The sequence below is a fragment of the Myotis lucifugus genome, unplaced genomic scaffold (genome assembly GCF_000147115.1).
Source record: "Myotis lucifugus unplaced genomic scaffold, Myoluc2.0 scaffold_219, whole genome shotgun sequence".
NCBI lineage: Eukaryota > Metazoa > Chordata > Mammalia > Chiroptera > Vespertilionidae > Myotis > Myotis lucifugus.
Genome location: NW_005871267.1, coordinates 461,919 through 534,007, shown reverse-complemented (window position 1 = coordinate 534,007; position 72,089 = coordinate 461,919). Strand labels below are relative to the sequence as shown.

Here is a 72,089-nt window from a genome sequence, read left to right as displayed (position 1 = left end):
TTCTCAACCTGTGGGTCATGACCCCTTTGGCGGTCGAATGACCCTTTCACAGGGGTCGCCCAAGACCATCCTGCATATCAGATATTTACATTACGATCCATAACAGTAACAACATTACAGTTATGAAGTAGCAACGAAAATAATTTTATGGTTGGGTCACAACATGAGGAACTGTATTTAAAGGGCCAGAAGGTTGAGAACCACTGGTTTAAGTGAATCTTCATACCATAGTAAGTATGTTTTAGATGTATGTATTTTATACATTGTATACCTTCATAATTATTTCTGCAAAAGGTTTTATGGAACTTTCTGAATTGTTCATAAGCCAAAGGAAAAAGTATTGACTCTTGAGAAAACTAAGTTTACCCCTTATGTAGATCATGACTGCCTGTAGGGCCTCTTTGTCCAAAAGTCAATTCTAATTAGGGAAAATTCAGATATTCTGGCTACCCAAGCAAGGGAAATGACAATATTCAACCAAGAGGATAAACCTCTCAAACTGCAGGAAATATTATCGGTGCTAAGCAATCAATATATTGATGGTAAAAACAAAGATTGTGCATTGAGAACCACAACCCAGACCTCAAGTAAAAGACAATCATTTAATAGGATTACCCAGACAGTAATCATAAAAGAGCTTGTACAACTCTCTCAATTAAATTTTAGAGAATTTAGTCCATTAGATATAGCTAGACAACCACTTTCAATTCTATTAATTATATATGAAATATTTGATTTTCAGAGAGAAAGGGAGGGAAAGGGAGAGAAAGAGAAAAACATAGCTGTGAGAGTGAAACATGGATTGGCTGCCTCCTGCATGCCCCTTACCCAGGGATCGAGTCCACAATCCAGGCATGTGCCCTGACTGGGAATGGAACCAGCAACCTTCCGGTACATGGGACAATGCCCAACTAACTGAGCCACACTAGCCAGGGCTGAAATATTTTTAAATGGTATAAACATGCTCCTATAATTATAAAACAAGCTACATGTTAATGTGCAGAGGTGTTAGGTTTTGCCTTTAAAAGCACGGTAAAGTCTAGGGGGATGAGCACTTTGTGGCCTGTCAGGATCTATCAGCCCTCATCTTCCCTGGCCCCACTCAGCTCTGGGCCCTCGGGCCCATCATTTGAAGGTTCAATGTTGTCTATTCATCAACAAGACACGAGCAGAGAAGGAAGTCACTTCTGGAATCTGGAATGAGTCTCCGTTGGGATTCATTCTCTCTGGCCATGTGCCCGATCCATTGCCAGTCTTCCACCGCAGATTCTGAGCAGCCGTCCAATATTCTGCTGGAACAGAGCCCTTCCTGGAGTCCCAGCCCAAGTCCGGAGTCCTTACAATGCACAGGCTTGAGAAGATCCGATCATCAGGGTTTAGAATTTGCCCAGTGTTATCCCAAGTGCTGACTGCAAACTGTAGGTTCACCTAAAACTCACTCTAGGAAACACCATTGGATATTATCTCAGCTTGGGCTGCTATAACAGAGTGCCATGGACAGGTTGCCTTAAACACATACATTTATTTCTGACGGTTCTGGAGGACAGGAAGTGCAAGATCCAGGTGCTGACCTACTTAGTTTCTGGTGAGACTCTCCCTGGCTTGCTGGTGTCACCTTGCCGCTGTGTCCTCGAACCACAGGGAGGAAGCAGACTCTCTGGTCTATTCTCTTATAAAGACACGAATCCCATGGGATCAGGGCCTTACCCTGGTGACCTCATTTGACCTTCATTACCCCCTTACAGGCCTCATGTCCAAATCCAGTCATACTGAGGGTTAAGATTATTATATATGAACTAGAGGCCCCGTGCACAAAAATTTGTGCACTCGGGGGGGAAGGGGGGGTCCCTCAGCCCGGCCTGTGCCCTCTCGCAGTCTGGGACCCCTCGGGAGATAACGACCTGCTGGCTTAGGCCTGCTCCCGGGTGGCAGAGGGCACGCCCAATCTCTAGGTGCAGCCCCTGGTCGGGCTCAGAGCAGGGCTGATTGGGGAGTTGGGCGCCACCCCCTGTCATGCACAGAGCAGGGCGGATTGGGAGGTTGCGATGCCACCCTCAGTCACGCTCAGGGTAGGGCTGATTGGGGGGTTGGGGCATAGCCCCCTATCACACTCAAGGCAGGGTCGATGGGGAGGTTGCGGCGCCACCCCCTGTGACGCACAGAGCAGGGTCAATCAGGGGGTTGGGGCACTGCCCCCTGCACACAGCAGGGCCCATCAGGGGGGTTGGGGCTCCATACCCTGCAGGGCCAATCAGGGGGTTGGGGCGCTGCCCCCTGTCATGCACAGAGCAGGGCCCATCAGGGGGGTTGGGGCTCCGTACCCTGTCACGCACAGAGCAGGGCCCATCAGGGGGTTGGGGAGCTCCCCCCTGTCACGCACAGAGCAGGGCCCATCAGGGGGTTGAGGAGCTCCCCCCTGTCACTCACAGAGTAGGGCCGATAGGGGAGTTAGGGCACCGCCCCCTGTCACACACACAGCAGGGCGGATCAGGGGGTTGGGGCGCCGCCACTGTCACACTCAGGGCAGGGCCGATGGGGAGGTTATGGCTCTACCCCATCACACGCAGAGCAGGGCCCGTGTGGGGCGGGGGGGGTTGGGGCGCCACCCTCTATCACACACTCAGCAGGGCGGATCAGGGGGTTGGTGTGCTGCACCCTGTCAAACACAGAGCCGCAGGGCAATCAGGGGGTTTGGGCACTGCCCCCTGTCACGCTGATCCGGTGCCAGGAGGCCTTGCGGCTCCGCTGATCCCGGTGCTGGGAGGCATATTACCCTTTTACTATATAGGATAGAGGCCTGGGGGCCAGCTGGTTTGCCCTGAAGGGTGTCCTGGATCAGGGTGGGGGTCCCCACTGGGGTGCCTGGCCAGTCTGGGTGAGGAGCTGAGGGCTGCTTTCAGGCTGGCAATTGACTGAAGCTCCCAACCACTCCTTTTTTTCTTTTTCTTTTTTTTTTTTTAATTCTGGGCCAGCTTTAGCTCTGGCTCTAGCTCTGAGGCTTCCGCTGCTATAATCGAAACAATGTATAACTCCAGCTCTGAGATCCCGGCTGGCTGAAAGCTGGTTTCTGGGGTTTTGTTTAGCTTCTATATTTGTTACAATGTTTCTTAGAGTTGTAGCTCAGAGGCCGGCAAGTCAGGCGGGGAACGTTGCAGTCTGCAGTCACTGGAGCAAGCAAGCCTCATGTTCGCTTCCAGCTGCCTGGCTGCCGGCCGCCATCTTGGCTGACAGTTAATTTGCATAAGGATATGCTGATTAGCCAATGGGAAGGGTAGCGGTCGTACGCTAATTACCATGTTTCTCTTTTATTAGTGTAGATTGGGGAGGGGGAGCATCATTCAGCCCATAGCAGATACAAACACTAATCTAAATTTAAATAAAGCCTGACTTCTCCATGTTCATTCAACAACAATAATAATAACAACAATGTCTACTATTTTTAAAACACTTTCACCAAATTACCTCTGATTTTTAGGATAATATTACTACTTTGAAACATAATAAATTGAAAGCTTGAAGTGTAAAACATCCTAGGCCACACAACTACAAAATAACAGAGCTGGAACTCGGACCCCTGTCTGTAGGAATTTAAAGACCAGGCCAGATCTGTCCCCTGCACCCTCTTAGGTGGAAATTATAATTCAGATCACCAATCGACCTTCAGTCCCAGCCTCTACCTCTTCTTCACCTGCGGGCACTGCGGAGATTATTAAGGTTTGCCTCACAGATACACCTGAGTTTTGACAATTATGAAGCTGACAGTGGGTTAATAAAAATATATTTATTCAACACCTATGACCAAACACTAGGTGGAACACAAGATTATTACTTATATATCTACAAATGCCTGAAAAGGTGAATGTGAAACTAACCGGTTCAGATGTTGCTTGGGTTCCTATAATCAAATTTTGCAGCACTCTGCCCTTTTGATTCATGCTCTTATTTAAAATTCTGCATTGCTCTCTGTAATATACCAGCTTTTAAACTGTCATTACACCCATCTTTCTCTGTCATTGTCTTCCCAGCATCACATCCAATCTTTGTTTAACTCAAATACTTATTGACCTCTAATATACATCAGCTGTGCTTCTAGGCAATTGGGATCTAGCAGAGAACAAAGCAGGCAAATATCCCTACCTATAAGGAGCAAATACAGCTAATACAGTGTGTGTGTGTGTGTATATATATATATATGTATGTGTGTGTGTGTGTGTGTGCTATGTATATATATACAACATACATATATATATACATATATATATACTATATATAAATGATAGGGGGAAACAGAAACTAATAGTCATACTAAATAAATCAAATATATATAATGAATAGAGACTATGAAACAGATTATGGAAAAGAAAAGGCAGAACAAGGTAAGGGAGATCGGGAGTGTGAGGGCAGAGGGTCAAGGTGAACCTCTTGAGAAGGACACATTTGAACGCAGATATAAGGAGATGACACACATCTGAGGAAAGATCACTCCAGGCAGAGGAAACCACACGTGCAAAGACCTCCAGGTGGAAGCAGACCTGGCCTGTTAGAGGAGCAGCCAAGAGACCAGTGAATAAATTAGCAGGAGCCCAGTGAGCAGAAGGTCAGAAAGTTGATAGGCCCCAGATAAGGAAGGGCCTACAGGCCATTGAAAGGGCTTTCCTTTGACACTCAGTAAAATGGAAAGTCCTTGCAGAATTCTGAGGTGAGGATCGAAGACTCAGATTTTTAAAGGATCGTCCTAACTACCGTGTAAAGAACAGGCTGTACGGAGCAGGGGTAGAAGCAGGGGGCAGTTCAGAGGCTAGTGCAATTACCACGGTGAGGAATGTCTGATGGCTTGGACCAGAGCAGGGGGAGAAGTGGTTAGATTCTGGACATACTTTGAAAGTAACAGAAGCCTCATCTACTGACTCAGCTCTGCCAGTTTTTGAGCCAAAAGATAAGAAATGCATCACCAGGCTTAGCCCTCAATGCAGGAAGTGGGGATGCCTGAAATGAGTACTTATTACCTGCCAGTCACACTAAGGGTGCATCTTGTGAGATAGAGAACTAAAGCACAGAAGCATTCAAGGACTGTGATTAGTACGCAGAAGGTCTGGGATTTGAACCCAGAGTGTCTGGCACTGAACCCTCACGGGGAAGCCTCCTCAACAGCATTGCTGGGAAGGCACACTGTACAGACCTGAGGTCTGGTGCCTCAGGGACCAAGAGCTGAGCTGATGCACCCAGGCTGAACCAGGGTCACCTCTGAAGTGCAGTGGTCCCTCGCTCAACACGGAGGCAGGAAAGCGGGGACAACTGATGAACATGCTTCTGAAATGAATGAGTCTCGGGTCCCAGGGATTCTGTTTGGGGACGGCTGCTCCCTGGAAACATGGCAGCTTCCCACACTCCCTATGTTCTAAGCAGTGCGGGCACGTGGTTTGACACTTGCTTAACGACTGGAAACAACGTGATGGACCTTCACGGGAGCACTGGGCTCCAGGAATGCCATTTGGCTTTGGGGGAGGTTTGAGTAAGTTTCTTTTTTCAAAGAGTACGTTGAAGATTGAAACGTGAGAAAGAGATGACGTAGCTGGCAGAACACGAGGAGTGCTTTCACAGCGCACCTGCGGGAGAGACCCAGCTGGGCCTTTGGGATGGCATTTCTGGCTCTGAGGGGCAGGGCGTGGAGAGGGAAGGGAAGGGGTTGATAGAGGGGCTGCTATGCTACAACCAGCATTTTCCTGGGAGGAGACAATGCCATATGTGAGGTTAGAAAACATAAAAAAGGGGCCATAGTTAAAGCAGGATCAATTAGAGATAAACTATTGAGAGGTAAACTAATTTATTCACAAACGGTTTCACATTAATTAAATTGTAACATATTTACTAAACTACTTTTTAGAATTGCTTTCTTTGCTAGTTGATTTTGACTAAACTTCCTATGAAATGTAGCTCTTGTGATTACTATGTAGTAGCAACACAAGATTAGCTTGCTTTAAGAAATTCCAAAACGCAAACTGTAAACTTCTGATATATGATGAAAATGAAGGAAAAGTATACAGGTGAAGGAAGGATCTTTCAAATAATCACATCTTATTTAAATGGACAGTTCTACTAGCTCCAAGCTAGGGGTGTGTGTTCATAGGTTCCCAAGCTTTCCTTTAATAAACCCCCAAAGTGCACCATGCCTGCCATGCTGATGGATGACAGGAGGTCCCCATGCCAGTGACGTCATCAGGAATGTCTTGCTGGAGGGAGGGCAGCAAGACTCGTGTCTTGGGTGGGAGAGGAACGGGAGTGGAGTCCACACAGACAGTGTAACACTTTGTGTTTGGGGTTTGACAGGCTGGGAGACCAGGGAAATGCCACAACTTGAACTACAGGGGTTTAACTCCCTCTTAAAATAGCTTTCAAGTCTTCCAACTAACCTTTCATATTATATTAGGAGTCATATTTTTATGGATTTGGGATGGAGGTGGGCAGAGGGGGTGGGGGAAATGGGCTCATCTTTAACAATGTTGACAATAAAAATAAAGTTAAAAATCCAATCATGATACATTTCATGGCTGTAATAGAATTCTGAGATGGCTCCCAAGACTCTCGTCCCCATCCCCCAGTATGCAAACTTTCTCCCAGTGATCCAATCCAACACTAATCTAGGAGCTGCTATGAAGGCTCATACAGATACAATAAAGGTCCCAAATCTGTTGACCTTAAGACAGGGAAGTTATCTTGAGTGAGCCTTCGGTGGGCCTAGTCCAGTGATGGCGAACCTTTTGAGCTTGGCGTGTCAGCATTTTGAAAACCCTAACTTAACTCTGGTGCCGTGTCACGTATAGAAATTTTTTGATATTTGCAACCATAGTAAAACAAAGACTTATATTTTTGATATTTATTTTATATATTTAAATACCATTTAACAAAGAAAAATCAACCAAAAATATGAGTTCACGTGTCACCTCTGACACGCGTGTCATAGGTTCGCCATCCCTGGCCTAGTCTAATCAGGTGAGACCTATAAAGGGCTGGTCTCCTTCTGGTGAGATTCAAAATGTGAGGGAGGTTCAAAGCCAGAGATATTATTTGTTGCTCACTTTGAAGATGGAGGCGGCCAAGTAGCCAGGAGTATGGGTGGACTGGAGAGCAGTCCTCAGACAACAGCCAGTAAAGAAATGGGGAGCTCATCCTATTACCCTAAGGATAGGCAGGCTTCCAACCACCCGAATTCTTCCCCAGAGCCTCCAGCAACCTTGTGAACACCTTGATTTCAACCCAGAGCAAAGAAGACAACCGCGCCATACCCAGCCTCTGACCTACAGAACTGCGAATAAGTGGCTGTTGCTTTAAGCTGCTGGGCTTATGGTATATTGTTATCTAGCCATAGAAAATTAATACAACTGCTAAAAGCACATTGGGGAAAATAAATCGCTAGTAGAACTGTCTATTTAAATAAGATGTGATTATTTGAAAGATCCTTCCTTCACCTGTATACTTTTCCTTCATTTTCATCATGTGTCAGAAGTTTACAGTTTGCATTTTGGAATTTCTTAAAGCAAGCTAATCTTGTGTTGCTACTAAATAGTAATCACAACAGCCACGTTTCATAGGAATTTTAGTCAAAATCAACTAGCAAAGAAAGCAATTCTAAAAAGTAGTTTAGTAAATATGTTACAATTTAATTAATGTGAAACCGTTTGTGAATAAATTAGTTTACCTCTCAATAGTTTATCTCTAATTGATCCTGCTTAAACTATGGCCCCCTTTTTTTCCTTTCTAATGAAGGCAGTCACATGATTTAAACTTTAAAGGGTAATTATTAAACAGTATTATCAATAATTCTTATATTTTTAGCTATGATCCATTTATACACTTACCCAGAAATGAAATATTTTTTAAAAGCTCTCCAGAACTCAAAAGCAAAAGGTTATAAACAAATATAATATCAGAGTTTATAAAAGTAGAAGAAATCACAATGTCTGATTAGAGAATTTTGGCATCAAGGGCTTTTTAAAGTTATAAACATTTCAAACATAAAATTGTGGCTTTCATAGAACAGTGAAAACAATGTAGATATCCTGAAAATATTCAACTGTAAATTAAAGTGTTTACTGATGGGCATTTTAAAATGATAAAAGGAAAAAATCCTCTTCTTTAATATTTAATAAAATATTAAAATAATATTCATATAGAATAAATTATGTCTCCCTTCCTATTGTTGTTTTTTTAATATATTTGTATTGATTTCAGAGAGAAAGGGAGAGGGAGAGAGAGAGAGATGGAAACATAAATGCTGAGAGAGAATCATTGATCGGCTGCCTCCTGCAGGCCCCACACCGGGGATTGAGCCTACAACCCAGGCATGTGCCCTGACCAGGAATTGAACTGTGACCTCCTGATTCATAGGTTGACACTCAACCCCTGAGCCACGCCAGCCAGGTTCTGTCTATTGTTTTAAAGCAGTGGTTCTCAACCTTGGCTGCACATTAGAATCACCTGGGAATCTTTTTAAAATCCTGATTTCTGGGCCTCATCCTCTGGAAATTCTGTTTCTTTGTTGCTAATGTTGTGGCCTCACCCCATAACAAAGAAACAGAATTTCCGGAGGATGAGGCCCAGAAATCAGGATTTTAAAAAGATTCCCAGGTGATTCTAATGTGCAGCCAAGGTTGAGAACCACTGTTTTAAAGGCAGGAACAAAACAGAAGTATCCAGCCGGCCGCAGTGTCTAGCTCAGCGGAGAGGCCTGTCTTCTGCTGCTCAGAGATAGAAACGCCAAAGGCAGAGTCCAGATTCCCAGACGGCGACTCTAAGAGTTCTGGCTTTGTTATAATAAGCTCTTGAGGCTCCCCAGAATCTACCCCACCAGCGGTGTGATAGGGTGTTAAAGGAGTTTAGTTGCCAGGGAAACCCCAGCCTGGCCAAGAAGACCCTGTGACTGTTTAACTCCTAAGACAGTCCCTGGTCTCCCCTGCACCTGCCCACAACGTGTGTGGCTGAGCCAGGGAGGCCCTGGGTGACCAGGTAGGATGCAGGACTGCAAAAGACAGACTCTCACTTCAACAATAAAGGGGTCATTTTTGGTCCCTGAGCTGAAAACCAGAGGTAACACTGGCTTGAGCCACAGCTGGATGAAAGGCAGCTACGCTGTTATCACAGCCCCTTCCCTCAGCAGGCATGGGGGTGCCCAGCGCCCCGAGCCTCACAACCTACCTGAGTGACAGCTCCAGTTGTTAGGGAACATCTCCAAAAGCTCTGAAGAGGGATTCTGAGCAAGAGCCCGAGGGCCCTGGTGCACGGTCACGTGTCCACCTCTGCTGCTGGGAGAAGGAGCGAGGGGCGGGGGGAGGGTATGGTGCGCGCTAAGGTGTGCAGTTATATCCGAAATACCTGGAGTTTGCCTTAAAGGGCCTACGTGGTTTGGCTCAGTGGATAGAGCGTCGGCTGCGGACTCAAGGGTCCCAGGTTCGATTCCGGTCAAGGGCATGTACCTTGGTTGCGGGCACATCCCCAGTAGGGAGTGTGCAGGAGGCAGCTGATTGATGTTTCTAACTCTCTATCCCTCTCTGTAAAAAAAAAAAAAAGAAATACCTGGAGTTTGTTTTTCTCATAGAGGTCAGAACCTTCATAGAGGCCATGTCCTGTGATCAGGACACTGCATGCTGGGAGTACATTGTGGAGGCCTGTCTTTACGCCCCAGAAGGGGGGCCCTCATCTGTCTCCTTCTCAGGAACTGCAATGAACCTGGCAGATCAGGGGGATACTCTGGGGGCGCAGCGCCCGGGAAAGCTCAGCCTGCCCCTGGAGGCAGACAGCGCCCCAGCCCAGCAGCCAGACCATGACATGCCCTTACGGGAGAGTGGCATCACTGTGCTCATGTTCTTCACTGAAACAGGGAATTTTTATTGCCATTAAAGATCGGGAAGGACACATTCCACAGGGTCACGTGTAAGAAGATCAGGAACTGGGTTAACTGGGAGCACACACAAGCCAAGGATTCTAAAGAAGAGGCATAGAGCCCGCATTCCCTCTTCACCACACAGAGAGGTCTGCTGAAATCAGCTCAGCACACTGCTGGGCACACCACAAATCCCAGGGCCCCCCCCGGGAGGCAGCTCGACTCTCCACTGTCTTAAAATGCAACCATGATACTTTCGGAAAATGGGTATAAATAGAAAGGATTTAGGCACCAAACACTGAGCACAAATGCAGCACAGCTGGGAGTGGTCTGAGCGTGCCAACCCCCGCCACCTGCTGGCTTGCGCAGAGTGGGCTGCTGCTGCAGGAGGGAGGGGCGCCTGTTAACGAGGGGTCAGGCACAACCTCGCTTTCTCTTCCAATGCCCCATGTGTCCGTCACCCTTCAATTGCAGGGGCAGGAAGAGCCACCCTCAGACCTGACCCAGTGACATAATTATCACCCAACGATGCTGAGCTTGGAACCAGAGACACTGGATGGGCTGCCTGCCTGTGGAGAGGGTTCGAGTGTGAGCTGCTGCTGTTGCCCTTGATGTTAGGGTGGGGTCATTCTCCTGGGACTGTGAGCGTGACGTGAAGGCTTGCAGTGCGGGTCAGGGTCTGTGGCCTCGTGGGCAGTGCACGCATGTGTGGCAGCTGTTGTTTCTGGCTGTCCCACCGGGTCCAGCCTGGTTTTCCCCCACCATCCTTCTCCTGCAAAGAATCTGGAAGAGGCCTAGCTAGCTGTTTGCCTCCTTCCTGTAGACACAGTGATTGAGCTCTTCAGAGGCCTTTGTGTAGCCTAAGCTGCTCCGATTAAAAAAAAAAATTCCCTGGAATGAACTGCAAAGTGTTCCATGTGACATCCTGCCCAGATCTTTAGAGTGACTTCTCGTTGTAACTAAATCCAAACTCACAGCCTCTGAGAAGCCAGCGCAGGATCTAACCCGAATTCTAGTTCCTCATCCGCTTCCTCGTGGCTTGCTGTCCTACAACCCTGCCAACACGGGCTTTCTCTGAGTCCCTATTCCATTCCAAGTCTTGCTCGCTCAAAGACCTTTTCTTTGCTTTTAAGTCTCCTCATTTGTGACTCTTCTCACGCTGATTCATTTTTTTCTCTTTTTTTCTTGGTGGTGAGGAGAGGAAATTTTTAAAAATATAATTTCAAACTTACAGAAAAGTTATAAGAACAGTAAAATGAATTTCTGATTCCAATAATCCAGATTCATCAATTGCTCCATTTGCTTCTTCATTCTCTCGATATATATATATATATATATATATATATATATATAGTATATGTAAATGCCATTTATTTACTCTATTTGAGCATAATGTGGAGATATTACAACCCCTGCTCTAAATACTCTTGTGTGTATTTCCCAAGAATGAGGACATTCTCTTTCAGAACAAGAATGCAATTTTCAAAATCAAGAAAATGTAACATTAGTATAACAGGATTCATTAATCCATTCTCCATATTCAAATTTCACCAACTGTCCCAATGACAGCCGTGAGAGCAGTATGTTTTCCAGTCCATTATCTAACATAGTGTTTCATTGATAGGTCTTTACTCTCCTTTTATCTGGAAAGGTTCTCAGACTTTGTCATTTTTATCCATACATCACGAATTTGGGGAATATCTTTAATAGCTATCAAATATAGTCATGAATATTTCTGACATCATGTGACTATAGACTCCCAGAATTTTCTTTCTTAAGACTGTTCTTTTTTTTATTATTATTAGTGAGGCAGGGAGAGGGAGAAAGATAGAAACAGCAATAATGAGAGAGAATATTGATCCCCTCCTGGGGATCGAGTCTGCAACCAGGGCATGTGCCCTGACCAGGAATCAAACCATGATCTTCTAGTTCATGGGCCAACACTCAACCACTGAGCCACACCAGCCAAGCTGAAGACTATTAGTCATAGGAATTATTATGTACCCTGAAGGCCAAGATCATCACAGCCCCTCTGACACAGCAGCAAGATCCCAGGCCTCCTCTCAGCAGGAAGCCTAGCATTCACACTGTCTTGTCAGTGCCCGGCTTTTGCTTTCTTACATCTGGGCTACCATCCTCCTTCGACCCATGGGGCCCATGGACTCGGCCCTGCCCACAGTCGGTACCTTCTGAATCCCCACCCTCCCCGCCCCCTGCCCCAGAGCTGCAGCTACGGCCTCTCTCCCACACTAGCCTCCGGCCCAGCAGTTCTCACTTTGGCTGCAGGCTACCTTAGCATCACCTGAGGCTCTTTAAAGGCTGCTTGTGCCCCAGGCCAATTCAATCAGAGTTTCTGCCGGAGGGATTCCAGTTACTGCTCTCTCCTCTCCTTTATAAGCTTAAGCACAGGTCTTGATTACTTTTCTTTGTCACAGCCCAAAACAGGTTCTGCATCTGAACTTAAGAAAGGAGTGAGTGAAGGGAACTACAGTGGGGCCTTGACTTACGAGTGTCCCGACTAACGAGTTTTTTGAGATACCAGCTGTCTCTTGGCCGATTTTTTGCATTGAGTTGATAGAGTAATTTGAGTTAACAAGCTCCTTAACGAGCTCGGTCTCAGAACGAATTAAACTCGTAAGTCAAGACCCCACTGTAAAACATTCAAAACAGAGGCTCATACAAATAAAACCTTACCTCTGGCTACTTTACATGGCGGCTGCCTGACACCCAGGCTGCCTGCACCTCCTCAGGGGGCTTCTGCGGGGGCCTCCACATGTACGTAGCTCCTTGGGGCAGAAAACCCCTCACCACCGCTGGTAGTTTTCACAAGGAAACCTAGAGTAGACTGAAGAGGACACGCGGAGAAAATGTAGGTACTGCAGAAGAAAAAATCCATAGCACTACTTCATTAATCCAAGCATTTAGTGTCTTGGTGTACAATAGTCTTCTTCTCCCACATCAGTGTCTATAGTCCTTAAAAACCATGTGTAGGAGAATAGAGTCTGCAGCTGAAGAGCATAGCATCATCTGCAGAAATCAAGACAGGACAACCAAGGTCCTTACTCAAAAAAAAACCACAAAAAAAACCCTAGAGGCCCCCTGACTGGGTAGCTCAGTTGGTTACAGTATCATCCAGTTACACCAAGGTTGTGGGTTTAATCCCTAGTCAGGGTACATAAATGTAAATAAGTGAAACAACAAATCCATGTTTCTCCCTTCCTCTCTCCCTCTCTCTCCAAAAATCAATCAATAATTTTTTAAAAACATGTAGAAACTAATTAGAAAATAGGAATAAATATGACAAATGAAAATTATATAACATTGTATGTCAACTATATTTAATTTTAAAAAGTTAAAATAAAAATATATTCAAAATATGTATGAGGAACCTGGTAAAGACAAAAATACCTCCCATTCTTTCCATTCATAACTTCGGGGCATTATGTAGGCATTTACATTCTTCAAGACGGTTTTGTTTGTTAGTCACCCCGACGAGATTATAAGGGTCTTGATTTTTTTTCCCTGTACTTTTTACTTGTATCCTTCATGGCACCTAGTCCAGTGTTATGAAGATAGTAAGTGCGCAGCAAATGCTCCCTCGGAGTTATCATTATTAAATTGAATGTCTGAGGCAAGAGATAGAAGGAAAGAACTACAAAATGTGATGTGGCATTTTCACCAGAACGTGTGGCCTTGTTTTTTAATGTGGTTCTTGAGTGTCGTCTATGTCTGCAAGGGCTCCGTAAGCATCTGACGCATAGGGGCTGTAGCTCATGCTCCCTGATTTTATGTTCTTAGTTACACAGTTTTGACACAGCAGAACCACTTCAGCGATTGCTACAAAGTCCACGGCTAATTAAAAATAAGCCTCACCCTGCCCAGCGCTGCTCAGTGGTTAGAGCGTCAGCCTGTGTACTAAAGGGCCACGGTTTCCACTCCTGGTCAAGGGCATGTACCTGGGTTGCGGGCTCCATCCACCTCTGGTCCGGGTGCATGAGGGAGGCAACCAGTCGATGTGATGTGTCTCTCTCACATTGATGTTCCTCTCTCTCTCTCTCTCTCTCTCTCACTCTCTCTCTCTGTCTCCCTTCCTTCCTCCCTCCCTTCTACTCTCTGAAAAAGCAGTGGAAAAAATATCCTCAGGTGAGGATTACCCAAAAAATAAATAAATAAATAAATAAAACCTCATATGCTAAAGAGCCAAATCAATAAAAATGTCAAGTAATGCAGAACAGAGTCAGATGTCAAATAACACATTGGCATTCCTAAGCATGTGTGTTTTAGCGGCTTTGTTCTATATTATAGATAGAGGGGTCCCAGTCTGAGGGAAGGGAGTGTAGCAAAGTTAGCATTGGTGGTGCTGGTGATGGTAGTGATCCTCATTTCTTATTATATTGTAAATAGCAAGAAAATAACAAGAGTGCTCACAGTATATATTTTTTAAAGTAACGTCTAGGGCAGCCATGGGCAAACTACGGCCCGCGGGCTGGATCCGGCCCGTTTGAAATGAATAAAACTAAAAAAAAAAAAGACCATACCCTTTTATGTAATGATGTTTACTTTGAATTTATATTAGTTCACACAAACACTCCATCCATGCTTTTGTTCCGGCCCTCCGGTCCAGTTTAAGAACCCATTGTGGCCCTCGAGTCAAAAAGTTTGCCCACCCCTGCTAGGGCCTAGACCAGTGATGGAGAACCTATGACACGCATGTCAGAGGTGACACACGAACTCATTTTTTTGGTTGATTTTTCTTTGTTAAATGGCATTTAAATATATAAAATAAATATCAAAAATATAAATCTTTGTTTTACTATGGTTGCAAATATCAAAAAATTTCTATATGTGACACGGCACCAGAGTTAAGTTAGGGTTTTTCAAAATGCTGACACGCCGAGCTCAAAAAGTTCGCCATCACTGGCCTAGACTCTAGGCAATAAATTTAAGAAAAGGTACATACAAATGTGGTCATCTCTTGGTTCTGAATGTAGTACAGTGTAACTGTTTCATTTAAGTAGTGTTTAACTTTGATGGAAATTTTAAAGGGTTGGCAAATTGTAGATTCAATATTCTGTGTGATTACTTTCCCCCATATCCATGAATAATCATTAACTATATTTTACCTATTAGTATGTAAACTCAAAACACCATTAAGAAGCAGTCAGTATTCTATAACACCACAAGATGGTGATGTTGCTCCATTTAAGACAGTGGTTCTCAACCTTGGCTGCACATTAGAATCACCTGGGAATCTTTTTAAAGTCCTGATTTCTGGGACTCATCCTCCGGAAATTCTGTTTCTTTGTTACTAATGTTGTGGCCCCACCCCATAACAAAGAAACAGAATTTCCAGAGGATGAGGCCCAGAAGTCAGGATTTTCAAAAGATTCCCAGGTGATTCTAATGTGCAGCCAAGGTTGAGAACCACTGATTTAAAATACTCTTTTTCAAAGCCATTTTAACTTTCTCCAGACACTTGTGCTTTCTTTTCCAAAATGTAAGATTTCAAGATATTCGGTGCTTCCAAATGATGTTAGAATTAAAACCATCTACATAGAAAAATTATAACAGTGATTTCCACTTTAAAATGTGTCACTGGAGTATGAATTATGTCTTTGTCTCTGCTAGCTGTACACTTTTGGTTTATATGGACTTTTGTGCTGTCTATAGTGTGTGTGTTTTGAACAAATAATGGTGAAACTATTAGATATTCACATGCAAAGAAAATGAATCTAGACACAAACCTTACATGCTATACAAAAATATAACTTTAAAATGCCATATAGACTTAAGTGTAAAATGAAAAACTATACAATTTCTAGAAGATAAAATAGTAAGAAATTTAAGTAACCTTGGTTTTGGTGATGACTTTTTTAAATACAACACCAAAAACACAATCCATGAAAGAAAACATTGGTAAGTTGGATTTTATTATTTAAAACTTCTGCTCTGCAAAGGACACAGTTAAGAGAATGAGGGAGGGAAAGCCACAGACTAGGAAAAAACATTTGCAAAACACATATTTGATCAAAAGACTTATGCCTAACCCGGTCAGTGTAGCTTAGTGGTTGAATGTTGAGCAAGAGGTCACAGTTCAATTCCCGATCAGCGCACAAGCCCGAGTTGTGGGCTCGATCCCCAGTAGAGGGCGTGCAGGAGGCAGCCAATCAATGATTCTCATCATTGATGTTTCTATCTCTCTCTCCCTCTTCCTTCCTCTTTGAAATTAATATACTAGTATACTAGTATATATATATACTTATGCCTATATTATACCAAGAACTCTTAAAACCTAACAATAAAAAAACAAATAATGCAATCAAAAAGTTGGCAAAAGATCTAAACACATACATCACTAAAGAAAATATCTACATGGCAAATAAGCATATGAAAAGATGCTCAACATCAAATATTAGGAATTGCAAACTAAAACAGCAATGAGATCACTACACACCTATTAGAATGGCTAAAATCCAAAGCACAGGCCACACCAAATACCAGTGAGATTGTGGATCACAGGAACTCTAATTCATGGCTAGTGGGAATGCCACATGGTACAGCCACTTTGGAAAGATCCTTTCTTACAAAGCTAAACAGTCTTACTATATGATTCAGTAATTGCACTACTAGATGTTTACCCAAGTGAGTTGAAAATACCTGTCCACACAAAAACATGTATACAAATGTTTATAACAGCCCCCAAACTAGAAGCAATCAAAATGTTTTATCTTCAATAGGAGAATGTATAAACTGTGGTACATCCAGACGGTGGAATATTATTCAGTGATAAGAAGAAATGAGTTACTGAGCCATGAAAAGACATGGAGAAAAACCAAGTGCATATTGCTAAGTAAAATAAGTCAATTTATAATTCTAACATTATAACATTGTGGAAAAGGAGAAACTATAGAGAGTCAAAAGATCGGTGGTTGCCAAGGGGGAGGAAGGAAGAGGGGGAATGATGAACAGGTGGAACCCGGGATTTTTACGGCAGTAAAACTATTTCGTGTGATACTGAAATGGTGGCTACATGACATTATTTATGCATTTGTAAAAACCGATAAAGCTGTAAAGCACAAAGAATGAACCCTAATGTAAACTATGGACCTTCGTTAATAACAATGTATCATTATGGGTTCACTAATTAGAGTAAGTGTGCCATACTGATGCAAGATGTTGATAATTGGGTAACATGTATTTTTTTATATAAACCTAAAACTGCTCTAGAGTTACGCACCTGGAATCTGTATAATTTTGTTAACCAGTGTCACCCAAATCAATTCAATAAAAAGGAAAAAATAAAATGAAACTTTTCTAAAAATTAATTCTATTAATAACAAGAACCAGGTAATTATGTCAAAAAATTAATTCTATTAAATGATTGTTACGCAGAATAGCTTATGAAGTTAACTAGAGCTCTATGATAGTATTATTCGTTTCAAATAAAATTCTGCATACGGTGCATACATTTAGGCAATTTACTTACTATATATTAAGAGATCTTATCACAAGTTCTCTTCATTATCTACAGGATCCAGGATCCTATTGTTGAATGTGGAAAACACTAGTGAACATGATCTTAATATTGAAGATACAGTCATGACCCTAAAGTCCTTGACAGGTGTGTGTCTTATTTATCTTGACATATCGCATTCCACCTAGTTACTAGTATATACATATGTTTTTTAAATGTTTGTTAAATAAGTTATTTTTAAAATGAATGAATTTATATATGGGTTGTATAACAATTCTTCACATAGTCCTTTCCACTGGTTTGTTTATAGCCTCAGACAATAAGTGAAGTGTGTGGTAGTCATTATTCCTCCTCTTGGACACCATTGAGCAAAAAGATCATTATAAAACTCATCTACAAATTCTTTAATTCATCTTGGCTAAACATTTTTAAGGGAGTCAGACACTATAAATCTCTGCTAGCATTTTAATTAGAAACCCAAACAAATGGAGATCTATTGCCATGGATGTTTGAAGAATGTAAGTCTCACAACAAACCATTACATCTTTTTTTTTTCTCAAAAAATGTTTTATTTACTATGGTAAAATATATATAACTTAAAATTTCCCATTTTAACCGCACCACTACGTGATAACTATTACATCCATAATGCTGTGTAGCCATCACAACTATTTTCTTTTTTTTTTATTTTTTTTTTAAATATATTTTATTGATTTTTTACAGAGAGGAAGGGAGAGGGATAGAGAGTTAGAAACATCGATGAGAGAGAAACATCGATCAGCTGCCTCCTGCACATCTCCTACTGGGGATGTGCCCGCAACCCAGGTACATGCCCTTGACCGGAATCGAACCTGGGACCTTTTAGTCCGCAGGCCAACGCTCTATCCACTGAGCCAAACCGGTTTCGGCGACACAACTATTTTCTAACTTTTTCACAATCCCAAATGGGAACTCTGTATCCATCTCCTCCCTGTTGTCTGAAGTGCAGAAGCAACCACAAATCCCTGTGAAATTCTTTACAAAAATCCATTGAGAGGTATATCATCTGTCTCATTATGTTTGTTGTCTAATTATTTCTGGATTTTTCTTGATTTTTTAAGATCCCATAAAAAATGTGGTTCTTTGAAACTAGAGACGTCAAGTAAAAGGCTTACGTTCTATAAAGCACCTACTTATTCATGCCTGGTCATTGTTGCTCAGTGGTTGAGCATCGACCCATGAACCAGGAGGTCATGGTTCAATTCCTGGTCAGGGCACATGCCGGGGTTGCCGATCCCCAGTAGGGAGCGTGCAGGAGGTAGTGATTCTCTCTCATCATTGATGTTTCTCTCCCTTCCTCTCTGAAATCATATATATATATTTTAAAGCACCTACTTACTCAAAAGCTAGATTCCTAAAGGATAGAACAGTGCCTGACATTTAGTAAATACTAAGTAGATACTCATTGAATGCACAAATGAAAGCTTCTGAAAGTTCCCATTGCTGTGTGGTCAGTCATTTGATCAGTGCTCTCCCTACAACCCTTCCATGTGAAAGAATCGTGAAGCCTGAAGGTTGGAAGGGCATCCCAACAGCCAACATGGTTAATGAACCCCTTTCTCTAACAGTCTAGTGAATCGCCTGTACAATCAATCTTTTAGCTCTACAGGTGATGCAAAGCTCAATACTGCTGGAGGAAGTTCACTATATCTGAAGACGATTCTAGCACCAAGTTAATGCTTTTGTTGAGACATAAATGAATTCCCTGTTATTAGCTGATTCACGGGGAAATAAAATAACTTGTGTGAGTTACCATGGGCTAATCTCAGTATATAGCTGTCTCTTGCTAACTCCAAGTACCTAGGGCAGTGCCTGGTGTATGCAAGTCTTCTGTAAAAGATTCACTAAATAGCATATTGTTAATGTACACTGCATTATTTGTTGATATGAAACTACTCACAGCCTTTTTTTACAATGGCTCCCACAAAACACACTCTTTTCTATCCCACACATGTGGTGCTGAGCAGATTTGAATGAAAGGACACCACGTCATCTTTAATAAACTGTATTTTGTTCGATGATGGAATTTATCAATCATTCATGCTTGATTTTTTTCTTTAGTACTTTTTTGTGCTATTAAAAGGTAAAGTTTTAAAAGGTGTCCTAATCTGGTAAGAAGAAAATAAATGTCCACATGTCTACACTTATTTTGAAGTAATTTTTGTGTATTATGCTTTTTTAAAATGTTATGGAACTTTGTATATTGTCATGAACTGGACAAGAAATGTGTTGAACCCTTGAAAACTGACTTTTGCCTTAGAATACCTGCATGGCCCTTTGTCAACCCAAATCTGATATTGCCTAATTAGAATGTAATTATGCTATATCAATATATTCCAGCTATTTAAGCAAGAATGATGACAATAGCCTGATTAGAAGGCAATTCTATCAAGCTGTAAAGTATGATTTATGTTAAAGCATCTATCATGATGACTGTAAAAATAAAAGACACTTATTAAAGACCAGGCATCTTTGCAATTCAATAAAACATTCATTACCCTGGGAAAAATGTTATTAAAGTTTAAGATAAAGCTCCTGTATTAGATATTTAATACTTTTAGGATGTAATCATTATTGAAAATTTTTCTTTAGCTTTCTACTTTTATTTGTATTTGATTTTTTAAGCTAGCAAATCATCTCCAGGTAATATAAAGGTATTGTGTATATCTGGAATATGTCACCAAACAGGTTATTTCTGTCATTAGTTTATATAAATTAATGAATAAATATTATATACTGTATTTCTAAAGTATAACCTCAAAATAATCCTGGTTTTAAAAACCCATTTGTATGTTAAAACTCTTCAAAAATCACCAACCTAGCTGAGCATCTCCATCACCTCATTGATCACAGAAGTACTACAGCAACTTAATGTACAACAGTCATTTTTCTTTCTTTTATTAATTGAATTTATTGGGGTGACATTGGTTAATAAAATTACATAGGTTTTAGTTGTACTTTTCTATAATACATCATCTGTATATTGCATTGTGTATTCACCACCCCAAGTGAAGTCTCCTTCCACCACCATTTATCTCCCCTACACCCTCTTCTAACCTCCCCCACCTCCCTTCCCTCTGATAATCACCATGCTGCTGTCTGTGTCTCTGTGTGTTTTTGTTGTTGTTGTTAGTTTTGCTTAACCCCTTCACCGTTTTCACCCAGCCCTGCAACTTCCCTCCCCTCTGACAGATTCAGTCTATCCATGAATCTGTTTCTATTTTATTAGTTGACTTTTTTCATTAGATTTCATGGGAGTTAAATCACATGGTACTTGTCTTTCTCTGATTGGTTTATTTCAATTAACATAATATTCCCCAGGTCCATCCATGCTTTCACAAAGGGTAAGATTTCCTTCCTTTTTAAGATCACAAGAGTTATCTTTTTAACATACAAAATATATAGATTTAATTTCAGGTTCAGGATAACCCAGGTTCTGCAAGAAACTGGGGAATGAATATTTAAATTTTTAGTGGTGGAGTAGGTAAATATTTGAGATGAATGAATAAAAGACAAGATGTCATAGTCACATTAAAGGTACTAACAAAGTACTGAAATTAAAAGGGGGTAGTTGTTTCTCAAAGAGACTTTTATTATTTTATATATGGAACACAATTTTTCCCATTAAATCATGAATAATTGATTTTTCCACATTACCTTAAATTTTCATTTGTTAAAATATCTGTAGTATACAGAGTAAAATAAGGTAGTCCTAAACACTTAATGAAAATAAGAGATAATAGTGGTGTTTAATTATATGATTAAATGCTGTCTCTTGTTTTCAGTTGCCATGGAACCCTTTACTTTTCTGCAACAAAGGTGTTTCTTTACATGCCTTATACAATAAAAGACTTATCAAATAGCTCTTTTATAAAGAATGAAACTTATACATTTCCCCTCTCACATACACAATGACAAATTGCTATTGCTTGTGTCAATTTATACCAAACAAATCCACTCAGGGTCTTCCTTTGTAAATCTTGCGTGAGGATAAAGAAATTAACCAGTAAAAGAGAGAGAACTGAGGCTATCTGTAGACAACAGCAAGGTTACTGGGAAGGCAGATACTTTGTCAGACACACAAAAGACATCACGTATAAAAAGGGGAATAGAAGAGCTACTTGGCTGCTTAATACCATTTATTCTCTTAAGTTCAGAATGGCATCAAACACCAAGCACCCCTGTCATCTTCTGTCAAAATGCTATTAATGAAAAGGTAGACAGACTCCCACTGCTATTGTTTTGCAGTGGTAATGGAAATCGCACAGCTGCTCTCAGTCAACTTGAAATCATTTCAATATATTTTTTTAAAGTTTTAAAAACAAATCTGCCATCATTGTTCTCACTCATGTTTTATGTTTTTTATTTTCCTCATTCAGAGAGAACAATTATACAAATGCTTGTCACTTATCTATTCAATATCCTTTACTTATTCATCTCTTTTGTTTCTTTAAACCTTATTTTATTCCATAAAATATTATTATACTTTGAAGGGATTTTCAACCACAATTAATCTTGTATTGCCTTGCTACCTTAAATGATGATCTTTTAAGGAGGTTAGGGATTATAACACAACAAACTCAATTTTACCCTTGTACAACAAGGGTAGCGAAAACAGAAACCACTGTGACTGTCTGTGGGAAGGAACGGCCAGAATCGTCAAGGGCACTTATGTACATCAGGAAAGGCTTAAGAGGAGATACGGATAAGAAAATAGATGACTACCCATTTTTCAATTTCAAACACAGGTAGATAAGCTTAATGAGGCCTTCAGTTAAAAAGTGATTTGAAATCCTTAGCCCATCTAGATGGCTCTGACATTAGGATACTAATGAAGAGATTACTACAGGTGGGAAGCAAAGCAACAAGTTTAACTTCCCTTCCAAACGTAAACCTGCTACCCAATTGCAGATACAAATCTGGCTTTCTGAAGGGTGACTGGAGATGCAATTGGGGTCATAAGTATGCAGGCAATGGAAATGGGTGAAGTCACTCAGGAGCAGTAAAAACTAAAGGCTAACAAAAGCTTTAAATGTAGAGTAGAAGCCAACTGAGGAATGAGTAAGCAAAATAAACCATGATGGTTTCCTTATCGTCCTTATCACATTATGTTGGCTGTTCTATGAGCTTACAATTAAACCAGACGGTTTGCTTTCTTCAAGTGTTATTTTTCCACCTTGATTTCAAGATCTTGAAGGACAAGAACTCCTCTTCCCTTTCTTTTATATTTTCCTAAACCTGCCATGCCCAGTAGTCTTACACATATCGTAAAACTCAACAAATTCTTGATTCACTGACTGTTAAAATGGGGATTTATTTTTGAATGCAACATTTAATGCAAATTCCTCACATCAAAGAGTGAAGTATTAGAAACCATTCATGCATATGCAAGACTCTTCAGAATGATTCTCTGAATTTAAAACTTGCAAAGAATTCCACTTCCCTCACCCATTTACCCCCATTGTAACGTACAGTTGGTTTTCTGAGATGTATCAAGGCTCATCAAATCCTTACCACTGGGCTAAGGATTTCAAATCTGGCAAGACTGGTCAGAGAATATGAGTCTATGGCTAATTACTTAGTGGAGAAATAGAAAGCCAAACAGAAACTAAGAAGTTATGACTTTGTACCCAAATATAGTACCCAGACATCTTCTGGCATCATCCATTAAGTGGTCCCAACTATTGATCAAACATATTTAGCTTGGCACTGACTTATCATTCCATAAGTAAGAAAGGGGAAAAAAAACCATAAAAAAACAAGAGATTACAGGGGCCATCTATGAATAAGCAGCATATTACTAGTAAGCCTGGGGCTAGGATGCTGAAATGCACATCATTACAAATGAACCTCACTGCAAGCCACATTTCCCTTGAATTTTTTTCTTCTTCTCTAACCACCTATTTGGACCTAACCTTCATTCTCTTCCCTCTATCTATGGGGGGTTAATTTTTTCCCCTTTGATCTCCATGGATCTAAGTATATACGTGCTCATGTGCTTTGGGTAATAACAGTTTCCAGGTCTAGCAAGACTTTCATGTTAGTGCTGTACTGTGCCAACTCTTTGAGATTGCCTCATGAGCTAAAGAGAAATAGTGTTTGCATAAACTTTTCCCCAATGATGGGTTTTACATTGGGAAGTGAGAAAGGCTCCTCACTGAGCATGGCTAACTAGAAAGCAAAACAGATGACCCAAGTTTCAAATGCGATTATTAGGTTGTGGATAAACAGGGAAAGAGAGACACAGCAGAGCAGTGAAGACTAATCTCATAAAAGGGTAAAGGAAAAGAAAACTGGTGCCACAACTTCACTGGAAAGTAGATAAGTTCAGTTAACTGTGGTAGATGGTGGAGGGTGGCAGCAAGGAATAAATGTTGAAGATTTGAAAAGGTGACGAGGTTAGCCTAGGTTGGATAATACAAGCACAGTCTTTGGTGACAAATACCTGGGCTTAAATTCTTACCCATAGCCAAGTGGTGATTTTTAGCAATTAAGAGTGTGAGTGGAACATCAGTATTTCCACCTAATTCACAATTTGAGGATTATATAAGTACATTGCTTAAACCAGCGGTTCTCAACCTATGGGTCGAGACCCCTTTGGGGGTCGAATGACCCTTTCACAGGGGTCGCCTAAGACCATCGGAAAACACATATATAATTACATATTGTTTTTGCGATTAATCACTATGCTTTAATTATGTTCAATTTGTAACAATGAAATTGGGGGTCACCACAACATGAGGAACTGTATTAAAGGGTCACGGCATTAGGAAGGTTGAGAACCACTGGCTTAAACTATAACATGGTATTCAGTAATTGGCAGCTTTTATCATTGTTTAAGGATAGAAGGGTCCAAAACAGAACTGTTGGCAGCTTCAGGAGAGAGTAAATGGCTATAAAACAAATAAAGCACAGTTTCTCACAGGTTAGAGAAGAGTCACAAGATTCACACTCAAGGCCACAAAACAGTGAACCTTTTACTAGATATTAAAGTTTGAAACTACACTGCTGAACAGTAATGTTAATTTAACCACTAGGTGGCAATGATGCAGCTGAATTTTACTGACAACGTTAATTTTTAAAATAATGAGCAAATCCAGACAGAAATTCCAAGAAGCTTTTTAGTATATATTTTCATTTGAGAAAAATGAAAAATCCATTTACATACAATTAATTTATAGAAGGTGTAATCATCTGATTCAGTATCTGTTAACGTCTCATGTTTCTTTTACTCTGTGCACTGAGGCAATTCACACAGCACATAAAACTTTTAAAGTTCTCATCACAGATGTCTTTTTAAAGATCTAGACATGTATCATGAAGATAACAGAAATTATGGAAAGCAAAAATCTTATTCAAGTTTTAGAATTCTAAGAAAGGCACTATAAAATGCAAAGTATTTATATGGTAAAGTTAAACTTTAAAAAATGACTAACAGAACAATTCTGTTTTAAAAAAATTTAGGGCCAAAACATTAAATAATATGGAGAGACTTTGCTTTTAAATCACAAATTATATTAATATTCACATAGGTAGTGTCTTCATGTCTTGAATAAACATACTAAATTTACTAAGCAAAGATATCAAAACTTTTACAAATTCTAGAATAAGTTTTACAAGTATCAAAATAATAAATGATGAACTTCTTAAGAATCTGACACTTTCCATAATTATCTCTGCTTTCTTCATAAAGCAAGTCATACATAACCTATGGCTTATTAAAAATAAAAACTTTTTTTTCCTTTTCATATGAAATAAAGAGACGGTATGACAAATTTTTTTCAAATTATTCACAATATCAAGTACATAGTAAAAAACAACAAAACTTTCAAATTCCCAAGATGGTCACCCACATATAAGGTGGGTGCTCATGTAACATCACATGTAACATTATAGAACCTGTAATATAATTAGGTGAATAAATAATAAACCTATACTGTTACTCAATTCATAATAAAAAGACCCAATTAAAAGAAGCCTATGTATTCCCTTTGTATAAATAACTTAAAGCTCCTCAAATTTTCAACTTCCAGTTTTCTACAAATGAATAGAATATCTCTTATATATGTTTTCCAATAGTTTTCTCACTAATTTAGCAATCACTTCCTATATTGTATTTAATTCAATTTTCAGAAAAATTTCCCCTACTGCCATCCAAACATTAATGTAACATAATTGTGATTTCTAAGACATTTTTATAATTCATATATTACTGTTTCCTCTTCATTATTGAACTTCATTTTGAGTTATGATAGATCACCCTGCAATCTAACAATATAGATATTTCCTTTCAGCACATACAGATACACAAAGCAGATAACCATTTAAGTGGGTTAACACAAGAAAAGATTATGGTGGCAGTGCTCACGAATTAAACAAAAATTTCAGGAAAATGCTCTATCTGTTCATTATTATCTGTAACGTTTGCTAGAAAATGTAGGGAATGCCACTGTTATGGAAGGGATAATTATAGATCTACAAAAGTAGAAACACGTGTACATGTAATTTATATTTATATAGAACCAGCTTCAGATTATCTGCATAAGGGACAAGAGACACAGATGATGCAAAACACATAATCCTCAAACCACTTCAGGTACATTGTTGTCTCCATATTTCATTGGACTGTGTCTGACAATTCAGAACACACACACAAAATAAAGCCATTATTGCAGAGAGGTTAAGAGTTACAAACAGTAATATTGAAATGCCATTATTGGCTTGAGTTGGTCATCTTCTGTTTATTTCTGATGGTGGCTCGAAGTTTACGTATCACCAGTTTATCGGGCAGAATTATATCTCCCTGTTGTTCTAGATAATCCAATAAACTTTCAGTCCATTGGAGAGCAGCGGCATGATTGATATGTTTCTCTGGAATTAGTTCTATTGCCTCCTCCTCATTTTCACTGGATTCCTCTGTCTGGCCTTGGGCTCTTCTGATGATTTCACTGTCAGTTAATACTTCATAACCTGGTTCAGTACTGTCCACTTCAAGCCATTTTTCAATGTTTTCAGTAGTCACATTTTCCAATCCTTTGGTGTGTTGTAAAATGGTGGCCACGGTAGCCAGTGAAATATCTTCTTCATCAAAGTCCAAGCCTTCTTTCTCCTCTATGGAAGGGAGAATCTTCTTCCATGCTCTGCTAATGGTAACTGGCTTTACTAAATTCCAAGCCATGGCTACTTCATACAGTGCATCCAGCAGAGTTAGCTTTTTCCAGAATGATTTCAGGTCATTACCTTCTTCCAAGTTGCTCTGGAGAAGACCTGCACGATAGTTTGTCTTCATTGTTGCTATGACGCCCTGGTCCGAGGGCTGAATCAATGAGGCCACATTAGGTGGCAAATATTTAGCAAATATTTGGCCATCATCTGACCGGAGGACATTTTCGTTTGGATGTGTTGGTGAATTATTCAACAAGAGCACGGCCTTCTCCTGTAGGCCTCTGGAGCGTAAGTGCTCTCGAACCTGTGGCACAAAGATCTTGTCAAACCACTGTCGGAAAATGGAAAGATCCATCCAGGCACCTTTCTGGCTGAAATACGAGACTGGCAGGTTTGAGGTGTCGGCTGACTTGAAGGAGCAAGGTTTCCTTGCTTTCCCCACAACACACAGTTTAAGTTTGTGTAAACCCGTTGCATTGGCACAACACATGATGGTGACTCTTTCTTCCATTGCCTTGTGCCCAAAGACAGTGCATTTACCTTTGATGACTGCAGTCCTGGAAGGCAGGCATTTCCAAAAGAGCCCCGTTTCGTCCGCATTGTAGATCTGCTCAGGCTGCAGATTCTCTCGTTCGATAAAATCTCGAAAGTTGTGACAAAAGTCTTCCACGGCGGCCTCGTCTCCGTTTAACCTTTCGTTCCTAATGTTAATCTCCCGAATGCTGTGCCGCTGCTTAAACCGAGTCAGCCAGCCGGCGGAGGGGTTAAAATCGCCATCCATCCCCAAGGCGTAGAAGAAGAACTCGGCCCTCTTGGCACAGATGGGTCCGGACACCGGATTCCCTTTTGCCCTTTGCTGGTTGAACCACTCCAGCATCGCTCGGTCCAGCTCCTCATACATGGAGGGCTTCATCGATTTCCTCTTGGCCAGGAGACTGGTGGAGTCAGAGCTGCTCGCGTACGTGATGATCTTCTCCTTGTTTTTCCTTATATCCCTCACAGTCGTCTCCCCGATCCCATAGATCACCGCCAGCTGCTTGGAGGAGCCCCCGTCCTCGAGTTTCTTGATGATGTCAAGCTTATCTTTAATGGTCAGCACCACTCGCTTGCGTTTCCCGGACATGCTGAGGCGCCGGGACTCTCCGCACGCGCACAGGGATGCCGTCTGCAGAGTTCTCCTCGCGGGGACTCGCTTCACTCACTTTAACTCGGTGCCACACACTCTCTCCACCTTCCCCGGCACCTGGCGGCCCTGGCCCCGTCCCGGCCGGGCTGGGCTGGCAAAGAGACAGCAGAGGAAGGTGAGAGGGAAGTTGCAGGGAACAGGCCTTCCACTTAGACGGGCAGGAGAGGAGGCCCCGCGTCTCCGCGGATAACCGGGAATACACACATCGGCTTTACTCCCCCAGCGGCCGCGGGGAAGACTCTCACCCCGCCGCGGCCACAGGATCCCGGGAGGCGCCCCTAACCTTGCCCCACCCCGAAGTTACGAGCGAGCGGAAGAGCCAGGAGTCGGCGACTGGCCCCCTTCCCCAGGGGCGCGGCGGGCTGATTCCCACCCCGGCAGGCAGCCCGTCCCCCCGCAAGCCCCACGTCCCCGCGCGGGCTGGGCCCGCACAGTCCTCCCCTCCCAGCCCCCGGCCTCCGCCGCCGCCCGGCCCCTCTCCCCACCTCAGTTGGAAGCGGGAGCCCGCACCGCTCCCAGACTAACGCGCTGCGACCGCTCCTCCCCCTGGGCTCGCTCCCGGAAGCCGCCCCCGCCCGCCTCTGGCCCCGCCCCCGGCCCCGCCCAGAGGCGGGACTTCCCCCGGACCCCGCACCGGCAGGAGCGCGCTTGTCAGGAATGAGTGCCCGGGGCGGGACGAGGCGCTTTGAAAGATGAGCGCGCGGGGCGGCGCGGGCCAGCTCGGGGCGGGGTCTCGCTCGGGCTCCGCCCCGGCTGCTGACGGCCTCCCCGAGGCGCGGGGAAGCCACGCCTCCCGGCGGGTCGCGAGGAAAGGTCCCGCGGATGCTCCGGGGTGGGCGGGACCGCCCTGGGCGCACCCTCCACTCGCGGAATGCGCTGCAGTGGGCGGGGTGCGAGGTCGTCCCGCGGCGGGGAGATAGGCGGGACGGAGACGGGGCCTGCGAGTGGCTGTTTCGCGGGCTTGTGGCCTTGGCCGCCCGGGTTTGTTTCCTGAGCACGGAGCTCCGTTCCGAGGGTCCGGGGGATTGTGTCGTCCCGCGCACGTCACCCAGAAGGGAGAAGGGTGGTCCCGAACGGCGGGTCCGGTCTCCTGGCGACGCGCTCCCGCTCCGGCAGGGCAGGCAGAGTAGCGGACCCCGGGCGCGCGGCGCGGGCACCTGCGTCCCGCCTAGAGCCAGGTTTGTTGTCCTGGAAATGACTCTAGTGTTTCTTGGTGTTTCCTCCCGGGAGAATCTGTTCCTCCTGCTGCCGCTCATCCCTGCTGGGGGTATGGAGCCACCTTCAGCGGCACAGATTGTGATGGGTACCGTAGTTGTCAGGGACGCCAAACTGGCAGGATCCACTCTGCGAAATGGTGGAGTATTGCACCGTGAAAATAAGTGTGTGTGTGTGTGTGTGTGTGTGGGCGCGGGGGTAGAGAATTGTCTTTCCTGTCTTTAGGTGTGTCTTCCTGTTTTTCTATTTCCTATTCCTTGCTGCCCATTTCCCCAGCCAGTGGAAGAACTGCGATCAATTGATTCACTGCGTCGTGTATTATGCGGACTCGGCTTGATGTCCTTCGTAATTCCATCAGATTGTGAGCTCCTAGGGAGCGGAGACCCTGTTGTTGATTTCTCCTAGCGGTGCCACAGTGCAGGGCGTGTGCCCGCGCGTAGAATGCTTCAAATCACCATTCCTTTGCTTATCCAGGTTGCCCCTCTAAACTGTCACAGAAAAGCAGACATCCAGGAGAGGTGATGGTTTACAAGTAGGACTGTATCCCTCCTCGTGGGTTTCACTGCGCTTCACATCTTAAAGTGTAGCAGTGGTTCTCAACCTTTTGGCCCTGTAAATACAGTTCCTCGTGTTGTGACCCAACCATAAAATTATTTTTGTTGCTACTTCAGAACTGTAATGTTGCTACTGTTATGAATCGTAATGTAAATATCTGATATGCAGGATGGTCTTAGGTGACCCCTGTGAAAGGGTCCTTCAACCGCCAAAGGGGTCGCGACCCACAGGTTGAGAACCGCTGGTAAAGTGTCACCAACATTGTTCATAGGGCAATTCCTAGAATGAATCTTCTCCTGAGAATTAATTAACCTCAGAGTCTAGAAGGAAGGATATTTCTTCTGATGAGAAATGCGAGTGGCCTTCACGTACCCTTTACTGGTGTGTAGTTGCCGTGTTAGAGAAAGAACACAAGCCATGTGGAGTGTTACCTTTACGTTGTTCGGCAGTCAGCTTCGTCATGTATGTTCATCTTACATGACGCTAACCAAGACACACAAAGGTGTGGGAATACTGATCCTCTTCATTCACTTAGTTCGTGCTTCCTGTTTTGGAGTCTCTGATACTTTTCTTGTTGATTAAAGATAAGGTGTCATTGGAGAAGCTTCATTAAATTCTCATTTCCAGAAATTGAATGTATACTCAGCGTATATAGAAATTACATCCATATGCATGGATTCTTTAATTCTAACGGCGAAGAAATGTCTAACCTATCAACTTAGCTTTACCCTCTCATTTCTCTCTGGTTTAGTTCACTTCCTTTTCCCTCTGTCATCATCCACACCCTACCACCCTCAGCTAACATAGTGAAACTATCCGCAATTTTAAGAAGAGGAACCATCATGTTCAAATTATTTTCTTTTTCAGAATTTTTGACATTGTTAATATAAGTGATAATTTTGAAATATGGAGAGACCATGGACATTTGCTAGTTGACCAAATGAAACATGATTTAATTAATTAAAATGTGCCCCCTCAAATATTTAACACTAAAGTTTTCCAAAATAAAATTTTTCTAATAAGAAACTGCCTTTTTTTTCAAATTTTTAGTTTTTAACCTAATGGGGAATCCCTTAAATTTTGTGCTAAGTGTAATCAATAAAATGAGAGAGAATTCTACAGATTTTCATCTCTTTAGTACATTATTTTCTTTCCTGTTGGATAATTAATTTTTAGAAGTTTCTGGCATAAACCCAGATGCAGTTTAGTTATGTAATTAAAGAAGCATGTTTGTAAACTTTAAATTATTTTAATGATTATTTTCTGAAGCGAAAATCTAGCATGAGTGAGAGATAAAAAATAATGGCTTTTAAAGGCATAATTTTTACTACCTCGTGCAAACATAATATTGGCAGCAGTCCCTGTGTTGCACTGGACCGGGAGTCAGGAGCCCTGGTTTCCAGACCTTCCTCTCTCACTAACAGGCTGTGTGATCTTCAGTAAGTCATTTAAAATCTATGTCCTTGGATTTGGTTTTTATAAATAAAGATAGATAGTATCTTCCTTTTAAGATTATTGTTAAGATTTCAAAAGATATATAAAAATGCACTGAAAATATATACAGACATGGCTTTTTTAAATAGCTGAACTGTGCAGTCATTGGTATTTTTATAGTGTGACATTCTTACTTGTTTTTACCATTGTCATAGGAATCACGTGTTGATATGATAAATGTGTTTAGAGTATGGTATATATTATAAGTTAATCATCTAGTGTATATGAAACTGCTTTTGAGTACTAATAAAATCTTTCCCTTCATATTCCTACTGTTCATATTTGCTTTAGTATATCTACAGAAGCCATATTTGTCACTTGATTTTTATAATTTGTTATTATTTCTCCCAGGTCAGATTTATTAGAAAGCCTTCCCTTTCTCAGTACAGTGTAAAGCACAGACACACTTAGTTTATGCAAATTTAACTATATGTGCTTTAAAAATACTCCTTTGTACAATATGGCTTCAAAATATAAGCTGCCTAATTTGTCTGGTGTTTAATAAAACGGAAACACAATAATTTGTTTAAAACATGTAGGAGAAACTGGGTGGACATATTTTGAACAGTGTGGTATACAAAAAAACAACACTTTAAACAGTAATGTATTTTTCAAGGGTAATTTTAGCCACACATAATTTTCTTTGCTGATTTTAACATAAGCCTTCTATAAGACACAACCCAAGTGTAATTTCAAATAGCAGAATGTTTGGTCTATTTACTGGGATTTGTTAAATTGCTGTTTCAATGCTGAATATATTGTGCAGTAGTTACCGTGATAAGATGGGACTTTAGCCTACACTATAATTTCTCTTGTATAATCTTAACAACAATTGTTCTGATTTTCTATGAGTTGTTACCATTATAGGAGTAGTCACATTACCTTATAAATAATCAGAATTTGTACAATCAGATGAGTGGTTATTTCTCTCACCCCCAAAAAAGCAATCACTTTGGGAAGCTATAAACTTGGTTCAGTAATACTGCCATTGTTCATAAAAAATTTTGAAATTACCTTCAGTTTGCAACACTTTAAAAAGATATCTTTAATGGTACTTAATCTTCATCTTTTGAAATTGGATTTAATTTCTGGAAAGTTCTCACACAGTCTTTTATAACTGAGACCAGTGAATAAAATTTGTATATAAACCACTCTTTGGGATAAAAATGAAGTGAGATTATTTTCATATATTTATATATACATTTGATACTATGGTTTATAGAAAACCTCCAGGAATATTCTGTGCCATAGTAGAAATATTGGAATAATCAGCCTCAAAGGGGTGATTTGAAGGATATAGCACTCAGTTGAATACATAAGCTCTTATACATGTACTAGAGGCCTGGTGCATGAAATTTGTGCACGCGAGGGGTGGGGGAGTCCCTCAGCCCGGCCTGTGCCCTCTCGCAGTCCAGGACCACTCAGGGGATGTCCGCCTTCCAGGGGGGTCGGGCCTAAGCTGACATCTCTCTTGCAGTCCGGGGCTCTCGCAGTTTGAGACCCCTCACTCCTTACCGCTCACCTGCGGTAGAGGTGAGAGAGGCCCCTGCCACCGCCACTGCACTCACCAACATTGACCACCAGGGGGCAGCTCCTGCATTGAGTGTCTGCCCCCTGGTGGTCAGTGCACATCATAGCGACTGGTCGTTCCGCCGGTTGGTCTATTTGAATATTAGGGTTTTATTATATAGGACTAGAGGCCCAGGGCACGAATTTCTACATGGGTGGGGTCCAGCCTGACTGCCCCGATTGGGGCCAATTTGGCCGGCCTGGGGAGGGGCTGCCGGAGGTTGCCTGGCTAGGGGGAGGGGCCACTGGCGGTTGGCCAGCTGGCCCTTCCCCCTGGTCGAACTCCTGATCCAAGGGACAATTTGCATATTGGCCATTTATCTTATAAGAGGATTATGAGGTCAGTCTTATTACATTGTGATATTTCTAGTTTCCTTAGCAACCACAGAAGTATATATGTGCTACTGTGTTATTGTTTTTCTAGTTATCTTGTCTCTAAGTGTTCCTTTACTATATGCTTGTGATAATTTTGATGGAGTTCATCCTTTTCTGAATTGGAAACTTGCAGCATTTGTTTTCCTTTCCCAATACCATGCTCTGCTTTACCATGAAACTTCTTTTTATCTGGTTATGTTATTGGATTGTTAATAAGTTTTCTGTTGTATTATATTGTATCTTTAACTTTGAGTGGTTTAAAGCCATTGCCATTTTGTAAATTATATAAAGGTTGCAATCTTAGTGGATAGTTGTCTCAGCTTTGCACCACTGTCTTTTTTATGTCAATTATGACTTTCTTTACATAAATTGATTGATCCTTTATGTTATAATTCATGTCATATCTCTGTTCAGAATTTTTCTTTGCTTACAGGATGAATCGTTCTGATAATCTCATCCTACTTCTCTATACTTGTGTTATTTTTCCAGCATAAAACCTTTTATCACACCTTTTAGGTCACATTATTATTTAATAAACTTATTATGTTCTTTCTCAATGACAAAGTTTTGACCTTACCATTTTTATCTGCCCGAAATCACTTATTTCTTTCATTCTTTTTGTTCAAATATAACCAATTTGTTGGAAGTCTATCAGATCATATCTGTTCAATAAAACCTTTAGTGAAGCACATGCTATTCTGATCTTTCTGAACTTTACACTTTTATTGGTTATTTTTATCATTTACTTGGTACTAAATGAATACTACCTTGCATTTTTCTTACTATATGTTTATATGTTTTATTTCTATACATGGATAATAATCTTCTGAAGAACAGTACCATGATTTTTCTATGTATCTCTTTTAGCAAAACATATAGCATAATTCAGAATAGATGTTCATATAATGATTTCATAGATGTTCAATAAATTATTTGTATTTTTTAAAAAATATCTTTATTGATATTGATTGAGGAAGGGAGAGGGAGAGAGAGAGAGAGAAACATCAATGCGGAGAGAGAATTATTGATCAGCCGCCTCCTGCACAATTGGGGATCAAACCTACAACCCAAGCATATGCCCTGACAGGGAATCGAACCTTGACCTCCTAGTTCATAGGTCTGCACTCAACCACCAAACCAACATAGCTGGACCCAATAAATTATTTGCTGAATAATTATCCTGCCATCTTCACTCAAGTAGTTCATGTGATGTTACCTTTGTGAACCATTTTATAATACCAAATAAATATAGTTTGTACCATAAATGCATTCATTGTTGTAATCTGGTTATCACTATTATATTCCTAATAACTTTATTTTGTAGAAGCTTAAGTGAAAATGGTACGTGAAACAAGGAGGAATTCTAAAATTCAAGAGCGTGAGCAGAAATCTCGAATTGATTGGAAGCGGACTAAAAGAAGTATCTCACAGTTACTGGATAGTGATGAAGACCTTGAGAGTGAAGACCTTGAGAGTGATGAAGAGCGTGATAGTGATGAAAGTATTGACAGTGATGAAGAGCTTGCTAGTAACAAAGGGCTTGAAAGTAATAAAAAGCCAGAAGATGAAAGTGAGCTTAAGTTAGTTAAAGTTGAAAGTGAAGGCAACAACTGTGAGCATCTCATTGACACTGGCAACAGTTCAACAAATGAAGGAGAAAATAACAAAGGCAATCAGAGTAGTATTGATTTACCAGACCAGGAAAAGCATTCAAGTCCAGAGGATGCTGATCTCAGCAAGCACACTGAACAAATAATAGAGGAGGATTTAGAAGAAGAAAACGTAAAGCGAGGGAAGAGAAGAAGAACCTTGGTGATGAGTGACAGTGATGATAGTGGTGACAGCGACGTACTGGTGAGGAAAGTAGGTGTTAAACGTCCGCGTAGAGTGGTTGAAGATGAATGTTCTTCAGCGGAGATGGAGCAGAATCAACCCGAGAAAACTTCCGCTGCAAGAAAGCGAGAACAACTCCAGAAGCTGAAAGAACTCTCAAAACAAAGATCTCATCAGAGACGTAATAGTAGTAGAGATCTTGAGGTGTGTTTTATTTTATTGGTTTTGTTACTGTTTTTAAGTTTTTACTTAAAAGTATTTACTTTTTATAAAAATGGCTGAGTCTGTTCTATTTCTCTATAATTCTAGAATTTATTTTTAATAAAGTATCCATGAACATGTTTAATTGAAGTACTGTATCTAATATATTGTTTTATCATGAGCTTCAGTCCATCTTTCTTGTAATATTGGAAGACTGTTTGTTTTGTATGGTATTTCCTGTTTTTATCTTCTTATAATCTTAATGTCTATTTTAAACATATAATTTTCAAATTTAAACATTTAACATAATTTTTAACCTTAAAATATGAAATTAATTTCTATGCATCATTTGTTTGGGTTTGGGATTTAATCTTTTAATATCATATCCATATAATTTACTGAAGAAATATGTTTTAATTTAATTAGGACTCTGAAAGGGAATCCTGCCCAATCAGTGATGAAAATGATGAAGATGAGGAGAGTGATGAAGATGAGGAGGAGGAGGTTGATGAATCTGATGAAGATGGAGATAATTACATTATTGATGACTTTGTAGTACCAGATGAGGAGGGTGATGAAGAGAGTGAAAGCCAGCGAGGAGAACAATTGGCTACATCACAACTGAAATCTAATTCACTTTGTAAGTTAAATCTCAAGAAAATGTTTTATGGTTATTCTAATCATGATATTATATCAGGTATGAAATCAGCCTGTTACTGTCATGTTGTAAATTGATTAGGAACTGTGACTTCATTTTCTGAACTTTAATTTGTTTGATAATAGTTTATCCTAGTGGTTTCAGGAACCGTTTATACTCTTAAAAATTATTGAGGATCCCAAAGAGCTTTTGTTTTTGTGGGTTATAACTATCAGCATTTACTATTGTAGAAATACAAAACAGAAGTTTAAAACGTATTTACTTATTAGTTCACTTAAAAATAACATTAATAAACTTATTAAACGTAAACAACATTTTTTATGAAAAATAACTGTTTTTCTCCCAAAATGAGAATGACATTGTTTTACTTTTAAAAAAATCCTCACCCACATCTCCTTACAATGGACCATGACACTTCCGGTCCAAGAGACACAGGGGCAGAGAGCTGTGTTGGCCTTTAATCTACTGCCTCCCACTCCCTGGGGTATGTTTCATCCACAAACATTCCTTAGTCTTGGGAGCTGGGATCCAGAGAGGAATAAAGGCATGGTCCCCACTTTTGAGGAACTCAGACTCTACTAGAATTGATGAGCACACAAGTAATCAGTACTTCAAAATGAGCAGGTGTTACAAAAAATGAGATGAGTGATGTCCTAGTGTGGTAAAACTTAGACTGGGGGGCTTATAACAACAGGAAGTTATTTCTCATACATCTGGGATCAGGGTGCCAGGATGATCGGGTGAGGGCCATCTTTCGGGGTGCAGACTTCTCATTATTTCCTCACATGGTGGAAGAGGCAAGGAAGTTTTCTTGGGCATTGTTTATAAAGGCATTAATCTCATTCATTAGAGTTCTGCCTTCATGGCCTAATCGCCTCACAAAGGCCCCACCTCCTAACACTATCACATGGGGCATGAGGATCATCATTTGAATTTGCAGGGGACACAGACATTCTGACACAGCGAGGGGACGTTTGTGCTAGAACATGAAGAACAAATAGGTATGTCCCTGATGATTTCAAGGAAAGACAATTCAGATGAGGTGAATATGTATGAACATGTAACATTGTGAAAGGTCACAGTATTTACCAGTTACATGGAAAAGGTCCACTGGGCTGCAACAGGGGACCTGGTGGGGGGTAGGCACAGAGTGGTCCACCAGGTATTGGGGTTCAGACTGTGAAGGCCTGGGGTCTTCTGCTAAGGAGATGGGAACCTGTGAGTGACTCTCAGGCAAGGATGAGCCAACAAAAAAATAAAATAAAATAAATAAATAAATAAATAAATAAATAAATAAATAAATAATCCTCACCCAAGGATATGTTTTTTTATTTATTTGTTAATATATTTTTATTGATTTCAGAGAGGGAAAGAGAGAGAGAAACATCAGTGATGAAAAGAATCATTGATTGGCTGCCTCCTGCATGCCCCACACTGGGGATCAAGCCTGCAATCTAGGCATGTGCCCTGACTGACCAGGAATCAAACCTCAAATTGTGACTTCCTGGTTCATAGATCGATGCTCAACCACTGAGCCATGCTAGCTGGGCAGGATATGTTTATTGATTTGAGAGAAAGAGAAACTTCCATTGGCTGCTCTCCCCTCTCCCACTCACCATATGCCCTGACTGAAACCCATGCATGTGCCCAATGGAGCATCAAACCTGCAATCTTTTTGGTGTATGGGATGATGCTCCAACCAACTGAACCCCCCGGCCATAGGAATGTTTTACATTTTAATAAATATATTTTATGACCAGCTTAATAGGAGGCAAGGCAGTTGGGGTCTTATATCTGGTTTTGCATTCAGTCTGTTGTGATGTATTTTGTTGAAATAGATTAAGACAATCTTGCTTCACACAAATAGCTGGAAAAGGGAGGAGTTTTTTCAAAGTAATTGTGTATATTCTCATTGGACACAACATAAAACGTAGACAAGTCATAGCATCTTAAAGAATAGTTGTAATATGAAATCTGAAATCATATAAGTGAAATTTTAGTATGTATTTACATTACAATGTATTGGTCCATCTTGCACTTTGAATCAATCTTTTTTTACCCATGCATGATTTTGTAACATCATGCATTGGTCATCTGGAAAATATTGGTTCACTAGGTTTTACAAATCTTCTAAATATTGATACATTTCATGATACAGTGTTTTTAATATTTGGTATCACCACCAGTCTTATCAGAAAATTCTTTGGGTTGGGGAAGCTGTCAAGTTCATAGTAACAGATACAAATTTTTCAAAATTCTACTTTCTACTTAAAAGTTTATTTATTTTTATCTTTGGCAACAAAAACGTGAGTTCTTTGTTCTTTTTTGAGAAAGTATTTGACAAATGCCAGCATAACCATAGTTTGTCAGTCTTTCTTTCAAGTAAACATGGTGCATCGTGACAGTTGTGGCTTTTTAAGCTCCCAACTCAGTTTTTCTCAAAGTATGATTGATTGTACTTGGATATGCAGCACAACTACTTTATGTATACATCCCATTTCATCACATTAAATGCTCAAAAGATGGATACTCAAGACTTAATAAAATTAATAATGTTTTACTACTTTGTCAGGGACATTCTTAAGTGACAGTAGCTTGTTACTGAGGGCATAGCAGTGATCACTAGTAGTTTGGTGCTGCCTCCATGCTAAGGGGCCAGTTGCCTTACCCATAGTTACTTTTGCACCATCATTAAAAATCTCAACAAGTAAAAACAGCACATGATTATCTTAGTGTTACTGCTTTGACCTCACAGATCACAAATGGACTTGGGGTCTACAGGACTTGAAGCATCGCTCAGTGAAACCTATCAGCAATAGGAAAGTAGAAGCTTTCATATTATCATATAGTTAATGAAAATATAAATAATAGGACCCTGAACGTTTAGGGTATCTTTAAGTATGTATTATTCTGATCCCTATAATTATATACGTGAATTCAAACAGGCTGTTGGAGGTACACTTTTTTCTTAATTTTTTTATAAGGGAAAAAACTAAGTGTATTATAATTCAATTTAATCACTTGATTTGTAATGAAATAGGTTGAGCTGTACATCAAATTTAAAGAACTTTAGCAGTTACAGAAATGTCAGTGATAGGCATTTATGTATTGAAAGTGAATGACTATTGTACTTAGATCAATAAGCATTGGTTCACTTGCTACCTCAATATTTGAACATCAGGGAAATTCAATTAGAGGGTATCCCATCATTCTGGATTATAATATCTAAAATGTGATAGAACATTTGCTGAGAGATACCCACTCATACCCACACCTAATTAATGAAAATAAAAGTCCAGCATGTAGAACTATTTTAACTTCCTTCTCTATTCTACACCTTTGTGCTTGCTTATTATTAACCTCTTGCATTGGTACATCTGGTATGATGAGCCAATATTGATGCAGTATTATGAACTGTAGTTCATAGTTTACCTCAGGGCTCACTGTTTGTGTTGTACATCCTATGGATTGTTTGGTATTTTTAAAAATGTATTGTTCAATTACAGTTGATATACAGTATTACATTAGTTTCAAGTGTACAATGTAATGACTAGACATTTTTATAACTTATGAAGTGGTCACCACAATAAGTCTGATACCTACCTGGCACCATATACATAGTTACTACATTATTATTGACTATTTTCCTATGTTATACTTTACATCCCTGTAATTATTTTGTAACTGAAAATTTGTACTTCTTAATCCCTTTCACCTTTTTCTCTCATCTCTATACCCCCTTCCATCTGGCAACCATCAGTTTGTTCTCTGTTATCTGTGAGTTTGTGTCTTTTGTTTGTTCATTTATTTATTTAGATTCCATATATAAGTGAAATCATACATATTAGTTTTTCTGTGTCTGACCTACTTCACTTAGCATAATACCCTCTTGGTTCTTCCATCTTGTCACAAATGACAACATTTCATTCCTTTTATATGGCTGAGTAGTACATTCTGTGGATTTTGACAAATGTATGGTAACATTACAGATATGCATGATTACAGTATCATACAGAATACTTTCACTACCCTAAAAATCCCTTGTGTTCCGCCTATTTACCCTTTCCTCACTACTCTGAGCCCCTGACAACCACTGATCTTTTTACATAGTTTTATTTTTGCCAGAATGTTTTATAGTTGGAATCACACAGCATGTAGCCTTTCAGAAGGGCTGCTTTCACTTAATAATATGCATTAAAATTTCCTCCATGTCTCAATGTGGCATGATAGCACATTTCACTGAATAATTCCATTGTATGGATGTACCACAGTTTGTTTATCCATTCACCTGTTGACGGGCACATTGTTTCCAAGTGGTGGCAATTGTGAATAAAGCTGCTGTAAACATCCATGTGTAGATATTCCTATGGACCTACATTTTCAACTCATTTACTAGGTAAATACCAAGGAGCTCTGAGCTTGCTTTTACTACTGAGCATCTCTACATCAGAGGGGGATGTGATCCATTTTTTATGCAGTACATTTTATCTTGTGTGTTCTTAACTGCAATTGCTTCTTCTGGCTCTATCCTTACAAGCTGTCTTTCCTTAACTTGTAACCATACCCAATGCCTTTTCTCACTTGAGTTGGCATGTCCCATTAGCCACTATTCTAAATATTTTTGTTCAAGTTTCCTGTAACCCTACAAAGCATTGTACTCAGGCTCTTGCACCCATTAATCCAGTGCAATTGCTCTCACTAAAGTTAGTGATAATTTCCTAGTTGCCAGAATGCTCTTCAATTCGTCTGTATTAACCTGGTATTGCTATGTGATTTATCACCAACCATTGATGACTCACACTTTCAGAAAGTTCTCTAGTTGGCTTCTGTGCTAGCACTATTCTGGCCTTTGTCTTTTTAATATTGCTTTCCTCTTTTTCCATTTCTCATGTAAGTATTGATGTTTCTAAAGGTTCCACCCTCAAACTACCTTCATTTCACTTATGCGTCAGGAAGTCTCTTTCCCATAAGTTCAGCCTAATCTGTAGGCAGAAATGCCAAAACCTTTATTTCCAGTGCAGTTTTTTCCAAAGCCTATGGCCCAAATTTTCATCACTTTATTAAACATTTTCATCAGGGTGTCTTTAAGACACCTCAGACTCAATATGTCTAAAACTAAATGATTGAGAGGTAGCATAAGTGAATTTGGGGGGTGAATGTAGAACTATTGTTTTCTCCGTTGTGGTTGTGGTTACATTAGCAACACCTCAGAATAGAATAGTTTCCCCTCCTGCTACATGGTTGTAGCACTGGAAGAAAATCATAGTCATTTTCCCTTCTCACCAATCCCTGTATTTCTCTATATTTATTCTGAGACTGAGACTTCCAGATAAGATTTGATAGAGTGTAGAGGGGTAGACTAGCAGTGGTCCATTGTATTCCAAATCTATCTAGTGTTCATTCACTAAAACTATTATGTACAGCCGTACCGGAACAATCTTCAGATTTGTGGGTACTGAGGATGATTTTCCCAGTACTCTATCATATGCTCAGAGTGACAGAGAACCAAGTAGTAGATATAAAAGCACATCTCTAGTGCCTTGCCAGATAAATGCTTGCTAGAAGACTGGAAATTGGACTAAGAGTGAACATTAACCTTTCCACCTGACAAAGAGAATCATTGTATCAACACAGCACAGAGTGTGCCTGAGAACAATCTCACAGCCATTTTTGTTGAAGGTTAAATCCTGGAACTGTCCCTCTTGCTCTAGGATAGTAAAAAGTACCAGTGAACTATTTTCGCAAAAGGTATAGGAAACATTGCCCTAAAGACTCAAGAGGGAAAAAAATGCCTGTGAAAAATGTGTCATTAAAGGAAACAGAAGAATATTATATAAAACACTTGCTTTGCAGTCTATGGAAAAGAAATAGGAAATTATGAGGAGAGAACAATTTGAGATGAAAGGGAGTTGGCTAAGATGAGGATAAATTGCTAGTAAAGTAAAAATATCAAGTCAGAAATAAAATCTACATAGAAAGGGGTAAGGAGCAGAATTAACAGTATAGAAACTCTCATCAATGACATATAGGTTAAACCTAAGACGTTCTAGTGTAGAGAAGAAAAAAAGTTCTGAGGGAAAGGATAATACATAAAGGAATCTAAATGAAGACCCTATTTCACAAATTCCTGGGAGTGAAATATAGGACAAATCTAAAGAAAGAAAATTACATAACTTTAATGAGAGACGTAAAAGAATATTTGAATAAGAAACGTAATATTTTTGGATGGACTTTACATATGGAGATGGGAATTCAAAGGTATGATAGAAGAAAATACTGAGTTGTCAAACACTTTATGCAGATTAAAGAGGCACACATCACAATAAGTTGATGAAAAAGATTTGCAAATAGACATGCAAAGGAAATATTTTCCTAATTACAAGAATAAAGAAAAAGTTATCTAACCGTTTCTTTAGAACTATAAAAATTAACATTAGGTGCCATATCAATATAACATTAATGTCAAAAGAGAAAAATTAAACCATAATTTCAATAGATTCTAAAAAGGCATATGAAAAATTCAATGTCCATATGAGCATATGTCCTTTACATAACAAAGAATATTTTAAACCAACAGTCAGCATACTTACAGTAAAGCACTAGGGATAGTCTCTGTAATAAAGAACGAAACAAAAATATTTTTACGAACTTTATCCTAGTGTTTTGAACAGTGTAACAAGACACGAAAGTAAAACAAATATACTATTGATAAGGAAAAGACATTGCTTGAACATAACACGATTAGATGTATATATATTTATATAAACTAAGTTTCTGATTTAATCAAGGATACAGAAGTTAAGAGGAAGGATATGAATTCATTGCGAGCAGAAATAGGTGCAGCATATATTTCCACAGTTTTCTCGTGTTCTCTTTTCTCTATGTGGGGTTGAGGTGGAACCTGGTAGACTAGAGAAAGAAGCTTATTTTGCCTCTGCCCTTTTACACGGGGCTTACACCTACATTGCAGAAGAAAGTACACTGATAAATCTACCTAACATAATATTTATAAGCATTCTCTTGTTTCTGAAAATAAACAGCAAGACCACATCCTTCTCAGGGCAGGGGGATAAAGCAGAGTTGGTGCCCAGGAATTCCCAAACAATATCTCTTCCTCTAGCTCTGTAATGTCCCAGGAGGCTCCTTTTCCACAAGTATCTAAGAGAATCTTACTGTTTTGGAATTAGTAAAAGGTCTCAGAAAAACACTCACTGTACACCATCAATAATTATTTAAACAGTATAATGAAGGAGCAGTCCACTTACGCTAGCAAACACAATTAAGTTCCTAGGCATAATCATAAGAAAAACATAGCTTGCTATGTACAAGAATAAACTTTATTGTGAAATAGAAAAGAAAACATGAAGCATAGAGACACAGCATGTTTCTGGAGGGTAGTAAATAGTATGAGAAGTTATTCTTCTGAAATTGTTTGAAGAACAAAACAATCCTAAAGTTCATTTGTAAGAACAGATACTATAGGAGAATAAATAAAATTTGAAAACAGAGAAAATCAAAAGGCTTGCCCCCAGATATAAAAAGTTATCACAAAGTTACAATAAGTAGAACAATGTAGTCCTGACATGAGAATGACAACCAGATCAGTAGGAAGATGGTGCTAACAGAAAATCGTAGCAAATACACGGAATTAACATATGATAAAGGGTGCATGGAAAATCAACAGAATGACTAGACTATCCAATGATTGGGTGTGGGGAAACTGATGAACTGCTTTGAAAAAATCAACCTCTGTGTAAACCCAAATATTGTTGGTTTTCTCCTGTGTACTTTTGCAATTTTTTTTTATAATCATGGAGAAAAGTTGTAAGCAATATTCCTAGGCTCTCCCACAGAAGCCCACCTAGGGAGGAGTTATAGCACTGAATAAAGTTCTAGAGGAGGTCTGAGCTCTAGTTCCGATTCTGCCTCTATCTAGTTGTGTGACCTTGGATAAGTTATGTCATCATTGTGTCATTTTTCTTAATTTTAAGATGAGATCTTTGAATTTAATTTTCTCCAATTTCGCATCCAAGTCTAAAATTTCATGTTCTGAGGTATAATAATATAGTAGTATTCAAGACAAATCTCACTACCATGAAGAACTACATCTCCCAAGGATAATAGAATGAAATCTGGAGTCAGAGTGCCTGGGTCCCAACCTTGGTTTTAATGCTAGCTGTGTGATTTTAGGGAAGTTTTGCATCCTTCTCTCTATCTGTTTCCTCAACCAAAAATAAATGGAGGGTCATGCCCTGGCTGCTGTGTTCCATGGTTAGAGCGTAGGCCAGTGATGGCGAACCTTTTGAGCTCGGCATGTCAGCATTTTGAAAAACCCTAACTTAACTCTGGTGCCGTGTCACATATAGAAATTTTTTGATATTTGCAACCATAGTAAAACAAAGACTTAAATTTTTGATATTTATTTTATATATTTAAATGCCATTTAACAAAGAAAAATCAACCAAAAAAATGAGTTTGTGTGTCACCTCTGACACGTGTCATAGGTTCGCCATCACTGGCATAGGCCAATGCACCAAAGGGTCTCAGGTTTGATTCCTGGTCAAGGGCATGTACCTTGGTTGCAGATTCAATCATTGGCCCTGGTCGGCGCTCGTGGGAGGCAATCATTGTGTCTCTCTCATCTCTCTCTCTCTCTCTCTCTCTCTCTCTCTCTCTCTCTCTCTCTCCCCTCCCTCAAAAAATAAATGAATAAAAATAAACTGAGAGTCATGATACTACATAGTAGGCTTGTTGTGAGAAATAAAGCAATACACATAAGTGCATAAACCGAGCCTGGCATATACTTACTCAGTACATTGTTTTAAATTTGAGAGGCCAGGAGCATAATTCTACCACCACCTACCCATCCTCTCAAGCACAATGAAGTCAAGGCCTTCTTCTTGACTTTTCGAAGGAGATTCTGATCCACATTGGTAGGAGGTTATTCTGTGATTAGAAAAAAAAAGAAAAAAGTCCAGGTGATTCTGATCCTCTGTCCTTTTATTCCTAATCCTCAAGAGACACTATCAGGGTCTTTGAGATAGAGTAGCCATTCCCAAGCTCTATAGCAGGTGACTAATCTTGGACATTAGCACATTCAAGACATAAAAATACAGAGGTAAAAAAATTATATTTCAATTTATTTGATAGTTAAATTTATTTATTTATTGATTGATTGATTAAGTTATTACATGTGTCCTTATCCCCACATTACCCCCCATCTCCCCCACTCATGCCCTCACCCCCCTGTTGTCTGTGTCCATTGGTTACGCCTATATGCTAGCATATAAGTCCTTTGGTTAAATTTAGATGCAAAGGGGATGGATTTGATTTTTTTGCTCAACGTATCAATATTTTCAGAAGTTTTTTCTTAATATAATTTGAGAAGTACCAGACAAAGTTTAAGTGCATTTTAACACTTACAAATTAAATTATCTGTTAGTACTTGATATTGGTAGTCAAATCAAAGTTGAATTCTTTTGAAGTATTAGTTCATTTTCCAATTATGTTCTAATGATTTTTAAAAATATTAATAAATTGCTATGATCAATTCTTTTATATTTTCCAATTAGTCATAGGCCCTCTAAATCTGCTATTGTCATTTAGTTTTATTACTGCTTTATTTTGTACACTTTAGTACTTCAATAAGACGTTTCCTTTAAACAAGAATGTGTACTAAAAATTTCCCCTAAATTCTAAAAAAAGGAGCTAGTTACAAATCTTTCAGTAACTAACATATAGGTTAAAAGTTTCTCCATGTTAAGTACCATCTTTGCTTTATTTCAACTGAAAGCAAAGTTCAAATTCACCCATGGATGCTAATAATAGGTCTTATTTTTCTTTCATCCCTTACCAAGCATCTTCCATTTTTCCTGAAATACTCCGGCTGCTTTTAATATGTCTTCACCGATGCTCAGAGTTGACAGTTTGGGTCATGGAATGGGTCGTGTTTTATAGAGAACATGTCCACAGCCATAGTAAACCTTGATCCAAGAGCAATGGGAAATAGTGGGGACCATCTCTCTTATTATTGCCTGTCTCGTCAAACAGATGATATTATGGACCAGGCTGGGTTAGTGGGAAATTAGGCTTATATATTTGATATAAGAAAGAGTAGACATAGTTTTCTAAATTGATGTGGAAAATCCTAAATCAGGGGCAGCAGAAAGGGAAATGAAATTTTTATGGCTACTGGGATTCTGGCGAGAGTAGCAATTTCACAGATAATTTTGTATGTAACATGTTTTGAAGAAAAGGAAAAAGAAGTTTGGTGTACATATTGAACAATCCACCTATAGATGTTTTTTCTCTTGCTCTCTCTAATTGTCAAATTGATAATTAAACTTAGGTAAACAGGGGTTGATTTTGATTGTTTTTACAGCATATCTCTTCATTTTCCCTAAATAAGTTTGGAAAGTGAAGATTTATTTGAAATAACAATAGAAGCTTTGGATTAGATGCCAGTAAATCTGGGAAATGGGGATTTGTTGAATGACCAGAGAAGTCACTGAGGCAACTAATTTATAAAATTAGAATAATTAGCAATTTCTTCTATTTATAGTATTCATTTCCTAGATTTGGAGAAATGAACCTATTATATTCAGGAATTGTTTTGTATACTAGATTCTGATATTAAATTAATTTCAGTTTCTTTTAGTGGTCCCTACACTCACTTTGAAAGAGTTGTGAAGGCTCTCCTGATCAATGCTTTAGATGAATCATTCCTGGGAACATTATATGGTAAGTTAATAATATGAATGCAACAATTTTTTTTCTAATTTTTAAACAACTATATATATTGTATAAAAAAACACAGGAGACCCATCCGTAGGGCCCTCCAGTTATTGTTCCCTCTAAAATCAACTGTACAAAAGTCCATTCAAAAACTTGTTTATTATTTGAAATGTGGACAGGACAAAAGAAACAATGTGACAGCTCCCTGATCTTAGAGCATTCACTGTGAATTTGAAGATATAGGATATGTACTCTTAAAATAGCAGAGTAGTTCAACACTCATGTGTGGTCCCAGCCTCTGTAGGCTCCTTGAATTTCACCAAAAGTGATGCTGATTTAAGCTTCTGTGCCTTTGCTCATGCTGATCCTCCCTAGAATATAATCCCTTTCTACCCTAGATTGTCCAGGTGGGTATGAAATCATTTTCACTATTAAAGCTATCTATGACCTACTCAAATAGTACTTTTCACTCCCTCAGTTGTGCTGTCATTATACTGAGTATGGTGGTACTGATGTGTGTGTACTTTTCATACTTGTATTGAAAATTTATTTTGCCTTTCTCCCTTTCAATACCATGAGAAGAAGCATACCTTATGTTTATATACTTATCTCTTGCATCTAGCACACTATATAAAGACTATAAATATGTTCTGTTGAATGATCTATCTGCATGCCAAAATAAGGTTTCATTCATAGCTTGTTGAACAAGTATTTGTTGAGAGCCGACTAAGGGCCAGGCGTTATTTGAGAGCTGGAGATATGGCAGTGACTATGACATGAGCTTCCTGCCTTCATGTTGCATAAAGTCTAATGGAAGAGACAGACAATGAGTAAACAAATATATAACATAATATTTGTTCTTGGAGGGAAAAGGATAAAGATACGAGAGTGATAAAGAAAAAGAAAGTCTAAGTTAAGTTAGATTGGTCAAAGAAGATGTCTCAAGAGGTGACTTTTGGACAAAAAGCTGCAGTGAGGGAGGACACAGCAGAGAGCACAGCAGTTAAAGACCCTTAGGAAAGACTCCGTTTGATGTGTTCAAGGAACAATTAGAAGGACTGGGTGGTTCTTTCCTTTCCCTAATGCTCTGATGGAATGATGTTTTTCACATCATTAACATTTTATTTTAATTTAAAATGCTTCTAACCAACTAACCTAGAGCTATGGAAAGAAATCCTTAAGTATTCAGTTATTTAAATATTTCACAGGGGCAAAGTGATTGTTGTTGTTGTTGTGTTGTTTTTGTGGTTATTCCCCTGAACAGATCACACCAGGCAGAAATCATATGTACGAGAAATGCTGACATCTCTTGATAATTTGGACAACCGCGTTGTTCAGCCTCGTCTGGAGAACTTATTCTCTAGGAGTCGTTGGAAAGAGCAGTATAAGGTACACAGGTTTGTTTTTGAATCTCTGGAGGGTGGGGGAGAGTGGGAGACCTCTCAAGATTTCAGTGTTCTGTTGGGCTGAGCAGTCTTCTCAGTTATTAGCATTTTTCTTTCTTAAATAATCAGCTGCTTGTTTCTGACCACTTCTAAAGGCTATTATTGTTTTAATTATTCACTTACCTTATCTATTCAATAATTAAGTGGCTCTAAATGATGAATAACTTTAGAACATCTTTAGTGCTTATCCCATGTATTAAAAAGAGGAGGTTGTCATCCTGGCCAATGTGGCTCAGTTGGTTGTAGTGTCATCCCTTACAACAAAAAGTTGTGGGTTTGATTACCCATCAGGGCACATGCGGGGTTGCGGGTTTGGTCCTCTGTCGGGGCATGTACCAGAGCAGCTGATTGATGTCTCTCAAACATCCATGTTTCTCTCTCTCTCTCTCTCTCTCTCTCTCTCTCTCTCCCTCTCCCTCTCCCTCCCTGTCCCCCCCTCCCAAAAAAAACCCTTTTTTTAAAAATCCTCACTCGAGGATATTTTTCCATTAATATTAAGAGAGAGTGGAAGAGAGAGGGAAAGACAGAGAGAAACATCAATGTGAGAGAGACACATTGATTGGTTGCCTCCTTCACGAGCCCCAACCAGGGCAGGGCCAGGGAGGAGCTTGCAACCAAGGTACGTGCCCTTGACTAGAATCAAATCCGGGATCCTTCGGTCTGCAGGCCGGTGCTCTATCCACTGAGCAAACTGTCTAGGGCCCCCAAAAAATCTTGAACATGTCCTTGGGTGAGGATTTAAATAAATAAATAAATAGATAGATAAATAAATAAATAAACAAATAAATAAGGAGTTTGTCTCATAGGATGTTAATTGTTGTTTCAGAAAAGAAATTGTTTAAAAAGTTTAAGAAACAATGGGTTTAACTTAACTGGAGGACTTTTCAATGACATTAATGTGATAATTTATACTGTAAATCCTCAAGAGAGCCATGTAGTATGTCAAACTTTCCATATTGTGTTTTACTCTGAGACTCCTTTATTGTGGAGTACTTATACCTCCTAGGATAATTGGTTTCCATAATGCAATTTGGGGATTACAGCCTAGGTTGTCTTTAACATCCTCCACCTCAAGATTTTGTAATTCTACCAATTTGAGTAAAGCATCTTTTTAATTTATAAGATTTATGGATTCCTTGTTATCCTCTAGATTTCTTTATGATCTCTAATAGTAGAGAGTGCACTAATGAATTTTAAGGTTTCTTTTCTCTCTCTACTTCTAACATTCTATCTCTAATAATTGTTAGCAAGAGGAAAATGGCAAGATAAGTGAGGTTCAAGTTCCCTAACATCCTCCTAGCACTGAAATCATTAGCTACTCGACCTCATTTATGTCAGGAGATTTGGCTTCTCTCAAGGCCTGTTCAGCCTTAAATTACCTAATGATAAATTAGACACAGATGGTTTCAGTTAAAAGACAGTTATAGGAAGAAGACTTTAATTGAGTTTAGGGTATCTTTTTGACTTTCAGTATTTTTAACCTCTCTAAACTCCAGTTTCTTCCTCAGATCCAGAAAATATTTACCTACTTTAAAGGGAAATATTTACTTACTGGAAGGTAAAGCAGGTAGTACAACTCTTAGAACATGATGTAAATATTTATTCTTTAATAGAAAGAAAAACAGCATGACTATTTGTTCATTTAATTTTGCCAAATAATTTACATGCAAAGTAAAGTTTCTTATTCTACCTTCAAAGTTAACCCCCTGAGGAAGGCACTATTATTTCTTCCATTAGAGATGAGGAAACTGACTCAGAAAAATTGAGTAACATAAGGTTATACATCGAATAATGAGCCAAACCAATAAATATGTAAACCTAGAAACCTCATGTTTCCAGGGTTTCTCTGACTCCAAAGCCCATACCCCTGTGCTGTATTATGCCTGACCCCATATGGTAGGTTATGCTCCATTTGGGTAACCCAGTGTTTGAAATAAGTATAAGATACAAAAAAGAGTGCCTTAAAAATGTAGAGACACAGATGATTCTGTATGATCTTGGTCAGGATAAGCTAGGTTATTCTATAAAAATCAAATAACATGACAAAGAAAATAAACCCACAACAAAATCTCAATTGCGTAATCCAAGAGTATATTTTCCACTTACCTTGGTTGTCCAGTGTGAGTCCACAGGAGTGCTCTGCTTGTCGTCCTCTCTCAGGGAACTAAGCTGATAGAGCTTTCTGCTCAGCATGTGCTTCCTGACTAACACAGAAGCAGGGAGGGAAGGTGCTTAGTCACCTATTCATTCTGCATGTCAGCCTGTGAGGGACATGTGTCATGAAGTGTCATGAAATATGAGAAATAGTGAAGGTAGACAAAAGGCCGTTTTGTTGTGAATCATCCAATGGAAAGAGAAAACTATTCGTCTGTTGGATGCTTAATTAATAGAGAATGTGAAAGTGGCTTAGTAACCCTGCTAATATGCTCCTTGTGTACAGTTCAAATATTGTGGTAAAACCTAATCTATACTACTTATTAGAACAGTAATATCTAGCGGGCCTAGAGCACAAACAAGAATACTCAAGCACAAGTAATTTCACAGCTTAATAAAGCTTATTTATGAATGCCAAACATTTTCTACTTGTTTACTTACTGCTAACTCAGCTATTCCACTGTCCACATCAACACTGACCATCTAGCAATCCTAGCTCCAAGTTGTTTATTTTCCAGTACTTTAGTAAGCAACCAAAGGAGGATTAAAATATTTCTGGAATATTTTGTGGAAAATATATAATTCACACAATGGAGACTAAATGTGATCCTGTTTTTTTTCAGTTGTTGACTAACCTAAACCTTTTATTATATTGTGAATTTTTGCTGCTCATTATTTCCTATCTTTAACTAATGAATACCTCATTAACATTAACTAGAGATGAGAGGAAGGAAAAGAAATAAAACTTGTGAAAATCACAACTTAGTCACTCATAAGTGTGAGGGATATAACTGCTTTATTTTCTAGTCTGGTTTCTTTCCATTTAATATTCCTAATTTTAAATTTATTTTTCTATTGTAAAAAATCCCTTGTCACACACTTACTGTGTGCTCAGTATTAAAGTTAGAAATACCAGTGTTTTGCTCTTACATCTCATCCTGTTATGATTCCTAAAATTAGTTTAATCTGGTTACGTTCTTTTTATGTTGTTTTTGGTGTCCTCACTCTAATCCTTTAAGGCTTAATTTACATCTTTTGTTTTCAGGAGCGGGTAGGAAGTTATTCTGATGTGAGCATCTATCCGAAGACTGCTAAAAACTGTTCCTGCCAGGCTTGCGGGTTGCATCGCCACTGTGCATATTTAGTGAGCTTATCAGGGAAGCAGTACAACCCCAGGACTATGAAAACTGATGATTTCATGCCATGGGACAAGCAGGTACTTTCCCCTCTCTCATTTCAGTTTTCAGTATTTGGGAATTTTAAATACATAAGCTTGCACAAATAACCTTAAGTTATTTTTACAAATGGAGAAAGCACTAGGTAAAGGGGAAAGGATACAAGTTTTGAATTTGAAAAATACGTCTTATAAGCAGATTCACTCCAATTCAGTAAAATACTAAAATCCATGCATATTCTCTAGGTACAGTAAGTACACTTCACCCATATAGTGAGGGGGAGTGGGAGGATGAGGATGAAAGGTTGGTAAATGGGGCAGGAGAAGCAGATGTCCCTTTTTGGGTCCAAAGGAGAATTTGACCCAAGTGGAAAATTTTATGATCTACCAAATTGACAACCCACAAGCAAATAGTAATTGAAGATGCCTGCTCATCCTAATATGAGAGTTGGAAAAAACCATGCCCCCACCTAGGCTATATCAGAAGTGTGTCAGGCTAGAGCAATTACCACATACTTAAGGTGCTGTTAATTCTGGTGGAATAGACAAAACTGAAGAAAACATTTGAAATATTTGAAGAAAAGTATTTGATCAATGATAGCAAAATAGGACAATGGGAAGAGAGAAAACGTATAGATGTAGACTACTTTTGTTTCTTTTTAAAATCTATGTAAAAGTGTTGCATTTATAAATGCAAAGCTATTGATATTGAGAGCTTCCTCTGGTGAGTCTGTATATCCGTGAAGGGTGTATGTGTGTTTTGGGGGCTAGAGATTCAAAATCGACTCTAAATACTGCCGGTCAGTTATTAAGATACAAAGATACTATTTATCTGAATTCTGCTAGGTTGGGTAATATGATTCCTCAGTATTACTGGGCAATAATTGACCAGATCCCTCTGAACAATCTGAGTGGCAAGAATCACTTAGAAAGTGTGTGTTGAGGATAATGAATTCAGAATTCCATCTTCAGTGTTTTATTTGGCAAGTAACTATAAAAACACATTTCTTAACATAGTCATATGTAAATTTCCCCATCCTTTAAAACTGATTATGACTTTATGAGATAAGACATCTAGACTCTTAATAAAAGAGATTTAATACTTTAAGGTTCATTTTCTGTTGTATAGATAAAACTATTGCTGTACAGTCCCTGTCTTTGCTGTCTACAGCTAATCTTGAAGGGGGTATGAATTAGAAAACCATTTCTGGAGTTTTGATATCCTGTGAAGGAATAAGGACTCTATAAAATAGTTGATTCAAATACCTAAAAAATAAGAGAGTTCATGAAATAAAAGCAAAGAACATTAATACACCAGTCACACAATGGAAAAATATAAGTTAAATATATTGGAAAATGATTATTCTCTATTTAAATGCATACAATTAAAACTACCTAAAGATGCCAGTCAGTAGCTCTCCAGTAGCAAAGTACTTCTAAGTCAAATGACAAAATGCAGTTCTGTCAAGGCTGCATTGAAACTAGCAATTTCATGGGAAGTAAGATTCCTAAACAAAGAAAGGATGTGCTATATCTTTTTAGATACTAGATAACAATATATAGCCAGAGTTAAAGAGTTATACATATTTGGTGCCTGTAAGTTTATTCTTGGCAAATTAATTCAATAAAAGCAAATAACATAATCATGAAGTTCATTGAAGCATTATTTATAATTAAGAATGGGAAATAATCCCAATAAAATATTAGAGTAGTGGTTTAATAAGCTAAGTACACCATTATTTTGTGATAGAAAAAAATAATATTTTGAAGGTTATGAAATAATGCTAGGTTAAAGCAAAATAATAAGCAATGTATATACTACCTTGCATCTATGTAAAAATGTGTGTATGTTTGTATGTATGCTATGTGCGAACATTAAACTAGTTATTGTGTATATGAAGCTAGTGTGGTTGAAATTCTTTAATATTACATTTTTTCAGTAACTTTTTTACTTAAGACTAAGACTCACTTATTAAAATTCTACTGAACTACAATGTCAATTCATGTATGGAAAGGAAAGGGAAAGAGGAAAAAAGGAAAGGAGGAAAAACAAACCTGTTTTTGATCAAAGGTATTAAAGAGACTGTGATCATCCCCACACCCACCCTCAGGTTATTTTGAAAAGGAATTCTCCATGTTGTGTTTCTGCTTATCGCTACATAAAATTGAGACTTCTTGGGGTTAGCTGGAATTCTCTTTTAAGGTGCAAATAATGCTTTAAAAGAATAATCTTAGTGAATTTGTTTAATGATAAAACTTTTCCTTTTAGCTAAGATTGGCTTCTTTGAAAGAAAGAATGCTTACATGGAAAGTAGACTTAATGGGAGGAGCAATGTTAGTTACAGCAGTCTTGGGTCCCATACTGAGATGAGAGGCCTTGGACCACCAGGTCATGGTGAAATCAGAGGGCATAGATGAGAAGGAACTCACCTGCAGGAAAGAGAGATGTAAAATCTGAAAGGCAGTTGGGAGAACTGTCAACAATTAATTTTCAATTTTGCCCAGAGTCTGTCCAGATTCCTGAAGGTGCTTAAGATCTGATGGGGAGAGGCAGTAATTATGACAAAAAGCAATGAATAATGTATCCATACGAAAAAGGCCAAGAGGAAGTAGAGTCCCTTGACTCAGCCTATTGCACTAACTGTTGCCAGAGGCCTAGTATCAGAAAGCAAACTCCTTTCCATCCGTCCTCTTCCTGAGCATCTTTTTGCTTTCTCCTCGGTACTTCCACAAGGAGCTGGCTCCTCCTACGTAAATAGAGCCTAGAGCAGTGATGGCGAACCTATGACACGCGTGTCAGAGGTGACACGCGAACTCATTTTTTTGGTTGATTTTCTTTGTTAAATGGCATTTAAATATATAAAATAAATATCAAAAACATAAATCTTTGTTTTACTATGGTTGCAAATATCAAAAAATTCCTATATGTGACACGGCACCAGAGTTAAGTTAGGTTTTTTCAAAATGCTGACAACACGCCGAGCTTGAAAGGTTCGCCATCACTGCCCTAGACTCAGTTTTCCTCAGATTTATCAGTTTATAGACTAGGCTAGCCTGCATATAACCATTTATGTCATTTTGCCTATCTGCTCTGACAACAGTCACAACAGTACTTATTTCTCTGTCTCTGGTAGGTTTTAATACTGTCTATCTTGAAATTCTGTCCTTAATGTCCAGAAACGCAGTTAGATAATTAAAAGTAGTGTCTGAATACATTTCTGGACATTTAAGGACACTATTCTAACAACATAGATTAGTTTGACTTGTTTTATGTGCCGAGCCAGCTCAGCCAAGGGTTCGAAAGCCTGAATGAGGGCGGTGAAGGATGGAGAAACGACAGACAAAGAGAATAAGCTGGGTCCAGGTGGATCTTCCTGTGCCTGGCTGAGGCCACAGAGAAATCCAGAGGCAAGCTGAGCCTTTATTTTATAGCCAGAGGTAAACAAGGTAGTGGTCGCCATAGTTACAATGTTCTTGTGTGTTTCACTTGTTTTGGCAGCACTTGCTGCATCCCCCCTAGCCCATTAAGATAAGATCTAAGGAGCCTCATAAGGTCAAGCCTAATTATGCTAAGAGGACTATGCCCTCTAAACTGGGACTTGTTTGTGACTTTGCCAACAGGTCAGTCCCAGGCTTAACCCTATAGCCGCGCCCTACAGTTTTATACTTCATATAAATGGGATCCTACAGTGGACACTGCGTTGTACTGTATACATTACTTCATACGGAGTAACAAGGTGAAAGTGCACTAAGATTAAGTACTACAGCTATTACTTACTGTTTTCTGTGAAGCCTTACTAGCAGTGGCTTAGCTCTTCCTTATGAAATGTGATCACATTTTAGAGAAAAAAAATAGGGTAGGAATATTCTAAAGGTAATTTTGGGCTTATTGACCTACATAAGTGTAAGTAGATGTTAGGAAAATAGGAATTAGAAATAGGAAGAAGTAAACTCTAATGTGTAATGTTTTCAATGGACACTTTTGTTAACATACAGGGGGAAAAATTAAATAAGGATTTTTAAACACTTTTCCTTCTCTCTTGTCCAAACTTAAAAATTCTGTACAAATAAATTCCTCTGTAGAATACAGTGTGGTGGAAATGAAAATCACATTATTATCCTAATGTATTTTATCCCAAACATCAATGAGAGGCTTCCCCAACACAGTCTACTTTGATGGTAGAAATGGAGAGACACAGGGTACCCCTAGTGGCCACTGCAACTATGGTGGTATTTTTTTACTCAAAATGAGAGGTATTGTCAAGTAAATTTTTATAATTGATGGGACTGATTTAATGATAATGTTGAAATGGGAAAGATACTTAGAGTAAGCAAACAAATGTACAACACCTGATTACGGAATTTCTAATGATCTGAAAAACAAAAAGGTTTACACAGAATATGAACAGAAATCTGAACATTAGAAAAGCTTGTAAGCTGTCCCAAATACCATCTTCACAGGGTGATGCATCAAACCTGACAGTTGCCAATTATCATATTTAACTTTTAATTATTTTTGCCACTATACTCTCAGATTATTTACTGAACTCATCACCTCTGTGATCCCTTGCAATGTGGCTTCAGAAAAAGGGTGCAATTCTTTGTCAAATAGAATACAAGTTACATAGATCATTATTGTTACTATATCACTGTACTGAATCATTATTGTTACTATATCACTGTACTGAACCCTTGAAAGTATAACCCTTTAGTGAATTTATGCACAGAGTTAAATACATAAGTTAGCAAGGTTACTCCATGAAAATAAGGTTAATCATGTTAGAATGCCTGGAGCCCTTTCTGTTTCATGTCCTACAGTGAGTGAAATAATGTGGGTACAGTTATATTTAATTAGCCCAGTGCAGTGACACTTTCCTCATTTTAGCTATAGGTGTGGATAACAAAGTGTATATTCAGAATATTCTGAAAGGGAAATGTTTTTGTTGATTGATTTCACAAGAAGAGTATTATTAATTATAAAATCCTAGAAGCCCATTAAACATAAATATTGAAATCCTTGCAGTTTGCTAACAATAAAATCTATAATAATACAAGCATAATATGCTAATTAGACCAGACATCCTTCCAGACGACCTTCTGGACGAAGCCAGGGATGTGAGGGAAGCCCGGGTCCCAGGTGCCAGAGGGAAGCTGGTGCCAGCAGCTGGGGAAAAGAAAGCCTACTTTTGCACAAATTTTGTGCATCGGGCCTCTAATATTAATATAATCAGTTCAGACTCATTAATTAAAGACATAGATATGACTAAACAGTTATTTTTTACTCTACAAAATTTTTTAGAAGAAAGTGTTAAGTAAAAAACTGCCAGTACTTAGTACTGGTATGAGAGTTTGTTTTAGTTTCACATGTTGCTTATAAACTAGATAATTATTGTAATCCAGGCATTCTAAACGCAGTAACTGTGTACGTACAGCAGCCTGCATGCTTTTCTTGATAGGTGTTCCTATCATCTATCTTACTAGCCGTTTTTCTCCTCCTTCCCAAACGCTTTTTTTTAAAGACTTAGTTTAAGCTTCACCTACTTGAGGACCCTTCTCCCCTCTAGATTGAGTTAATTGTCCTGCCTTTGTGTCTTGATAGAATCTTGTGCTTAGTATTTGATAAATTGTTTTGTAATCATTTGTTTTACTCCCAAGCTCTCCTATAAGCTCTCCTAATACAGGTAGGGCATCTTTCACTTATGAATCTCCAGTGCTCAGCCCAATACTTGGAACATAGCAAGTGCGCAGTTTTTGTTAACTGGGTTATATAAATAAGTGAAGGTAAAAGAATCATTGTATAAACATTTAAAAAATGAATAATGCATTAGATTCTACTATTAAAATCTGAAAAGCAGAAAGTGTATATTCATTGCTATATTATTCACATCGTGTGCCAAATTATGTTTATTTCTTGATTTAGGAATATTTTATTGGCAGAATTTGTGCTAACCGTACCAGAGTTTATCACAATCTGAAACATTTTAAATTCAAGCTGTATCAAGAATGTTGCTCCATAGTAAATACAGAAAAACGTGAGGATGAAGAAGTTAATGAAACAGTGGAAAGAATTTTCAATCAGTCAGAAGAAAATGGCTGGATTAAGGAGGTAAGGTGGATATAAAATAACCCTCCCATTCAGTAGCTTCTGGACCTAATTATGAGCAGCAAAGGGATTGCAATGATTAGAAGGCAGCGAAATTTAAAAGGGAATCTCTCCTTCTCTCCCCGTGTTTGCATTTTCTCTTTTTTCACCCACTTCTATCATGCTTACCATTGTCCTACCCTGAATAGGTAAGGCAGTCATTCAGCTCGGCAGGTAACTTTCAATCAGCAATAACACTATCCCTCAATGGAGGCTTCCTGTCCTTTCCCTTTTATAGATGTGCCATTGCTGACGTGTGTATGTATGTATATACATATATATATATATAAAGTCCCCTTGTTTTCTTTGCCAAAGTACAGGACTCACCTCTGCTTGTCTGCTTCCTATTCTTTAGAAAAGTTCTTGTGACCTGAGAGTGAAGAAGCCCCTGGTGCGAATGTGAGGAAAGGATCCTGGCTGCCTGGTCTATTGCCGCCCACATCCTCTTCTTGAGGACATGGGACTTAGCAGTGAGCACTGCCCCTGAAGACTGAGGGGAATGCAGAGCTTTTAGGCCAGGGCACTGATTTTGTTCGCCCCACATCCTGTTGATCACGAAATTTGGTACCAGGGATCGAGTGGAGGTTCTGAAGAGTGCACTGGATTCCTGGAGGTCTGCTGGCAGCTCTAAGCTCTGGTCTGCTCCCAGAGCTTCTAGACTTGTTTATGGTACACACAAAGGATGCTCATAGGATTGAAATCTTTAAGACAGGTCTAGTCACATGAATGTGGAAGAGAGAACACATAGGAGATTTTCAGGCAGCTCAGATCAACAGTATATTTAATCTTTTTTTTTTAAAAAAAAGGCCTGACTTGAGATCCATTGCCGGAGTTATTTCTGTCGTAGGGGAATTTGTGAAAGAGGAAAAGGAAAAAGAAGAGAGCTCAGAGAACAAACTTATGAGCAAAAGGAAAAAGAGAACAAGAAAACAGGAACTTCTTAGGACGTGTGATGCTCCATAGTCTCCAGGTCTGGAGAATGACATCAAGATGGGTTTCCCTTTTGACATATCCTCCCACTACAAACCACCGCCCAGGGAATCTCTTTGCCGGCTCCCCACATCTTGACACTTAAGTCTTGCTTCTCTCATTCGACTCTTTCCAGCTTTTTATCTTTTACGTTGCTTCTGCTTCTCTCGCTCCCATTGCTTTCCTCCCTGTCTTCTGTGCTTTCCAATTTGCCGTAGGGAGGAGCCATCTCTTATCCAGTAAGTCCTGTCTTCGTTTTCCTAGATGACATTAAAGTCTTAAGTGCTTTTATTGATGCAGTTAAGTGTTGCCAGCCCTTCAGTGGAGTTGAAAGATCTATTGGGACAGCACATTTTTAAAGAATTGTGTACTAGGTGTCGAAAAAAATCACTGTGCCTGTATCATATATATTATATAATTATATATTTGGGAAGAACAATAACATTTTTGCAGAAAAAAACTAAAACTATTTTAAAATTAAATACCTTGGAGAAAGCTTAACAGGGTTTGTAACAAAAGAAGGGACCTAGAATATTCTTAGAAAAAGAAAGCTAAGTGCCATATTCTGCTTAAAGAATAATACTCAGTGTTGGGCATGGATGGAATTTCAAAATCATACACCTTTAGAACAATGTGCACTTTTTTTCACATAAACTATCAAAGAGGCTCATTTTATTTTTGAGATTCCCTCCAACTTTAAAATATTTGTCCATAGACTATCTCAAAAGATTTCTCCTGGAAACTAAAGCAGTTCATAGCCAACATAAACTGATTTTGTTCGCCCCACATCTTGTTGATCATGAAATTTGTATACAGCTTTTTGTGCTGTGCTTAAAGTCCAAATTGACACGGTGCTCTGACATTCTCAGCATCACTCTGCCCGCTCCTCAGTGTCTGTGTGTGTTTAGAGTGATGATGCCTCCTTCTTTGGCCACAATTCCAGTGCCAGGGCTCAGTGCTCCTTGAGTGGTTATATATTTGTGGCTCTTTATGCTCTTGCCTCCCAATTATTATGTCAACCCCTTTTACCTTACACAGACTATTTGTTCCTGTCACCCCTCCCCCCTTTGCTCTTTCATCATCTCAGGATATCTCAGCATTTCTTCCTCAAAACCTGCCACCTAGACTGACTATTCTTCTTGTTTTTCCTCCTAACAGTTGAACTAGGAAGATCTACTTTTAACCTAATTACATTAAAGATTAGAGCAACTTGAGTGTAAAAAAATGAATAAATTGCCCAGCTGGTGTGGCTCAGTGGTTGAGCGTTGATCTATAATCCAGAAGGTCATGGTTTGATTCTCAATCAGGGCACATGCCTGGTTGCTGGCTTGATCCCCGGTGTGGTGCATGCAGGAGGCAGCCGATCAATGATTCTCTCTCATCATTGATGTTTCTCTCTCTCTCTCTCTCTCTCTCTCTCTCTCTCTCTCTCTCTCCCCCCTCCCTTTCCCTCCCCTTCCTTTGTGAAATCAATAAAAGTATATTTTAAAAAGAGAACAAATGATAAAATTATAATAAAATCAAAATATGTAATAAATATAATAGAAATATATGTCTCATTCTAAATTTGAGTGGAAGAACGTACTATCATATGCTGTTGGCAAAAATCTAACAAATTTTTTTTGTTAAGATGAAAGTGCATATGATGATGGGGTTTCCAGGGAAGCTGAACATAGTTGGGGTGGGGTGGTGACCACTTGAACACCAGAAAGTGAAGAAAATATGTCAATACAAGTATCAAGTTTCCATTTTACAGATGTATTTTAAGTAAATTTCAAACATATTGCATAAATATTGTTACATAAATAAGAATTTTAAATTATGATTGGGTATCCTGCCCCTTCCCAAAACTCTTCTCACTTGTTCTCTTTCTTTATCCCTTTTTCACTTGAAAAGATTTTTTTGTCTTCTCCTTAAACTGATGCTTCTCAAAACATGGTCCTAAACTACCTGTCAGAATCACCTAGAAGTTGGTGAAAAATCTGTGATCCCTTGCTTCACTGCAGACCTATTAAATGTGAATCCTTTGGGGATGTTAAAACCCAGTGGTTAACAAATTAGGTGATTCTTAGCAAATTAAAAATTGAGGGCCCCTGCTTAAAAGTAAATGCTGCACTAGGTTCCCCCATTTCTTTTTTTGGTCAAACTGCTACTTCTTAGATGACACCAAACTTCCTTTTATGTTCTGAACTCTTTCTCATGCTTCTATTCCCATAATTCCATTAGTTTTCATCAGTAGGTCCATCTGGCACTGTAAAGGCTTGACATAATAAGACCAAAACTCCAAATTTTTAACAAAAATATAATAGTAGAGAGAATGAATGACCAGGCAATGCTGCCTTCTCTCTGAGTTTCACTTTCCCTTTTTTTTTCTTTTTTTCACACTGAAGCTGCACCCTGCCCCCCCCCCACCCCGTAAATCTCAGAAATAGCATACTATAATGGTTAAAAGCATGGATTCAAATATTTTCTAGCAGTAGAATTTGGGGGCAAATTTATTCACTTCTGTAAGCCTAAATTTTCTCTTCAGTAAAATGGGAACTAAATAATAATAATTAGAGTTTTGATTATGGAGATTAAATAAATAACACATGGTAAGCATTTAGTATAGGACCTAGGAATTAGTAAGTGGTCAATGAATGTTAGCTAGTATTGGTAATAAAAGCAAGGAGAGGTTTTCCTTCCTTAGTATAGCTCAGATAAACTGTAACTTTCTAAAATTTAATAAATAAGAAAAAATATAACGATAATATGAAAAGCATAAAACCAGTCAAATATTTAAAGTATAGGCTTCTAATCCTAGAGAACTTATATCTAATAGAACCTGTCTGGGTATGAGATGAAGAGAATCCCTACGTAGTCCGTAGGTTATTTCTGCTGTTCTTCTTTTCGAGTCAGAGATCTTTGTGAGTAGGGGGAAGGTTCCATGCCCCTATCTGGAACCTTCCATTTACTACAAAAGTCAGGGTCATCACCTCATTGGGAGAAGAATCAAAGTTCATAAGTAGAGTTAAGAAACCATTAGTCAGTTAATCTCCCAACTGAGGTAAGCACTGGGAACTCTATCACCTTGAAATCTCCAAATCATCCTGACTCCTCTCTCTCTCATTCGAACCTTATCTTTACTCTCCTTCTTCATTGTTGTCACTCAGATTTGGGCCCTTATTACTTAAATTGTTGCAGTAGACTACTTGCCAAACTCTTCCAGAATGGATGTTTTACTTAAAAAAAATATACCTTGGACCATGTCAATCTTCTGCCTTAACACCTTTAATAACTTTCCATGGCCTGTCATACTAGTGCTGAACTCCTTAACCTAGCGTTTCATACTTTTTATTTCCTGACCTCAACCTCTTTGGTTCAGTCTTATCTCTCTCGATTCCTCTAAAAAAACCTGATCATAGTAAAATCCCATACTTCGTCTTGTCACTGTTGTCTCCTACTGAACTCTTCCCACCAAACCTCTGCTACCAAATGGTTTTTCCCAGGACAGCTTCGATGCCATTCTTTCTGGTCACCTCAACTAACCATGCTCCCTCTTCTGAAGCCTCAGAACAGTGTCTGTCTGCTTTATGGCATTGGTTATTGGTTGTCATTGGTCTGTTGCTACTGAACTCTGTTCTCATTAGGGGTAGGAATAGCAATATTTTTGTACCTAGATCGTCATTAGCAGAGGATTTGATATATGTTATGCATTCAACAAATTTTTGAATAAATTATTGAAGTTGTTACACTTCTACAATAAATATATTAAAAATACATAGTTTGCAAGAAAGTTACGAAATTAATAATAATGCTTTATGTGAGTTAGAAATTTTGTCCCTTTTTATATTAAAATATTTTTATTCATGAGTACCATGAAATGAAATTGTTCCTGTTCCTGTTTGTAGATTGAAAAGGCCTAGCTTACCTCCATTCCTTTAAGTAAAATAACTAGTTTTTTTATTGTATACACAGAAATATGATCTACTTCAAAGATATCTCGATAATGCGGATTACTTTCAAGATGAGAAGTTTGCAATGTAACACCTTTTCTTCAGAGAAGATTTTATGAATTCCTGTAGATGTGAAGATCATGAATATTGTTTGTCTGTATCATGTGACGTATTCATATATTTTCTGTATATCTTCATGGCAAAGTATCTTGTTTAAAACATGTTCATCTTAATTTCCATGAAGTGGTACTCTACAGTCTAATAAACTTTTATTTGCTATACATAGAAAACATAAGCCTAATCACTTTTAAATGTATTTTGAAGTTAATATCTTTATAACAGATGATTATCAATCAAGTGAATAAATGTTCATGTCCTGTCAATTTAATAGAAAAATACTGTATTTTTAAAATGTACTTAGACCAACATCAACATGTATGTATTGCTAATATCGACATGTATATATTGCTGATGAACATTAACATGTATGTATTGCTGAATCCCTGCCCAGATGTGTTTGTTATCCTATTTTCACTAATTTATTTTTTACTGCTATCATGTAAATCAGTTGGCCATGGAATAGACCTCAGTGTTTCATTCAGTTCAATGCCCTTGCCTCAGAATCAGACTATAGTAATTTTTTCTTTTTCTAAAGTTTCCCTTAGAAATAAATTTCAGGCCTCCAGAGTTTTAATCTTCATATTCAGGAATAATTTCATAATATGTATTTTCATGCTTCGCAATGTTTTCCTTTTTTCTGTTCAATTTTGTCTATGTGTTAATAATTAAGATGTATTTTATTGCTTTTTAACAATAATTTTATAATATAACTATTTCTGTTAGGATCAGAAGATCTCAGAGAGATAGATTCAGCCAAATATATTTTAAAAGTATACTTTGGCATCTGCATTGCTTTGCACATCTAAATGTTTCCATAATTTAATAAAAGTAAAATGGTTTCAGAGTGAACAAATGGACTGTCTATCTGTTTCTTTAATTCCTAAAAGTGATGTTCCAGCAAGTTCTATTTTACTGCAATTTTAGATACTTGTTTCTTCAAATGTTGGTTGAACCTGGCTTCATTATGTGGTTCATTTCATGGACTTCAATGTAGCTGCATACATAAAATGCTACATGTTATTTAGTCCTTTCATCAAGATTACTTAATATTTTCTGCAATTTTTTGAAATTATTCCTATTATTGTAAACAAAACAGGTAGCAAAAGCCCACAAAGTGGTGAAAATACCAATGCTGATGTCTCATGTGAGGAGTCCAGACCTTATTGCTGATGTGTGAGGTCATTGCAAATGAGCAAGCTTCTTCGGTAGGTGTTTGGAGAGAGAATACAAGAGGCTTTTAGTGCCTGATACAGCCAACATGACAAAGACGACAGGCTGTTAGGAAATAAGAATTAGTATAGATTAGGGAGCCAAAAGCAAGAATCTATAGAAAACCAGAAATGTTGAAAAATAGAATTAACTTTTATAGGTATTATGACATACTATATTATTGTTATCATCATCATTGATATCATTCTTCAATATAACACTAAAAAGAAATAGTTTGTAAACTTAAAAATCTCACATGCCTGTGAACTTTTCAGATTTGGGCATTTATTACTGTAGTGTTAGATGCTTTAGTGTTAGGTAGCTATGGATAGTGGAGATGATGAGAAAGACAGAATGGACAAAAGGGAAGTAATGCTTGAAAGAATGTATAAGGTTATTCAGAAGCTTTAGGGTTATAAGCGGGGAAAGCACCATAAAAAAGGGAAAAATAATTATTTATTTTATGGGGAGTTGGATGTAATTGACCAATTTTGTCTGCTCTCATATTCAGATGAGTAGTTCTATTCACTACTCATTTCTTGGCGGTATTATGGGACTCGCTTAGACTCCAGCATGTTGATTGAGGTGTAATTGCAGCCCTTGAGCTATTTTGGGGGATAGTCTGGCTTCCCTATAACTCTTTTCACACTTGATATTGAAGCAGTAAGCCCAGTGGTTAAGAAAGCGTAAGTTGAACTCAGTCTTGAGTTCAAGTCCTAGTCTGTTTTTTCCCAGTTACATGTACTGGAACAAGTAGTTTAATTCCGATGAGCCAGTTTCTTCATTTATAAATGGGGTTAATAATACCTATCTTTCTGAATTGTTTGTGTATTAAGGGAAATATATACTAAGCCCTGTGCCTGAAACAGTGATTGTAAATAAATAGTAACAGATGTGGATGATAATGATGTCAGCTTGAAATTAAATGGTTGTAAAGGTAAATGTGTGCAGAGACACCCTACAGAATGTCCTACACCACTGGAGTAGAGAATGAAAATGTGTTAAACTCTTGCTTGAGAAGTTTTTAAGATGCCCCTGTATAACATGGAAACCAAAGTTGACATCATTTAGGAATAGTGGACTTGACCAAGGATTTGTGTTATTAATCAAAACCCATGCTACTGCACGCTAGAGTGAAGAGTAAGTGTTAAATTTAAATATTACATGTTTTTTCATTTATCATGTATAGTTGTTGAATACAAAGTATCCATAGTACCAGAAGAGAGAATGTCTAATGAATACAACTTTTTAAAAATCAAATATAAAATGATCAAAACTCCTTCACTTTTTATCAAGACCTCCTGAGAGAGTTCTCCATTCAAATTTGCATACCAACCAAGATAGAATTCTGCCTTTCTCCACAGAGCGGTGAGGAGCTTAGCCTGTGAAGGACAGAGAGAAGTATGTTCCAGGGAAAAGTATAAAAGTTATATTCCATCAGAGTGTACTTGTCCTCAATTCCAAACATTGCCAGATTTGTGGAAATAAAACGGACTAAAGTAGGCCAGCTTATCTGGAACCAACTTGTAAATAAATTGCCTTTAAATGTTGGCATTGATTTTACCCACTCATTTCTATGCACGTTTCAGTCTGAAGCAGGACCATGTTACTGTGATGCCAGAGTTGGTGTAAATAAAGCACCATTGCTTGAGGCTTGAAATCCAATGACTTCCAATGACACAGAGTAATTATGGCCCCCACCATGCCAATATTGTGTTCACTTTAACGTCCTCCATAGCTAGTAACGACGAGCAGAATTCAATGTATAGTTTGGGATCCTAAAGGTAGGGTCACCTGAAGATGAGGGGACATTAGTCTGTGTGAGAGACCTGTTTGGCTTGTGTCCTTCAACTTCTTGAAACTCACCTGCTACAACACATTGATTTCCCTCCTGACATATGTAAACCAGATAGCCATGCATTGGTGTCATTGGCACGCTTGTATTTTCAAGGAAAATCTTTCTTTTTTCTTTACCAGAACGAGTATTGGTAATTTCATCCTAAAATATTTTGTTGGTCTGGTTTGCTTGATCACCCGGGCCCAGAGGCACACAGGAAGGTAGACAAGATACCTGCCTGCCTGTAGGAGCTGTGGGTGTGATTTCCTCTCCTCTCCACCCCGCTCTCCCCACCCACCCCCAAGCCCCGCAGGCACGCAGTCACACAGAGCTCACCCCGCTCTGGCTGGGTGCTCAGGGGTGTCATTGACAACATATTGAAAAATGAAAATGATATCTCAGGGGGGGGCATAAGGTAGGTCCGAGAGGGAAAATACATCCCCTGGCCGGGGATTTCTTAAACATTTACAGCTGATGAGGTAGTTGTGCAGAGGTTAGGGAATTTCCCGGGCCTTACCCCTCAGCCCAGGCTGGGGCTGGGGCTGAGGCTGAGGCTGAAGCTGAGCTGAGCTGAGCTGAGCGCGGAGACACGCAGGCCTGGGATTTACCTCTTCAGCCACTGGGAGGCCCTCTGCGCCCCCTTTCCCCGGAGCCCGGCGGCAATTACTCACTCGTGCAGTGGCACCAGCCTTCCACCAGGGAGCCCCGGATTCGCTCTCCCGCCCGCCCCTCCGCCCCCCTCCGTCCCCCCATCTGCAGCTTGCTGGCTCTCTCGCTCTCTCTCCCTCTCTGTCTCACTCTCTTTCTCTCCCTCTGCTATCGGAGCACAATGAAAGCCTGTGTATCGCCGTGACTCCGGGCAGCGGAGCCAGTGTCAGCCAAGCGGCCAACAACAGACGGGAAAGAGAAAGGAAAATACAAGCTACTTTTTTTTTTCTTCTTCCACCGATCAAGCGGAGCAATACCCGAGAGAGAAGAAGCACATTGCTTATTGCGAGTCCAGACCCTCAGATCCGCTGGCCGGGATGGAATGTACAAAAGTGGGCAGCCAAGTGGCCGGACCCGACTCGGTGCGATTTGCTGGAAGTTTGTAAGTTGGACCCTCGTTTGTAAATTACTCTCGCAAGAGTTTGTCTGTCCGGATCCTGTGTTAGAATAGAGCCGGGGGCGAGGAACAGAAGCGTACGCGGGGCGAGGGGGGAGAATGTGTTGAAGGATCTCAGTGGCCGGGACTTCAGACCGCTCGCTCTCCGGTGAGGCTGGGAAACCTAGAGGCATGAGGGCTGCGCCGGGGACCGGATCCGCCGGACAGAACAGCATGGTCTGAAAGTCCAGGGACTGACACTGCGAACCATTGAGAAGCCGGCTCCCTCCTTTGGGAGAAGACACCCCACTGTCCCCCAAAGAGGAGAACACACCGGGGCAAGGGGAAGGGAGGAGGAATGAGAAGCCAAAAGACAGAAGTCTCTCTCGATGTTTGTGCGGTTTGAACATTGACTTCAGGAACCTCCTGAAACAGCACTTTTTTCTTTTTTTTTAACCGGAGGAAAAGTGAAGGCTGCGGGTTGCCCACATGGTGGTCGAAATGCGTTTCTCTGCAGAAACATCCCCTTAACAAATTTGCGGCAACAACTAGGTGAGGGGCAGCCGGGCTCTGGATTCATACCCTTCTCGGTCCCCTCCGCTGCCTCTTCCTGCCTCTGGCCGGGCAATCCCTCAGTTCTTGCTCTATAACCCCCGGCGGTGCGGTGACCAAGTACTTAGGGGCTCTTGTCCGCTTGGTGCGGGGGGACCCCACCGACACCGTCTAACTTGTGCAGAGCTGTCAAATGCCATCAGAGTAAGTCGATCGGGGTTCCTCTCCCACTCATCCTCCGCCACCACCGGCTTCTTCTATTCCTGCTCCTCGTCCTCTTTTTACCAACGCCCCTCCCCCACCCCTTCTCCACTGCTCCCCCCCAAAACCTCGGAAGACCTCTATTCATGTGGCCCTGAGCACTGAGCCCACATTGTCAAGAACAGACTCGCCTGCACTAGCCAGCGGCCGCCTCCTTCCACCCCACCATCCCAGAGGCAGCAATCATTGTGTCCACGAAGATGGGGGACACAGCGCCCCCGCAGGCCCCCACAGGAGGGCTAGGGGCGGCCCCCGGGGCGGGCCTCCTGGGAGGGGGCTCCGTCACCCCAAGAGTGCACAGTGCCATCGTGGAGCGCCTGCGGGCTCGCATCGCCGTCTGCCGCCAGCACCACCTGAGCTGTGAAGGCCGCTATGAACGAGGCCGAGCTGAGAGCTCAGACCGGGAGCGGGAGAGCACCTTGCAGCTCCTGAGCCTCGTCCAGCATGGCCAGGGCGCCAGGAAGACGGGCAAGCACGCCAAGGCCACCGCAGCGGCTGCCACCCCTGCAGCCCCGCCGCCGCCCCCCGCCGCCCCTCCTGCAGCCGCCCAAGCACCAGGGGCCCCACCGCCCCCGCCGGACTATCACCATCACCACCAGCAGCACCTGCTCGGCAGCGGCAATAATGGTGGCGGCGGTGGGATCGAGGGTGAGCAGCAACCCCCAGCGTCCACCCCCGGGGACCAGCGGAACTCGGCCCTGATTGCGGTAAGGCACCTGGTTTTCTCATGATTCTGGCTGTGGTCGTGTGGCCTAGTGGGAGGGGAGAGCTCGCCGTGGCCTGATGCGGAGTGGTGGGCGGTGAGAAGGGCCCAGGTGTCACCTGACAGCCTCGAAGGCCATGGGTGTGCTAGTGTGTGGTTTATCCTCTTACTCAGCAAGTTCTGCGGGTGCGCACGCACGGGTTTTCCTCCACGTGGAGGGTGTTCCTTACGTGGTGAGAAGCCCGAGTGTTCAGAGGCTCCCGGAGGCCACAGCTTGTAGAGGAGGTGGCTACAGCCTGGCAAGATCTGAGCCGCCGAGGAAGGCCAGGTCCCGGGGATGCGCCAGCTTGGGCTAGTCAGCTCTGATTAGGCCCAACAAGCCAGTCTTCAGCCTGAAAACATTGGTCAGTTGAACGGCCCCTTTCCCCTCCTGCCTCTGAGGTGGCCCCTTCCAGAGAACCCAAGAGGTGATCGGCAACAGAGAGGTGCCTGAGGGTCCCCTCAGTACAAAACAGAATGTGGAGGGGACTATCCCAGACCAGCGAGGGAATCGTTTTCAGAGACCTACTCCCTGATTCTCTATAGCCTCCCCCAGCCCTCTCTCCAAGCTGCTTTTCATAGACACCGCCCTCGGCGAGTGACAAATGACCGCGTTCATTAAAGTGGGCAGGCACCGAGGGGCTGTGGACAAGCTGTCATCCTGGGAAGTGGCTTGTCTTCAGCCACTTCTGGCGACAGGGCATCGAACCTGAAAGTTCTGATCAGGTTCCTGGCTGGAAGTTCTTCCCCTGGAAGCACAGATCCACCCAGTCCCAGAGGGAGTATCCCTTGACTCATTGGTTTTTGGATGCCAGTCCTGGTCAGGTGACTGCTTGCCATGTGCAAGCTTCCCCCAAGCTGCTGGGCCACCGGCCTCTGGGGAGAAGGTGGAGCCCTGCCCCATAGCCCTGCAGCCCCGCAGCCCCACCAGCTCCTTCCATCTCTGAGCTCCTGCGTCCTGGGTCTGCTCACAGCACAGCTCCAGTTCGCCCAAGTCAGCCCTAATGAAAGTCAGCAACAGGAAATAGCCAGGCCAGCCGAAAAGTACTCAAAAAGCCCAAAGGAAGGAGGGCGCTACATTGAACTTCTCCAACAGAGTTTGAAAAGGGGCTCTAGGCAGGGGACACCCTACAGACGGGCCCATAGCACGCTTCTCTGTCGCTCCCCCTTATCCCTGTAGGGATGGTTTCCAGAAACTCAGGGGCCTAGGAGGGTGCTCTCCCCCCGGCCACAGGCACACTTTTTGCTTGGGATGCCTAGAACTGCAACTTCCTGGCGCCGACTCCAGATGAAAAATAACTGCTAGCAGTTAAATTGCCCAGTGTTTGCTGCTTTATCCTTGAGCAAAATTGGTTTGTGGGGTTCTGTTAGAGCTTCAAAGACTCATGTCCTCTCCTTGCCACCTGCTCTGTCCCCACCTCTCCCTGGAATTCCCTCTGAGAGCTAGGGGAGTTTGCTTTGTGGAGGAGAGATGCTGAGGTGAGGGGGGCGGGGGTGGGGGGAGAGGCCGAGAAAGTCACTCCAATGGCGAGAAGAATGAGGTTTGTATGCATGTGTGTGTCACCAGCATCTGCAGCCAAAAGTATCTAAATGCCTCGATTGTCCCCAGTAAATTTATAATCTGTCTGCAAGTCTCCCAATAATACGGCTTTGTGTGCTTCCCGGTCTCCTGGTAAGTGTTTCTGGGGATGATACAGGGACCGGGGCGCCCAGCCCTGCTCAGTGGAGAAGACTGACCTCTGTTCTGGGTGCCAAGCCTGGATGTGTCCCTCGCATCCCAGCCTCGGCAAGGAAGGCGGCGCGCCTGCTCATGGCCTTGTTCTTCTGGCTTTTGCTTTTCTCCCACTTGGAAGTAAGATGAGGCTGCCTTTCTTTTTTTCTTTTTTTTCACTTGAGGGTTTTGGGATGCGAAATGAAACCAACTTCAGCAGTGATTGTAACTTCACGATTAGCAATAGCCACGGCGGGAGGAAGTGAGAGCACAGTGTCTGGCCTTTCCCAACTGAAGGCTTTAGTGCTGCAGAAGGCAGGGGTGGCCGCTGTCCCACTCCTGGTCTCAGCGGGAATCCTCCCGTGTGCTCTCTCCTAACCACCAGCCAGTGATGATGAGAGGGGCCGTGTGAGTTAGGGGTCAAAAGAGCAGTTCATTTCTAATAGTTGTTTTTCATTGAAAATGTGTGGCATTGCAAGGGGTAATACTCCCCCCCCCCCACACCCCCCTTTGGTTATTGGAAATTCCCTTCTCCATTTTAGCTTCTAAATTTGGTGCTTTGTTGCTCAGCATGGCACTCAGCGATGGTGATGCAAGTACTGTATTAACCTGATAACATTGTGTGCGAAGGGTCTGGGCGTTTGGGAGCGATTCACCAAGCCCATTAGACCTGTAGGTCTCGCCTCACTCCTGCTCCTCTTATTTTCCAAAACACTATGAATTTAAAGGGGCCTTTTGTGCAGAATAAGTGTCAGAGTGCCTTCTTCATTGTATTGCGGTGGTGTCCGTAACCAGATTTATTTCTGTCTGGGTGTGTTGAATGTATCACTTTAATCATTAATTGGTATCTCATAAGTGGCCATAAACACCCTTTGGAGAAAGGCAGAGAATATTGACCAACTCAAGTCAGATACGCACTGTGTCCTCATCTGAAAGCTCCGTATCCTGCCTACCTGCTAGCACAATGCCTTGTATATAGTCGGTAATATCTGAATGACGGTGAAAGGGGAACTTGTGTTCCACGAGATAGTGTTGACTTTGAGGAGTGTTATACTGCAAGAAATATACAATGTCTGAGTTATTTTAATAGCCTAAGATGCAAGAACAATGCAAGAATAACCTCCAAGCCAGTTCTAATTCTGTCCACATTGACAGCCTAAATCTGCAGCCCTTACTCAGCCAGTTTCTTCATTTAGCTCAAGTACAAGTTCAGGGGAAGCCCCATGGCTGCAGGGACTGCAGGAACAGGGCCTTTTCGAGGGCCCGGATTGTAGGGCTTAAAGAAGATCTGCATTTCTAACCACTGGGAGCAGGCTTTCGGCACTAAATCATTTTCTGGGGAAGTATGTTTGAATCTCTGAATGAACTGTAAAACTGAGTAATTGCTGGTCCAAGGAACAGCACAGTTTGAGCTTCCGTGGTGCATTATCAATCTTTCCCTTTTGCCTGAGACAAGCTCTTTTTCTGTTGCATACGCTGTTGCTAGGATGGAGAGATAAGTGGTTCCAAGTCATCTTTGGCTGTAGAGATTATCTTCTCTCTAATGTAGTGTGGAGGAAAGAAAGCAGATCAGACGAGGGGTCTGCATCCTCGGTTCTGTGCCTGCTTGATCACTACCAGCTGGGTGACCTAGGACAAGCCACTTAACAGTCATCTGTAAAGCAGAGAGAACAATAACACGGCCCTGGGTTGTTAAGGGAAGCCAATGAGTGTGTGTTTCCGAACAGGCTTTGGAAAAATTAAAGCACTGCAGAAATGCAAGGCATTATTGCTAGTATTTCTAATGATAAACTACGAAACAACAGGTCATAATACCAGTTTTTCCAGGGATTCAGAGTATCCTTTCAGCTGAGTGTTTGAAATGGTGAAATGGCTTTTATTGTAAATAGAGGGATTGGTGCTTCAAATACAGTGCTGTCAAGATAAGACGGAGATATCAGTGTGCTTAAGTGTTCCTGAAGGCCCCAGAAAGTCCTAGTTCGCAGGGACTATGCTGCGAAAGTGTTTGGGGCCTCGGAATGCACTCCTCTTACAGGTCCCTGCGTGGACCTGGGCAGCTTGGGAAAGGCGTGTCTAAGGAATATTAGGAAAGTCGTTTGCACACGCAGTATGGGAAAGTTAAATATTTTGTCAACAATAGTCTAAAATGTTAATTGTTAGCTTAAGAAAGTCAAGCAAGTTCAATCATTGCCAGAGTTCCCTGGTTATTTTTGACTGATAATAATCAAGTTTCCAATTGGCAACTCAAAATTTCTACACTGTAAGGAGGGGGCTGAGCACAGGAGCGGTTTATTGGCCAGATGTCGGTTTCCGTGGCTGTCGGTGTGATAAATGTCCTCCCAGGACAGTGATAGGAGTGTTTACATTATTTATGTATGC

At 40.3% G+C, this 72,089-nt stretch overlaps 3 protein-coding genes across 5 annotated transcripts in view; 2 read left to right on the top strand and 1 right to left on the bottom strand.

Annotated features, from left to right (window-relative positions):
- Positions 1–24,493: 24,493 nt before the first annotated feature.
- JRKL (JRK like) lies at positions 24,494–28,284 on the bottom strand. The gene is made up of 2 exons (XM_006098086.3): positions 28,227–28,284; positions 24,494–27,832 (listed from the first exon to the last, which is right to left on the bottom strand). The coding sequence occupies exon 2, from the start codon at positions 27,676–27,678 to the stop codon at positions 26,104–26,106; it is 1,575 nt and encodes a 524-aa protein (XP_006098148.1). The 5' UTR covers positions 27,679–27,832; positions 28,227–28,284; the 3' UTR covers positions 24,494–26,103.
- Positions 28,285–28,707: 423 nt separating this feature from the next.
- On the top strand, positions 28,708–63,163 carry CCDC82 (coiled-coil domain containing 82). 3 transcript variants are annotated; one of them, XM_006098087.3, is made up of 8 exons: positions 28,710–28,919; positions 34,274–34,986; positions 35,410–35,623; positions 46,289–46,381; positions 47,640–47,764; positions 51,020–51,190; positions 57,069–57,254; positions 62,217–63,163. In XM_006098087.3, exons 2-8 carry the CDS (start codon positions 34,288–34,290, stop codon positions 62,283–62,285), a joined length of 1,557 nt encoding a protein of 518 aa, XP_006098149.1. In that variant the 5' UTR covers positions 28,710–28,919; positions 34,274–34,287; the 3' UTR covers positions 62,286–63,163. The 3 variants fall into 3 exon arrangements, 2 of the variants coding, with proteins under 2 accessions (XP_006098149.1, XP_023617610.1); XM_023761842.1 differs by lacking the exon at positions 28,710–28,919 and having other exon boundaries at positions 33,778–34,986; XR_002831504.1 differs by lacking the exons at positions 51,020–51,190; positions 57,069–57,254; positions 62,217–63,163 and having other exon boundaries at positions 28,708–28,919; positions 46,299–46,381.
- Positions 63,164–66,114: 2,951 nt separating this feature from the next.
- MAML2 (mastermind like transcriptional coactivator 2) overlaps positions 66,115–72,089 on the top strand; it is a 355,155-nt gene continuing 349,180 nt past the window's right edge. The window contains exon 1 of the mRNA XM_006098085.3: positions 66,115–67,964. Within this exon, the coding sequence (XP_006098147.1) occupies positions 67,458–67,964 (507 nt within the window). The 5' untranslated portion in view covers positions 66,115–67,457. The remainder of the gene's footprint in view (positions 67,965–72,089) is intronic.

What these genes read in the sequence shown, in the direction of transcription:
- CCDC82 (XM_006098087.3), top strand. Translation starts at nt 34,288, where the DNA reads ATGGTACGTGAAACAAGGAGGAATTCTAAAATTCAAGAGCGTGAGCAG. An exon ending in ATTCCTGGGAACATTATATG is followed by an intron (nt 46,382 to 47,639) that starts GTAAGTTAATAA and finishes TCCCCTGAACAG; the next exon opens with ATCACACCAGGCAGAAATCA. An exon ending in TCATGCCATGGGACAAGCAG is followed by an intron (nt 51,191 to 57,068) that starts GTACTTTCCCCT and finishes TTCTTGATTTAG; the next exon opens with GAATATTTTATTGGCAGAAT.
- JRKL (XM_006098086.3), bottom strand. Translation starts at nt 27,678, where the DNA reads ATGTCCGGGAAACGCAAGCGAGTGGTGCTGACCATTAAAGATAAGCTT.